We start from the raw sequence: 63,465 nt of genomic DNA, 5'->3' as shown, positions 1-63,465 counted from the left end.
CAAGGGTACGCCATGAAGTTCATGAGGTCTTCTAGATAGGGTATAACAATTACCCCCAAGCGAGAGAAAGTTATAAAGTGACATTCACGAGCTTGTTGGGGAAGTTCGCACGATAGGTGTAGATGGTGAAAGTTTGGATAGTTGATTTGAAGTCCGCTTTGAAGTATTATGTATTTTGTGAATGTTTTTATTTTATTTTTAATGTGGCCATCTTTTAAATTTGAAATTTGAATTTAGAATGATTGAAGTTTTTAAGTTTGTTGGATTTATGGTGGGGTAAAAAGATTCATGTATGTACATTCATATATATTTAATGATGAAGTTTTTGAAACATGCGATATATTACAATATATTTATTGGGTTCCCAATGAAATTGCCATTGTTATTATTGTTTGGGTACACGTGACAAATTATGATTGGAGCAAGTTTTTTGTTTATAGGAAATAGTGTGCGCGTGATAACTTAGTAAGTTTCGTAGCAATTGAAGGGTTTTGTCTTAACTTATAAATAGGGATAAAGGTTTGCAATTTTTATCATTGTTTCCTTACTGAGTTTTCTACTTTCTGACCATTTTTGCCATTGTTGGTGCAATTATTTTTTTTCTCGTCTGTGTTTCTAGTGTGATTTTCATTGGTAGGTCTCAATTGTATTCGTTTTTCTTATTTTGTTCTTAATTTTTATTTTAAATGTACTAAATCAATGGCCCCAAGATCGTTTAGTGTTCCCACTAAGAGTGAAAAATTCAAGTGTTCTACATCATTAAGGGATATGTGGAAACTGTTAGAATGTAGAGGAGTCACATGTTTTGATAATTTCGTATATAAATTTGATATTGTAAAGGGGAAACATTGATTGAGTGAGATGAACAACCACAAAAGGGTAAATAGTTGTTTTACTTTACCTTTATACATATTTGAATTAGGTTTTCATCTACCTCTGCACCCATTTCTGTTGAAATGTTGAATTCATGTTAAATGGCTCATAATCAATTGATGGGTTCCTCGTGGTGGGCCTTAATGGCATATTTCTTAAATTGTCAACTACATAGAGAAGAATCTTATGTGAATGTATTAAAGAGGATATACATAGTATCTCTTGCCAGTGAAAATAAGCAGAAAGGGTTCGTAATGTTCACTACCTGGATAGAGGAAAAGCTATTATTGATAATACCACTAGCAACATGAATTTGACGAGAGATAAATACATAAAGATCGAGCAAACTTGTGGTTTGGAAATTTTTTCCTTTGGCTTGGGTTAAACCTTCTAGTGAAAGAAATACTTAGGATTCCCATTCATTGAGCGAAGTAGGGGAGGCTCAATTGGAGAGGTTGCAAAGAAGTCTGCCAATAAGATATGAGCAAGTCCTTAGCTTGAGGAATGTTTGGCGATTTTCTTTGATGGAAAAATTTCCTAATTGTTTGGACGAAACAAATTTTAACACTCTCGGCAAAGCTCAACTTGATGGAGTAAAGCATGTAATGAAGCTTGGCCATACGGAGATAATAGTATCATGGCAGAAATTCTTGTAGGGTTGTGTGAAGAATACAACACCCCTAACCCGTATCTGACGTCACCGGAACAGGGTTACAGAGCATTACCAGACTTATAACTTAAAAAATCATACTTTCCATAATCAATTATCATTCAAATAAAAAACCATTCAAATACATTCATATAGTCCTTAATAAGAGCCCTCGAGGCCCCAAATAGACATTAAAAGTGGTTCGGGACTAAATCGAGTACTCAAGGAATTTTTTCAAAGTGCAGGGGACACTCTCCCGGTGGCCAGGCCATGTCTTACATGGCCAAGAGACATGCATGTGTCTTAGGCCATGTGGGCATTCGAAATAGGGACACACAGCCATGTCTCAACCCGTGTTTGACCCCATGTAACTTACTGACTTGGGTTACATGGCCAACCACATGCCCGTATGCCAGGTCGTGTACCCTTCGAAATGGCCTCACACACCCGTGTGCCAGGCCGTGTGCTAGGTTGTTTGAAAACTGGAGGGTATACTGACTTATACCACACGGCCAAGCCACACGCCCGTGTGCTAGGCCATGTGAAGCTACTGACTTGATTTCTATAAAAGTATCAGGGGACACACGGCCGTGTCACCTGGACGTATGTCACACACGACTGAGACACATGCCCGTGTCTCTGCCCGTGTGGACAAAAATAGGCTATTTTCCAAGCCATATTCCTCACCCACATTGGTACCAACCTATACACATCACTTTGCACATAACCATGGCATAAATAAGCACTGAAAACCAACCAATATCAAGTTTATATCATGTACTATCCACACATACAACATGATATCCGTAAGCACATTCATATGACCACTTTAAAACATACCAAATATAGTTCCAAAGTCTACCTAAATGGTTAATCACATATATGAGACATTATGCCTAAAACTTAGCATACATGCATATCTAAAACATAACCATTTAGTGCCAACACATAATCTCACAAGCAAAGCATTCATATAGCAACCATACACCACATATCATAAGGTCATTTACACATCTTTACATATCAACACATATACCATTTTCAAGCCAAATCATTTGGCTAAATACACAACAAAACATATAGGCCACATTAGCCAAAATACCTATACTTGCCATTTAACCGAAAATATAAAGTCCAAAATACCAAAATAAGAGTTTGACAGTGTGACACGATCTCTGACAACTTCCAAATCGAGCAAGCTTCCGAATCACTATAAAACACGAAAATTAAAACGGAGAAAGCAATTAAGCTTAGTAAGTTTGTATTACTAATAAATACAACTTATCAAATCATCTACAATTTAGGTAAACAAAAATAAAAGCATAGATGCAACTTAATTTGGCCCAAAGCCTATCACAAAATCACAATCATGTTAGCCATGTATTTATATATCAAATATAAATCACTTCTCGTATTTCACATAAATACCTGTACTAGTTCGAACCAAACTCATATAACCTCAAATCATCACTGTGCCCGTTAAACCATTTGGAATACTATCGGATACTTGGGGTACCTCGCACACTAAGTGTCAATACGTGGTCGAAACCACCTCTATCTCATATCTCATATAGATGGTCACTCTCGAGCCATCACTGAGTCTCCTCACACAAGCTGTCAGTCAAGAAGTAGCTACACGGTGCTGTTCACACAAGGTGTAGAGTAACCGTAACACATGCCAAAAACTCAGCCACCAATACGACGTACGAAACCAGCACCCAAAACACGGTAACCCCTAATGACATGTCATTTGTATCCTATCTATTCCTAAGGTTCAACCGGGATCTAATCCATAAGTCGTCGAATCTTCATTGAGTATTTCCATAGAGTCATATCATTACAATTATAATAATAAAGCATTTAAAACAAGTATAATTTAATGCTTATTAACATACGAACTTACCTCGAATTAGTACGAAGAAAATCGATCGATCAATCCACTACTTTATCTTTGCCTCGATCTAATTCCAAACGTGGCTTTTCTTGATCTAAATAATCAAATTTAACTAATTTAATTCTCAATCCGTTCAATTTAATCAAAAATTCATGTTATGGCAAAATTATCATTTTGCCCCTATACTTTTAACTTCTTTACAATTTAGTCCATTGGCTCGTAAAATGAATTTTATGCAATTTTTCCCCTAGCCAAGCCTAGCCGAAATTTATATACATCCATATCAGCCCATACATTTCACAATTTCAAACATTTAACACAAAATTTTCACCTTTCTCAATTAACCCCTAATTGGCAATTTCATTAAAAATCCCTTAACAAAAGTTGTTTAATTAACAACAAGGACTCATATTCTTCTATTAAAATTCAAAAACAACTAAAATGCTCTCATGGCAAAACCCTATACTTTTAATCATATTACAAATTAGTCCCCTATTTAGCTAAATTTAGCTACAACGATCCAGAAAACATAAAAATCAACAAAAATGGGACAAAGAATCACTTACATGCAAGAAAAAAGCTTAAGCAAAATTTCTCCCCTTCTCCTATGGTGAATTTGGTTATGGTGAGAAAATGGAAGAAGATGATGACTTTTTCTTTTATTAAATTAACCTTTAGTTACTTAATTACCTATTTACCCTTACCTAACTTTAAAATTACTCAATTACCAAGCCATGCACATCCACTAACTTATTCAATGGTCTAATTACCATGTAAGGACCTCCACTTTATAGTTATATAGCTATTTAACACCTTTAGTTAATAGAACATAACTTTCGCACTTTATACGATTTAGTCCTTTTTCACAAATTGAGCATACAAACGGTAAAATTTCTTAACAAATTTTTATACAATCATACTATCATGCTGTAGACCTCAAAATAACATTAAAATAAATTTACAACTTCAAATTTGTGGTCTCAAAACTACTATTCTGATTTTACTTTAAACGAGTCGTTATAAAGAGCCTAAAGATTGGATGTCTTGTTATACTCTTTGTCCCGAGTGAAGATGGGACTACTGAAATAACAAAGGAAAAAGTAGCAATGCTAGTCCAAAGAGTTAAAATTATTGACATTACTTAAAAACCTTTTGGAGAAGTGAAGGCCTACTTTAGAGGCTCGTGAAAAGAGGAAGAAAAATACTCGTTCTCTTCCTAGAATTAAAGAAGGTCCATTTGGCAGATATGCAATGAACAACGAATCTTGTGCAGGCTTTGATACACACTCTAATGCTAGAGGTATTATTTTGAACATTTTAATTTGTTGCATTTACTTTTGTATGTTTTTGTATTTTCTAAACGAGCGAACCATTATAGCCAAGTGAAGCACTCACATTAGAGATGAATTACAAGAGTAAGGAATCTAAGGCCAAGATTCATCATTTGAATGTTTCGTCAGGCTATGATATTTTTGATGAAATTGTTCTTGAAATTCTTACTTGGTCTTCTAGTAGTAATTTTGGTGTGTGTTGCTTTGTATTGTTTATTTACTTGTCAAATCTTTAATAATGATTGTTCGTTTGTTGTGTAGAGGACTTATGCGAAGATGAAAGTTTGCATGTAGGTGGTAACGAGGGTATTTCTACCAACCCTAATGTTGTTATTGCGAGTGATGTTTCTACCTCCACAACCATGTCACTCGTGCTTGCCTAAATTTCGCCTACAACTCACACTTATGTTTCCATTCTTACATCGAACATTCTTGCTTCAATTATTTCTACATCAGTTTCCCCAACCTTTTCAACTGTTAGTGTAACACCCCACACCCGACGCGATCATCGGAACCGGGTATAGAGTGTCAAAAGTTAAAACCATTGAATTGATGAACCCATTTGAAAACCAAACATTTTAGCTCGGTGGATACTCTACGTTCTAGAGCGATATCCCATTATTGAAAAACATATATTAAATTAAAAACGATTTAAAATAATATTACGGCACTTATAGTTAGGGAATAAGAAAACTGTTGGAAAAACGGGTTTGAAAAACGCAGCGAAAAAAAAATTTAGGGAAAAACCAGAATTTTAAAATTTTTCCAAAACAAGATCTTGGTTGTGATATCTAAAGTAATAAACACTCAATCAAAACTGTACCTTTTCGATTTGTCTAGGATGAGCGCTTCGACCGAGTAGTCTTCTCTACTATCCTCAAGCTCACGTCTGCCGAATGTGGGCTCGTTTCGAATCAGAATTTTTTTCACAAAAATTACTAATGTGGTAATTTTGCAATTTCTCTAAACTTTTGGGTCAAGTTATAAATCAGAAAAATATCTTTAGAAATTTTCTGGAATAATCTCTTCAGAGAATTTTTTCTTTACATTTTTCTCTTTAATTCAAGTGTGTGTAAATAATGACCCAAGGCTCTTTTCATATAGAGAGAGTTTAGAGAGTTCAACTATGATTAAACTTAATCATTTTAATATTAAATTAATATAATATTAAATCTTATTAAAATAATAGAAGGTTTATCTACAATATAAACATTAAATTTAATTTAATATTAAATTAATAAAATACTATTAAGATAAGTATTACATTTAATTTAATATTAAACTATTAAAATATTAAACTATTAAAATATTATTATTTTTGGAATAATGAATCTAAAATCAAATTTTCTAATAGAATTCCAGTAGGAGTGTAACTCTTCCACTGCTCAACCACCGATGACCAACCGCTGCTGGCAGTTGGGACACCTCCGTCGCAGCCACCGGCACCACCATGTCCGATGATGTAGGTGTGACACCCTTACGACACCCCAAGCTGGTTCGGCTACTGTCGATTTCGTCCAAGTTAATGATGACCTGACTGGTCCAGTCTAGCCATCGGTTAGATCGTCGGCCTGGTTTCACATATCGGACTCGGTTTAACAGTTTTTGGGTCTTGGTCTCTGTTTTTGGCTCCCGGGCTCAATTTACGATCTCAGGTCCAATTTTTAAGTTCAATTACCCATTAGGCCAATTGTCTGACTTGAAAATTAATTTTCAAAAATATCATATTAATTTTAATTGATTTAATTTTACTTCATCAAAATTAATTTTTACAAATTAATTTTTTAAGAAAATTCTTTAATCAAATTCTTTAGTTGAACAATTCTTACGACCACCTAATGTAATTTCACATCGAATAATTTGACTCAATTAAACTATTCTCAAAGTCGTAGAATTTTCTTCTGATTCAAATGCAGTCTAATCGAGCTTTTTTTGAGCTAGTGGAGGGACCAATCAGACATATACAATTAGGCTCTAGTAATTGCAATTATGTCTAAAAGCATTGTTCCGATAATTCGCAATTACTTAATCATGGAGTCAATCCACAAGAAGTACTATTACTAAAAACTCCTAATTGTATACTCTTTACGAAAGCAATTCGTCCATTTGCTTTGTCCGATGACTTCATCATGTGTATGTTACTCTTATATGATATCTTTAATTCCTTTGAGTTAAATCTGTTCACTTAATACAATCCTATTTTTTCTCATTGTCATCATTGTGTCTTCTTAATGATTAATATGATCACTGTCAATAAATAACTATGGTAAATTGCTCGTTTGAGAATTAGCAACCTATGGTCACATTCCATATTTATCAATCCACACAATGCTAATGAGAGGTTATTATTAACTCTTTAATTGAGCTATTAATTCCACTATTGCTAATAAACCCATGCCATACACAACTCATGTACCCAACATACCAGCTATGGGTTCGATCATCTTTAAAGCATAAGCCTCTACTTATATCAATGCACATAAGTTGCATACGCATGGTCAGTGACTAACTCAGGATTTAGGTAAATCACACCATGAACATCACAAGTGAATTAATTCACAAACAGATTCAGAATTAATTCATCTCGGGTCCAGTCCAATGTATCATTCTATCAATGAATACATCTATGTCTCTACTTGTGGAGTCAACTGCTCCAATAGCCAAGACTAGCCATCTCCCCAATTGGAATTGTAGACGACATAATAACCCTTCTCAGTATTTGAATCAAATGCTCACTTTGATTCTTTTACGGGATTGCGGACTCATTTAGATTATCTACTGAAGTAAGTTATCTTTCTCGCAATGTAAACGTTATCTACAATGCCACTTATATTCAGTTTGAACTTTAGACAACCAATGAGCTAATATTTGCTTGTTACAATTTCGCTATGCATGCAATATATATAAAAAGAAAATACAAAAGACATAGTAGTGAAATATGAAATTAACTTTACTTTTTTATTCATTGTTCAAATAAATAGAAAACAGTTACATGTTTACTACAAGATGGGCACATTTTCCAACAAAAACATCATTTGACAGAAGGCTTTTAAACAATCACAGATTTGACTAAATTCGTAAACAAATCATCACTTGAGCAGAAGTTAAAAAATTCATTTCTTATTGTCTAACAACATTAAAATAGTTTGGTATGCAGCCCAGCTAAACTACACATGAAAATCCAGAAATAGAAAACAACGTTATTAAATACAAGTTTGGTTCCAAGTTCAATATGGCGGAATTTAACAAACATCCTAATTCCCTAGAGATTTCATGTTACACCAAGACAAGATGTAACTGCCCAATTTTGACCCTAATAGGACAAAGTGGTTTTGGGACCACAAATCCGAGTCAAAAAAATATTTTAAAATTATTTTTGGCATTTAAAATATGTGAATTACTATGTGTGAAAATTTCGTAAGAAAATTTGATCGTTTGAGTGATAAATTTAATAAAAAGGGCTTAGGCTTCCTTTGGTTTGGCTTTGCATGCCAGTGAGGTGCAATTGGGGGGAAAATATGGTAACAACCTCACTGGTCAGCCCTTTGGTTCAGCATGCCAGTCCAGTGAGAAGCAATCTCCACCACGCTGGTCAGCCTCAAATCAACTAGAGATGAAAGCAACAATTGAAATTAACTGAGATGTTGGTATTTTTAACAAACAAAAATACCATTAGTTTTATTTATTATTTTACCATTTTATCCTTGAAAGTTAAACTAATTTCTTTCCCATTCTTATTTTTCTTCAGATTTGGCAGCCAAATTCTGCTGAAAACCTCATCCGCTCTTCAACTCCTGCTTTCCCACTTTCCTTCTTTCCCACTTCTCTCGAAAAAAACACACCACCAACAACAAGCAGACTCAAAGAAACTCTGTTTTTCGACTCATCCTATCAATCTTGTTCTCAACTTTGATCACTTGGTAAGTCAAAACCCTTCTTTTTCCAATCTATATATGTGTTTGAATTGTATCAAAGTAGTTTCTGTTTTTCCTTCTCATCTTGTTCTTAGCTAAGAAAATAATAACTATCTGGGTTCATTTGTTTGTACGTGAGGGTACTAGAAACTGTATGTAAACTCTTTGTGACCACATATAGACTAATCTCGAATAACTCCTTCGCTATTCCAAAATCACTTCCCTTGCAAAAAGCTTCTACTAACATCCTGAAGGTAGAAATATTAGAATTTATACCCATTTGCAGCATGTCATCCAAGATAGAAGTAGTGTCCTGAATTTTCCCATTTTTGCAAAGACTGAATAATGTTATTATATATGCAAACATTAGGAATAATCCCTCTTTCTCTCATCTCATCGACAAGTCCATAAATTTCAAATATTTGATTTTTACTTCCTAAGTCAAGTATTAGTGAATTATAAGTTTGTACGCTCTTATTACATCATTTTTTCTCCATGTCCTTGAGAACTTGAAATGCAGATGAAATCTTTCCTTCTTTACAGAAAATATGGATGAAAGTATAAAAAATAACGAATCGGGTTCCAAGTTTTTACCCATCATCTCTCTAAATTTCTTTTTAGCTTCATCTATCTTTCCTGCTTTGCATAGAGCACTAATTATGATAGAATATGTAACTATCAGGAATACATCTCATGCTACGACTAACATCATCAACTAGGCCAATAAATGAGTTTCCAAGGTTACCTAGAGCAGCACTTCCACGTGTCCACATCTCATGTGCAATTTCCATAGCTTTATCTAATTTCCCACTTTTACACAAACCATCAATTACAATATTGTAGGTCACAGTATCCACACCATAGCCTTTTTCATTCATCTTTTGCAATAACTCTTCTGCCTCCAATATTTTACCCTATTTCCATAGGCTATGCAGCAAAATATTACAAGTATAAGTATTAGGGACATAACCATTTCTCATCATCTCATTTAGAATATCATTTGCTTGAGATAACTTTCCTTTACTGACGATGGCAAGTGCGATAAAGTGCTATAAGTTCTTGTATCGGGAAATACCACTCCTTATAATAAAACCCATCACCATTCTCGCATCAGAAAGCATCTCATTCTTGCATAGACCATCCATCACAATGTTATACGAGTAAATATTAGGTTCTACACCTTTATCTACCATATCTTTAAGTACCAACTGAGCCTCTACTAACTTTGAATTTCTTAGCAACCCCAACAACCAAATATTATAACTATCTAAATTCATCAAATCACCATTTTTCTCCATGGACTCATCCAAGGCCTTTGCTTCCACCAACATCACTTACTTACAAAACCCTTCAAACATTAGATTATAGGTTATAACATTAGGCCGAGGTAGCCCCAATGCTTCATCTATTTGCATATCCCTAAAAATCCTTGATGCTTCAAGAACTTTACCGGCACTACAAAGAGCTGATATTCTAGCATTGAATGTCACAACATCAGGAAACAAACCATCCTCTCTCATTCTTTCCACCAAGTTTTCAACATCACCAGTTTTACCTTCCTCACAAAAACTTGAAATCAATGTATTATACACAACTCTGTTAGGAAAAATCTCAGAACTTCTCATCTCATCCAAAAGCTCCAACCCTTTATTACCAAGGCCAAACCTACAATACCCACGAACCAAAATCCCAAAACTAAACTCATTCGGCAAGCAACCTTTCTCAGGCATTTTATCAAACAACTCTTGAGCATCCTCCAAACAACACCTAAAACCCTTAATGCTAAATGTTTTCAGCACTACAATCCTGAAAAATGAATGCGTTTCATCATCAACGGTATGTATCCAAATCCTTCCACTGACAAAAACTCAATTCAATTGCCTAGGTTGACACTCAAAAGTCAAAACTACTAAAAGCTTCCTCTCCCCTTTCCACTGAATTATTAGTTTATTACCTAAAATGTACATTAGTGGGGAACAATGAATAATTATGAATAATACAAGGTTATGAACATAATTTAGAAGAATTTAACCTACTGTTTGTAAAAGGAAAGAAATGCCCCTGCATAAAATGTTTGGTAAAGCTCAATTAATTCAGTCCAAAACTAATGGGAACTTTAAAGACATACTATTATAAATATAATTATAATATATAAATATTAAAACTAGCATTCATGTTATTTTCTAATTAGTAAATAATATTTGGATGCTTCTTTTTGGTGTTTGGATGATACATTATAAATATTTTATATTTAAAATTTATTTAATTGATATTCATATATATTAAATACCAATTTAAAAAATTATCCATGCTACCTCATTTTAAAATGCAAAAAAGTCATCTGGGTAAACCATAAACATAAATAATAGATGTATTAATGATTTTGTGAATGTTATCTAACTCTCTTCTTAATAATGAAATATAACTTAACTGTTATTCATTATATTTGATTTCTTCTATCTCACTTTTCTTTTATAAATAGAAAAAGCTCTTCTATTTTAATTTTTCATAACTTAATCTTGAAAATTATTTGAATAATATTTTTAAACCTTATTGTAAAATTACTTACTTAAAATCAATAGTTTAAAGCAAAATTAACATTTCAAATTCATGTATTTATTATGAATTAGATGAATTTTGATAAATTTGAAGATGAGATTATTGTAATATTAATCTTTAAAAAGTAGTTTTGATGAAGAAGAGGTAGGAAGGCCACATATACTAATTATTATCTAGGATCTTTGAATTTTTCTTTAGTGTTCATATTATGGCTTTCATCCATTTGTGATGTGTTATTCTTATTTTTTTATGAAACTATATTATTATATCTAATTATATATTTATGGTTTTATGTCGGTTGACATTTAAAATCAAAATAATAATAATAGATGGTAAAGACACGAAATTTTGTAGAGTGAGATAGTACCTTAGCAACAAAAGCTATTTGGGATGATGAGCTGATGTTGATATTTTGTGAGCTTTGCGTGAATGAAGTCAATGCTAGTAATAGACCGACAACTCATCTAAACTCAAAAGGATGGGAAAATGTGGTTGCTCTTTTTCAAGCATAAACACAAAAAATTTATGGAAAACCTCAATTGAAAAATAAGTGAGATACATTAAAGAAAGAATGGAGGTTATGGAGGGAGTTGCTTAAGGAATCTACAGGTATTAGATGGTGTCTATCTAAAAAGACGGTCGATGCTACCGAAGAATGGTGGGCTGCAAAAATACAGGTTAGTGTTAACTTTATCATTATTTTAATGCATAAAGTTTATTGAAATTAATAATTTGCAATTATAAAAATCTTAGTATAACATTTAAATTTAACATGTTATGTAGGAAAATCCTGATTTTAAAGGATTTAAGAAGAAAGGAATTGAACCACGATTGAATGAGTTAATGTGGCAAATGTTTGGTGGCATTGTAGCCACTGGATAGAACGCATGGGCACCTTCGTCTTGTGTTCTTCCAAGTGGGGTTCCTATGGGAGATGATGCACCTAATGAGGGATTTGGTGATTCAGATGAACATAGTAACGAGAATGAAGGTATTCCTCCTGATGAGGTACCATCAAACCCTTCTCATGAAATTCTTAATCGAAGAAAGCAAACACTTGGGGTTGTACACGGTAAAGGAAAAAATCAAGTTCAAGTAGAAAATCATCAAGAAATACATTAACTACTGATATTGAGAATGAAATTATTTTTCCTCACTCTCAATATACTATTTCAAATGCAATGGATGCTTTGCGTGCTTTGGGAGATGAAATTCCAAAAAAAGATGAACTGTACTATTTTGCCAGCAAAATGTTCCAAATACCGGTGAAACGATAAGTGTTTTTGAACTTAGATCTAGATGATAGGGTTTGGTGGCTTCGATGTGAGTATGCTGAACAAAATCCAATTACATCATTTTCATACTTGGTAGCAACATCCTCATTCCCCTTCCAACCATACCATCAACCACCTCCACCATAAGCTCCTTAGAATTATTATTGTAATATAACTATACTACTTTTTTATATGTAAAACTAATATATGATACTTTTTATGTTTGGTATTTTTATGTTATGTTATTAATCAAGTTTCTGTGTTGTATAGAATGTCACGAAATATTAATTTATTTTCATTTGATTACTTTTTCAGGTTATGGATGAATTTAACAATATGTATAATAGTTTTGATATGAATTATGATACCCCTGAATTAAGTGAAGAAGCTCAACGAAGAATAGCCACAATTGTTACCCAAGTTGAGCACAACAATTATCATGAAGAGGAAGAATATGTGTTAAGCAGTGTATTGGTACACCATGAAACTTATTTCACTATGCAACCACGTATGGATTCAAATTATACATGTCAAATATGGGTGGACGAAGTATTAAATGGGCACGATGATCATTGCATGAATAGTTTTAGGATGCCAAAAAATATATTTCACAGCTTGTTGCATGATTTGCAAACAAATTATGGCTTAAAGAATGGGAAAGTATTAGCGATGGAGAAGTTAGCATTATCATTGTACATTCTTGGAATTAGAGAATCAAATTCAAATGCAACAGAGCGATTTCAGCGATCTGGGAAACTGTTAGTCGAATTTTTACTAATATGTTGCATATATTTGCTCGAATGGGAATAGACACGATTAAACCCACTGAAGGTCAATTCGAGGAAGTACCGAACCATATTCAACATGATACAAGATATTGGCATCACTTTAAGGTAAAATTTACACAATCTTTATATTTTTAAAATATAAATTATTTCTAACTTTTATCTCATTACTTGTATTTATTTTGAAGGATTGTATTAGGGCCATAGATGAAACACACATAAAAGCATACATTTCGCCTTCTTGTCAAATACCTTATATCGGACAGAAAGGTGAACCAACTCAAAATATTATGGTAGTTTGTGACTTCAACATGTGTTTTATTTTTGCATTTCCTGGTTGGGAAGGAACAACACATGATAGTAGAATTTTTTTGTAAGCACTTAGAAAACAAGAGTTAAAGTTTCCACACCCTCCACCAGGTTGAACTTTAATTTTTTAATTAATTTTTACATAAAAATTAAAAATTTTAATTTATTTTTAAACTTTATATTATGTTTTACTTTTTTGTAAGAAAATATTATCTTGTGGATTCAGGATATCCACAAATGGCAGGTTTTCTAAGTCCATATAGGGGGAACGATATCATTTACCTGATTTTCGTTGAGGTAATCATCAAGTATCTGGAAAAAAAGAAATCTTTGATCATGTTCATTCTTCATTACGCTCTGTGATTGAACAAACATTTGGAGTGTGGAAAAAAATGATCAATATTAAGAGATATTCCAAGTTATTCATTCAACAAGCAAGTTTTAATAGTTATTGCAACAATGGTTTTGCATAATTACATTCGAAGACATGCTTGGTCAAATGATGAGGATTTTCGAGAATTTGAGAATATACCTGACATGCCAGTCTCTTCAAGCCAGTTTGACAGAGGTGAATCGAGTTCTTCTAACAGAGAAAGTGACGTTGAAATCACGATGTTAAGGGAAACCATTGCAACTAGTTTAATGAATCCATATTTGTAAAAGCATTTTGTATCATAACCTAATTTTTAGTAATAATGAAACTTTTTATGTCTTATGTTACTATATTTTTTTTATTAAAAATCATCCGTTTAGATACTTCAAAATTTGATCCAAGTATAATGTTACTATTTGTGAAAATAATATTTATCATTGTTATAAAAATATTTAACTATAAAAAATTAAAAATAATTATCATTTTATCTAATAAATAATTTAAATTAATTATATAATTCATTAAAATATTGGAAGATACATTTTAATATTTTATTAAATGAATTTATAAATTCACATATTTTAATAATTTTAAAAAAGTAAAATAATTTAAAAAACTTCTATTAATATCAATTCTAATCTGATGTCCTTAATAGTCATTTTTTATTCTCACTTTACCGCTACAGCTGCGTTTGAATCCAAATACACATGCCACCATTGTTTCTAATCTCACTGCTACAGTATCCAATCTCACCGCTACAGTAACTAATCTCACCGCCACCGTTGTTTTTAACCTCACCGGAAGTAAACACACCGCCCATCCAAACTAACCCTTAATGGCGTAAAATAAAAAATTAGGGGTCAAATTTAAAAGCACCCAATTGTTGTTGTCTTTTAAAATGGGAGGAGTTAAGAAGCAATTAGCCCATAAATTATATAGTGGGTGACATATTACATTAGTGACCTTAGTATATGTGTTTTATAAATTTATATTAATAAGGTTAATTTGGTCATTTTGTAAATTAAACTTTATAATTAAAATTAAGTTAAAATTTCCTATTCATTCATCTTTCCCAAGCCGAATATTAGCTAGGAAGAACTCAACTATGGCTTTTAGGGTTTCAGCAATTGTTTAGCTTGATTAAGGTATGTTTTGGTCTCAATTTTTGATGAGTTTTACGTTTTTGTGATTGTTGCTTCATGTTCTATCTAGCCCATGCTTTAATTTTAGAATTTAATGGTGATTTTGAGATATGTCATTGATGAATGCTTGAGCTTTTTGTTAGTTGATGATGAAATATGAAAGATAGGTGAAAGATTAACATGTTTTGTCTTTGAATTTTTGGTGAAATTGAGTAATTAGGGCTAAATTGTGAAATTAAATTTTTGGGGGACTAAAATGTAAAATAAATGAAATGTGTGGACGACTTGTATGAGTACTAGGAATATTCGGCCCTTATATAGTGTGGGCAAATTTTGTGTATTTTGTGTTTTATGCAATAGGGACTAACTTGCAAAAAGTGTAAATGTCAGGGGAAAAACGATAATTTTCCCATTTATGTGTTTTTGGACTAAATTGAATGTAATTATATTTAAACTAGCTCATTTTGAATATATTTAGATCAAGAACCGAAGAAATCGGAGTTGGATCGGGGAAAAGCTAAAGTTGTCGATTAATCGTCTGGTTTTGACTTTTCACCGTCCGAGGTAAGTCTATTAGCTATTTAATTTTATTAAAACAGTTCATATGTATGAATTTCAATTATAATTATGTTGAGTTAAAATTAAAAGTATATAAATTGAATGGAAAGTATGAAAATTATGTAAATATATGTGTTAGGTTCGAATGAGTATGAAAATACATATATATATATATATATACATCAATGACCTTGTAAATAATTTAGGTAAGGAACTATACAGGTATGTGGTATCTTGAACCTAGGTATGTAAATATGTGAATAAAGTTTGAAGTCGATTAATGTTGTTTGTTATATATGTTTACATGATGTTGAATGAATATATAAAGATATATATATGAGTATCAAATATTTGTATAAGTTAGATGGAATAAGTATGTATATATATATATGAATAAATACTTATATTGAGTATAAATATGTAATTATATTTATATATATGTGTGTATTAATTTGAATATGTATGTGTATAATGTATAAAGGTACAAGTCCTTGTTTGAAATTAAGTATAGAATTATATATATTTGTTATATTGAAATTATATATATGTATATATATAAGATCTTGATTTGAATTAAGTATGGATTTATTTATGTATTTTATAAATTGAATATGTATATATATATGTACAAGTATAATTTCTTGTGTCGAAGTTAGGTTGGAATTATATATTTACATATGAGGTCAAATGTATATGTATATATATGTGTAAGATTTGCATTGAATCAAACGTATGAAATGGTTAGCTTAGTTTATTATAATATATTCAAATGTTAAATGTATATTATTTAAGTATAATATAAGTTGAATATTATGATAGTAATATTAGAAATCTATATTATAAATATATATAAATATATGTATTTGGTTGAATCATTGAAATAGTAAGTTGGAATTGATGATCGAGCTTATTATATATCCATGTGTATCAAAGAATATAAGTTATGAATTTTAAGCTGAATCTTTATGCTGTTCAGGCTTATTGCTAGTGAAACCATTCAGACTTTACATCTAGCAGGCTAAATGCCGGTGAAACAATTTAGACTATAAGTCTAGCAGGCTTAAAGCCGGTGTACTGAATCACGTTTTAACCTAGCAGGATAAGTGCCGGTGAATCTGCTAGATTATGTGCGTACATGCACTTGATATGTCTATGATTTTTTTTAATTATTGGAAATTGATGAAACATAATTATTCAGTTCTTATGTGTTTGGTGAGTATATACAAACATTCGGGTTTTGCATTGGTTAAATATAGTTGTATGCATTCGGTATATGCATTTAACAAAGGCATTAGACTGTCTATGGGCGGGCGGCAGGCGGCCCGACGACGGCCCGCCTTAGAAATATGGGAGGGTTCGGGTAAAAATATAGGCCCGAAATATGGGCTTGGGCAAAAAAATGAGGCTCGTTTAAAAAATGGGCCGGGCTCGGGCTCAACTTTTTTGGCCCGAGCACTTGATATAATAAATATATATTTTTATTTTATTTTTAATTTTAAAATACTTTAAAATATATTTTTATTTTTAAAATATTTTTTGTGTTTATTAAAAATCGGTAGGGCTCGGGCTTATTATTTTTTCGGTGGGCACTGGGAAAATTTTAGGCTCATATTTCGGGCCGGGCCGGGCTCGGGCCTAAGAGGCGGGCCGAAATTTTTTTCAGGCCCGGCCCGACCCATGGACAGGTCTAAAAGGCATATATATATAAATACGGTATATGCGATTGTTGAATTTATAAAATGTATATGGTAATATCGGTTGTTAAATATACATACAGTGAGCCTAGGTGTTTAATAATTATTTATGTATGAGATTGATGATTAAATATAAATGTATTCATTTATAAGTATCTGAAAAATATAATAGGTATACATATTCGATTATATGTATCACTATGTGTTTGGGTATAATTTCTAATGAGTATATATGTATATAAACAGATTTGAATTGTGTTTGAAATATATATACATGATCGATTTTATGTACATGTTAAGTACATATGTGCATTCGGATGTATGCATGGGACAAATGTGTATATACATTCGGTTTTATTTGTTGATTTATGTATGCATTTTTCTATAAGTATTTGTTAATATATATTGTGTTTATGAATTCACTAAGTGTACCAGAAATTTTATAAATCTTTATATATATATATATATATTTGTTATGCTATAGCCTTACTAAGCTATAAAAGCTTACTTTGTTTGTTTATTTCTTTCTGTTTTATAGTTTTAAAGATCAAGCTTCAAGCTCGGGGATAGTCGACAAGTTCATCACCCTATCTATTGTCTCGGTATTTTTAAGTGTTTAAATTTTAACTATGGCATATACAGACTAGATAAATATTTTGATGGTTGTACTTTGTTATTTTTGTATATGAATTTAATAGCCATACGAAAATGGTTTATTTCCTTATGGATTTGTTGGACCGTAATGTCTTTATTTTGTTTTGAATGATCTAAGTAAAGCTTATAGTATGTTATATATATTATTAAATTAAGTTTGTTAAATTTTAAATATTTATTTGTACACCATGTATATGCTTTGATTTTTAAATGGTTGGGTTTTATTTAGTAATGCCTCATAACCCTAATTCAATGACAGATTCGGGTTAGGGGTGTTACACAAGAAATGGCTCACAAATAAGCCACAAATTTGGTTGAATACTTGCAACGATATGTCCAATCTAAGAGCCTGAAAATAAGAAGGAAAAAAAAGTAAGTTCATAATAACTTAGTGAGTTCCAAGGAAAACACAACCTCACAATAGGGTTCAACAGACACAATTAGACCAAGACTTAGACTGACAAAATGGTACGCCACTTTCGGTGGATACAATTCTCCCTGTTTCTAAAGTACCTGTTGGCGGATACTTCTGCAAACAAACACAGCCCCATGGAGGACACTATTTGCTAATGGTGACTCATATATAATGGACCCAAAGCACAATTGCTCTATTGAATGCCACCTTTACGGACTACCCCTTTGACCGTTTCACGTACGTTCTACGCTTCATGTAATGTTTACACTTTGTCTAACACAACCTAGACAACATCAATCGACTCAACCTAAGTTTGTATAACCTTTTTCATTATGTTAATGGCATGTACTTAGGGATATTAGAAATGGTTAAAATGGTTGTTTAAAGGTTGTGATTTTTTGAATTTGGTTTTAGTCATGCATGGAAATGATATTAATAGCTTGATAACTATGTTTTAAACATGTTTTAATTTATGGAATGGTTGGTTTGGGGTTCGAGCCAAATAATGTTTTGCATGCTAGGTAGAAATCATTAGAAACAAGGACTTAGTGGTCTTTTTGCAATGTTGTAACTTCACACCCTGAATGTCGCGACATCAAGCCATCTCGTCACAACGTCCCTTACTCGAGGTTGCGGTGTCGACCTTGTTTTATTTTGACAACTTTGCAATTTTGTCCTTAGGTTGAGAAATTTGGCTACTATCTTCAATGTTGCGACACCAAGCCATGGAAGTCGCGGCATCCACTTAAGATGTTTTGAAAATATTATAGTTTAGTCCTCGTTTGATCTCAGGATGATATTAAGCTTTTGAAAATTCGCATTTGACCCGAAAATGATTATTTATCGTGTTTTAAGCATGGAATGCTCGTAGTGGGATATTTAATATTGGGATTTGATTATGGATGGTTGTAGTTGCTTCAACAACAAATGTGATATCTTGTAGATCAGACTGGGTGATCGGGTTGAGTGTAGGGTGTTACAAACTCAGTTAGGAAAATCCAAAAATGTCCTCTATATTTAAAACAAGTTATATTATTCTAGAGTACTTAGTTTTTTTATTTAAATAATATTAAATAATTTGCATATGATGGAATTTGAACCTATAATATTTGAATTGATAAAACTTTATCTTCAAATATTTTATATATTTTAGTTTTATTATACATACTTTATTATCTATATCAATCAATTATACATATTGATAATGTTATTGATTGAATTAACGTAAAAGTTAACTCGATATTAACTCAAGATTGATGAAAATATCATGATAAACAATTTTAGTGCATTTAATATTTTTAATATGATATATTTACATATTTAAATTTCATTTTACTTAATTTGATCTAATTTTCATTTTAATATCATATATATATTACATATGTATTATTAGTTAATTTCAAATAATATCTTTCATTATTTATTAGATGTTAATTTTAAGGGTAGGTCACCCAACTATGGTTTTTTTTCATTTTGGTCACCAACTATGAAAAGTTATAAAATAATCACCCAATAATTAGTAAATTTCTTTTTAGTCACCTAACTATGAAAAGTTACAAAATGATCATTCAATTATGTTATTTTATCTTTTAATTACCAACTTGACTAAGGCAAAAATAAAAATACCAAAAATCAAAGATGATTGGGTGATAAAAAATTACTAATAATTAAATAATTATTTTGTAACTTATTATAATTGAGTGAAAAAAAAGAAACAACATATAATTGGGTGACTACTAAGATTAGCCTTATTTTATTTAAAACATACGCATGTACTGAAAAAGAACTGAAATACTCTGTTACTCTAAGACCAAAGACTCTCACGCGCTGTGAAATTCAGTCGGACAGAAAAGCTTCTCTCTCATTCGAAACAAGGAAATAGAAATTTATACAAAAGAAAACTGCAATTGATTTTTATTGGAATAAATTTTCCTATTTCTTTAAATGAAGCAAATGATGAATATGCCTCAAAATCTATCGATGAACGCGCCTTTTGGGCTGCCCAGCACCTCGAATCCAACTTCCGCCGGAGTGCCGGCGACTAAGGATCGGAAGATGGCATCGGCGGAGCATTTGGTTCTCGACCTGAGCAATCCTGATCTCCGAGAAAACGCTCTTCTCGAACTATCGAAGGTAACAAAAAAAAATTATCCTTTTATAGTATTTTACTTGACTGAATAAAGGTTCTTTTTGGTCGTCTCTTTTAATTTTTTTATTTTTGTTTAAAAAGTGGGTTATCAATTGAAAAAAAAAAAAAACAGTGGGGGTATGGCTTAAAATGAAGTAGAAACTTGAGGGAAATTTGATCTTATATCGTTTATTTATTTATTTTAGTTGAGGTGCGATTTATTATAATTTTGTTGCTTTTAAGAGAACAAAATGTAAAAAAGAAAATCGGAATAGGAAAAGCACCATGTCTAATCTGAAAAGAAGAAATAAATTCCTGTAAATATGTTAACTTTTTTTTTTTTGTAGTAATTTTGGGTTTATACATGGTTATTTTTCCTGAAAGTAACATTCATCAAAATGGGTATGACATGCCTTTATGGGACTTACCGTCGTTTTGGCTAAGTAGCCATTGATACATTGCCGTAGTGAAAATGATACATACGAGAAAATGAGAGTTTTTTCGGGCTTTAAGATAAGGACTATTGAATTATGCTATCAATAATTTGGAGAAGAAGAGATCCTGGAGAATAGTTACTACTTGAAGTTTGGATTGAATTAGAAAAGGGTAGAATTAAGAATCTGTTGAAAATGTTCAGTCTAGAGCCTTAAAAATTTTAGACTATTCTTGCTATCTACTCTTTATATTGTATGATTTCAAGATTTAGGAATCCTCTAGTTTTAAACTGTAATCGTTGACCATATTTTTACTTATACGATTAGTTATTTGCATGAAGGTTTCACGCCATTTCTCATGTTTAGCTCCTTAAATATGTCATTGAAGCAGATCATATGTATTCTGTATTTGTTCTATTTTATAATTATCTCATATCTTTTCTCAAAGGAATGATAGGGCCTGGAATTGGAATTGCTTTGTCTCTTTATTTTTCTCCTTTCCTTGTGATGCATTATAAGTTTTCTCATGCACTGCCTTTGGTTTTGTTGTGAATCATTTGCTTTTCGTTTAGCTGCATTCGCATGCATTATCTTCATAATGATTCTGAATATTGAAGTTGAAATACATGCCCTAACTTGAGAGTAGTGAATTTGTCAACAGTTAACTATTCATCAAGCGAGTGATAGGGATATTTGGGCGGTTGATTGAATTGAATTCATCATCTAGGGCTGTCATCTTTAAAAAATAAAATATTTGGATTCAGTGTTATTTTATAAAGGTTTAGAAGGTAGTTAAATAGCCCCAGAAGTTTTGTGCACATCGCTGATTAGGTAATACCTACATCTCATATGTTCACTCTCTGTATGCGTTTATGCAATTTAGATGTTCAAGATTTGTCTGTTACTACTATAAACCAGTGTATACCCTTGGTACTATAAACAAGGAATTATTTCAAGATTTGGCTCCTTTATTGTGGAATTCATTTGGTAATGTAGCTGCACTCATAGAGATATGCCTAATAAACTTGTTTTTGTTTTTTATTTTTAGAAGAGGGAACTATTTCAAGATTTGGCTCCGTTGTTGTGGAATTCTTTTGGTACTATTGCTGCACTGCTACAGGTATGCTATTAACAATTGGCAGTTCGAAGTTTCTTCACTCTTTCCTCTCCCATCCATTATTTTTTCTGCAATTTTTGTGATTTCTTTTTCACTGTCTTCAATTGACTTGATAGATAACTTATCAGTTTAGATGCTGATCTTTCTTTAATTTATTGGTGTTGATATCCATGATTTAGTTATGGTGCATATCTTTCACCAAGTTGATATCTTTTTATGTTTCTTATGGTGCAAGTTGGTACTGTAAGTTTGGACATGAATGTCAACTAAAATGAGGATAGGCATATTATTTGAAGCTAATGTGAAATATAAGTGATATATTTTTTCTTCGAAATTAGAACGTGAAAGATGATAGTAGGCTTATGTTGTTAGTTAGGTAAAATTCCTCAGTAACATGCTTCATTTACCAGACCAATTGTGAATCTGCATGATTACTTCTGTCATGTCAGTATACTGCTGGAGTGTTTCTGTATTTGACTTGGTTTTTTTAAAGAGATTTTACAATGTTCAACAGCGTCTTTATTAACATAAAGTTATCAATTCTGTTCTTTATTCATTTCTTAGTTGTTCATAGTATGTCAAATTATTGCCTTGTTCAATTTCATTCAAATCTATCTTATTTGACATATAGCTCAATTTGTAATATTCCTTCTCTTAGTACCTAGTTAACTAGAAAGGGAATAGGAAGAGGTAAAAGAATTATTTGTACTAATAAGGGATATAGAAAGGCTAAGGTATATTACTTTTTGGCTAATGAGAAATGACTTATTGAGGAAAAAAACTGCTAGTCAATGTCAACAATCTTTACATCAAAATAAGGTCATATCTAAGGTATTTGAAATTTTGGTTTATTTTACATTCTTGTCATGCACATTGGAAATGTTATTTTAGATTGAACATTTTAAATCATGGATTTATTTTTTCAAAACAAGTGGGTTCTTTTTGTTTTCAGTCTAATTATCATTTGACTTGCTAGATGCCTCTTACATATTCTTTTATTAATTGAGTTGCCAATTGGAAATTGTAAAATTCTTCTGGTTTCAGATTTACTGTCTTAATTCCTTGATGCTAAACCATGTTTACTTTCAGGAGATAGTTTCTATTTACCCTGTTCTCTCCCCTCCAAATCTAACTCCCGTTCAATCAAATCGAGTTTGTAATGCCCTTGCTCTACTTCAGGTGATATGTTTTTTTGCCTTTTCTAGTTATTCTGTTATTTGAATATTTTCTTCACTAATGTAACTTATTACTCTGATATTACTTTTTATCTTTTAGTTTGGTTTGCAATTTTTCTCATATTGTTGTTGAAGAGAAATAAAAGATAAAGTTATGTGCAATTTGTTTATTATTGTATTTGTCTATTCAAAGGCTCTGCTAATGCATCATGATTTTAATCTTTTCTTACAGTGTGTAGCTTCTCACCCAGACACAAGGATGTTATTCCTAAATGGTATGTTCTCATGTGATGAGTTTGTCTGGTCTTGAGATTTGTACTTTGTTGCTTAATGCATGAAGGGGATAGTTTCTAGCTTCACTGTGCATTGCTTCTCTTTTTAATTGGTTCTTGACATCTATCAGAACATTGTGTCTTGAATTATTGATTATCCTCTAAATGTGAAGATTTTGAATTAATTAATCTTCTATATTAAATCAGAATAGGTACATGATGTATATATACACACCTCTACACAAATAAATAAGGAAACTACCTCCCATAAAATAGTAATACTAAAACAGAATAAAAATTAATTAGTTTCTTGATTTCCTAATATCTACAAAATAGGAAACTAACTCCTAACTTTGAGGACTAAATATTCGACACTCCCCCTCAAGTTGGGTTGTAGATGTATATGCCCAGCTTGCTACACAATCTCTAAAGGGTAGGTCCTTGAAGAGCCTTCATTAGGATATCTGCACACTGCTCTCGAGTTGGAGTGTATATTACTTGTACTTCAGAATTCTCTATCTTCTCTGCAATGAAGTGTCTATCAATCGTAACATGCTTGGTTTGATCATGATGAACTAGATCCTTTGCAATATTGATGATCGTTTGGTTATCACGTTTGAGCTTCATAGTCTTTCCAAATTTCATACCCAATTCTGCCATTATTTGCCTGATCCATATCCCTTCACAAATTCTAACTGCAAGTGCTCTTAGCTCTGATTCAACACTGTTCTTGGAAACAACAAACTGTTTTTTACTTTGCCAAGTCACAAGATTTCCCGATACAAAGGAACAATAACCTGTAGTTGATTTGCTATCTATCTGACTCCTTGCCCAGTCAGCATTAGAGTACAACATTATATCTCCGTAGTCAATCTTTCTAAATAGTAACTCATTTCCAGGAGTCCTCTTTAGATACCTGAGAATTTGGTATACTGCCTCCATATGTTCCTTTATTGGATTGTTCATGAATTGACTTACTGTGCTCATTGTAAAACCATTGTCTGGTCAACTATGGGAAAGATAGATAAGTTTCCCTACCAGACATTGGTATCTCCCTTTATCTATTAGAACTCATTTTTCACGATCGAGTTTTTTCTTGGAGTTCATTGGAGTGTTTGCTGGTCTACAACCAAGCATACCGGTTTCCTTTAGTAAGTCTAAGGTGTTTTTGAGTTGTGAAACAAATATACATTTTCTTGATCGAGCCACTTCCATTCCTAGAAAGTATCGAAGAGGACCAAGATTTTTGACTTCAAATTCTTCAGCTAATGCCTGTTTGATCCTCACGTTCTCTTCCATATAATTTCCAGTTAGAATGATATCATCCATGTAGAGAATAAGTACAGCCAACTTATTTACCAAGGAATGCTTCACAAACAATGTGTGATCAACTTGGCATTAGATAAAGCCGTGTCCTTTTACTGACTTTGAGAATTGACCAAACCATACTCGTGGAGATTGCTTCAGCCCATATAATGATTTCAATAGTTTACATCTTTCCGTTGCCATAGTTCTTCTGAATCCCAGATTGAATCTCTGTGTAGACCCCTTCGAGATTCTCATTTAGAAATGCATTCTTGATATCCAATTGATGAAGTGACCAGTCTAAGTTTGTAGCCAAGGATAGAAGTATTCGGATAGTATTAAGTTTCGCATCTGGAGCAAATGTCTCTTGATAATCAATTCCATAGGATTGGGTGAAACCCTTGGCTACCAACTGCACCTTAAGCCTCTCAATGCTTCCATCTGCCTTGTGCTTCATAGTGAATACTCATTTGCAACTTATTGCTTTCTTCCTTGGTGGAAGATTTGTAATAAACCATATGTCATTTCTTTTCAAAGCACTAATCTTTTCTTGAACTGCTTGTTTCCAACCTAGATGTCCAAGGGCTTCTTGAATATTAGCTGGAGTTCAAACTAAATCCAATTTTGTGAGAAATGCTCGATAAGTCCTGGACAAATTTCCATGGGAAAGAAAATATTTAATTAGATGTTGAGTACACGTCCGAGTACTGTAACACCCTATACTCGGCTTGGGAGCCAAGCTCGAATACGAGATGTCACACCATCATCTCAAGTCATATACATCAAGTAGAAAGCTCATTGTAAACAAAACGTCCATTTTATTGTTCGTATAGATTTTAAGTCATCCAATCAGTTAACTATCATTATTACATGCAAATTATTTGTTAATTGGTCTTACATACAGTTAGAAACATGCATAAGGGCCATTTAGCAAAAATTCAAAAAAATGTCTGTAGGTATCGATACTGACATTAAGGTATCGATATTTGATACCACTTGGAAAAAAAGATACCAAATGAGCTTACTGTTTTCAACCAAAAATCCCAATTATCGAAAATTATCAGCACTTGCTATAAATTATCGATACTTTAGTCCCGAGTATCGATACTCGAGATAAGTTATCGATACCAAATCCTTATTTTGTTTTCCTATACATTTTAATTCACGGAGGTATCGATTTTCAAAGCCAACTATCGATACCTCTACTTTTGAAGCTAAAAATGCAATATAGAAGAGCAAATAATTCATCTCAAATAGTTCCTAGGTAACATGCATCAAGTACTTTATTTATTTCATCATTCAACAGTTAAATTTAACAGTCCAAAATGTCAATCATCAAAACAAGAATTGTCATGCCAACATCAATGTCTATTATTCTAGCATAATAGTAACATGAAAATCTTATAAGCCAAATCAAAATGTTTAAAAGTCAATAACCAAAATAGTTCTACCACATTGCCTATTTCTCCAATACGAGTATAAATAATAGAGCACCTACGATAAACAACAGTCTTCCTTGGATCACTCTCGGTAACCACACCGCTCACATCGCGGTGTCACTAATTTGCATATATTGAAATGAGTGGGTGAGCTTCAACAAGCTCAGTGAATGCAAAGAATTTTCACAACGCAAATATAACATCATGCAACACAGCAAATCATTTACTTACAAATACCTTAATCTTAAGTCTAACATCATATAGTATTGAGTCATGCATCATCTAATAGTTCATTCTCACAATGCATACATACTCATTCAAGCATAGAACATATTTCATATGATTACATAAAATATGATAAATTGACACGAGTTATGAAACATATAGTGAGCTCTATCATTACACATCGGATACGCAGATCTTTTTTACACCACATAGACTCATAGAGTCAAATATGTTCCAAAATGTAAAGCATAAAGTTAACACTCTCCTTATTTCCCCTCACATGTCCCGTTGAATGGAGCTTAGTTCACATTCTCTTATTTCTCCAAATATGTCCCAGGGCCTTAACGCTTAAAATCACTATACATATAAGTGACTACTCACAATCTTATGGCATGCCAATTATATCTAATGATTCCAAAATCACAAGGCCAAAATATCCGAAAACAACAAATTACTTACCGATTATTCATGCACTATCACTGCCAATAGCATATTTTGCAAAACATTATCACAGTCATTTAGCATATAAATTGCATGTATATAAATGTACTTCATACAATAGTCACTATATCCACATATCACCTTTCATGCATAATACATAACCACAAAATCACAAAATAATTATGGATTCAAGGAAACTTACACTCGGAACATAGAGTAAGGGTTTAGGCTACAACTAAATTCCCAAATAACACATGACTCGTGTTTATGAGTAGCAATTCCATACACTCACCAGTTATGCTTTTGTCAAAAAGTTTAAAACTCAACTAACGCTTCCTTAGCTCGTAGCAAGCTCTAACGAATTCGAAGCTTTACACGCATAAATCATACAATAACCACAGTCACATAATAATTAAGAATTTACTCAATAGAACTCACACACAAGCTTTAAGCTGAGTTCCCGTGTAACTTAAACTATTAGCATAACGAACTTTAGATACTAATATCTCAATCTATACTCAACTTTTTTGCTTAAAATCAGTTTCGTTCATCTAATTATTTATATACGCTTAATTCGCAACCTTCAAACTAGACAAATCTACTCAATTATTAGTATCGACATTTTTTTATATCTTTTAGGCAATTTTCACAAAATTCATTTAAACATGAAAAATCTATAACGAAACTTAAAGATAAGTTTAAAAATCTTCTAATCATGCTAAAACAAGTTGAAAAACGCTTTGAAACTAAGTTTTGACTCAAAATCCTGAAATCCACCATTAATGGCTAGATTTTTGGTTTTTATTTAAAACATGCGATTTAAGGGCTAATAATTTAGGTTTAGAGTCTAAATAACATTAAAAAACAATGAATACATGAATAATTATTTTTTTTAAAAGAATTAATGAGTTTTGACGTAAATTCGAAAAATCCACATTTGGAGAAATGAAATCTATAGAGTTTTGGGTCTTTTTAGTGGGGATTTATAATGGTAAATGGCTTAGGAATGATAGGAAATTAAGGTATTGTGATTTGAGAATCAACAATTGATTGAAATAGCAAGGAAAAGCAAGGGGCAGCAAGCACAATGAAGGGGAAAAGAAACTGACTTCAAAACATGTTGATGGGAAAGAAATATGTTTAATTTTATAAACTGGTTAAATTGTCACATAAATGCTCACTGTTTTGACTCTATTATGAATCGGCCCTTTCTCTAAAATTAGAGATTTTTAGAACACTTTTTTAAAATTGATTTAACAGTTAAGATGTCATAGTTGAAAACATTATCGAGTGCCAATCTTACAAAATTTCGAGCTTATATAGGCCAAAATACTTAAATACTCCTAAAATCTAGGCTCTATTTTCGGGTGTTACAAGTACCTTTCCTTAGGGCAATGGGTAATTATAAATCTTCTATTTGATTCTCCTCTTGCTCTTGCTCATTCTTCCCTCCTATGTGAGTTTCTACAGTTGTTGGATCCGCTTCAGAATCTTGGACAAGTGTGAGATGTGTCATGGTTTCAACCTCTTGAGTTTGCCTCCCCTTTCTTGGATAAACCTGTAGTTCCTTAGTTGCTGATTGAGGCACATGTTTGTTAGGACACAATGGTGAAGTTGACAGATCAGGTATAGAAGGAATCGACTCACAACTTGGATTCAATGAGGGATGTTCAAACGTAGGCTGACTTGGAATAGGTTCAAAGCTTCGTGGTTGATAACTTGGAGCAAATAGGATTTTTGTTCAAGCAAGGAATCCCAACTCCAAGGTTGAAATTTTGCTGTGATCTCCCCTAAATTTTAGCCTTGGAAAAAAAATTGTTTTCAAAAAATGTAGCATCTATGGTTTCAAAAACTCCCTGAGTAGTGGGACAAAATCATTTATACCTTTTTTTTTGTTTGTGGAGTAACCAATGAAGATACACTTTGTGGATCGTAGATCAAGTTTGCTTTTATTGTGTGAATAGACATGGACAAAGGCTGAGCATCCAAATACCTTTGGAGGCAGGTTGGATGATAGGAACTGGGCATGTGGAAAGAGATTAATAAGGACTTGACGAGGAGTTTGAAATTGAAAGGACTCGAGATGGTAACCTATTGATAAGATATGCCAAAGTAAGGATAGCTTCCCCCCATAGGTATTTTGGTACGTTAGTGGAAAACGTAATGGAGCAGGCCACTTCCAACAAATATATATTTTCTCTTTCTGTAACCCCATTTTTCTTTCAACCACAAACTTTTCTTGAAGACTTGAAATATTCTTTCAACCACAAATTTTTCTTTCATAAGAAATACCCAAACCACAAATTTTTCTTTCATAAGAAATACCCAAGTCTTGTATGGTCATCAACAAAAATCACAAATCACTATGCTCATTAATGTTTTTGATTCATGAAGGTTTCCAAATGTCACTATGAACAAGGGAAAAAGGTTTTGATGGTTGGTAAGAAATCCCTGGATAGATAGATCTAGTATGTTTTACAAGTTGAGAGATTTCACAGTTGAAAAATTTTGGATTTTTATTGACAAACAAATGGGTAAATAACTTTCCAAGGTACAAGAAATTAGGATGTCCTAACCGATAGTGCCACATCATGATCTCACTATCCTTATTGACACTAGAACTAGCATTAAACTGATTTGAAACAGAAGCAGATAGCTTGTAGCAGCTACTACGGCTTGTCTAGATTCAGGTGGCTTAAGGAGGTATAATCTATTACACATCTCAGCACTGCCACTCTTTCTCTTCGAACCCAATATCCAAAAACCATGCACATTTGGAAAGAATGTTGTTAAACAATGGTTATCACGAGTCAAGTTGCTGATGAAAATCAGATTACAATCAAGATTCGGAACATAAAACATAGATTTGAGATTGATTCCAAGTGATTTTTGAATTGATTCGATCCCAGTCACTTTAGATAAAGTGCCATCAACAATCTTCACTGTGAGATGAGAGTGACATGATTGATAGTCAAAGAAAAGTGTCCCATCTCCTGTCATATGATCCGATGCTTCTGAGTCAATAATCCATTGTTTTGATTGTAATTTACCTGACTTAGCATATAAACTTGTGGCCGGTGCAGCGGTAGAGTTCTGTGTTAGAGTGTTGTTCAACAACAATTTTAGCATATCTAGCTGTTCCTTGGTGAAGGAGTTCGATTCATTTGTGCACTATTGTTCCCCCGTGACATTGGCTGAGTTTGCATGGCTATCTTGGGCTGATCAATTTGGCTTCCAATCCGCCGGTTTTGTATTGAGCTTCCAACATGTCTCCCTTGTATGGCTGGGTTTAAAGCAATGGTCACACCAAGGCCGCCTCTTTCTCGGCTGGCGATTATCTATTGGTGTTGGAGATCTTGAGCTACGAGCAACAAATATTCGACAAGTGTCATAATGCAATTGCGTCTAAGCACCTAATACAAGTCATTCATATTTGATTTACCAATGCTAAAATTGGGAATTAAATATTTTAAGTGATACTTGAAATATTATTTTCACTATAGGATTTCTTTTAAGGAAAATTATCCTGTGTATTGGTAGTGGAACTTTAAACTCCACAAGCAAGGTTAAATGGACATTTATGAAAATTAATATTAAATGGAGGATTATTACTTGAATGTTCATGAATTACAATCTAATGCATTTTCTTAGCCTTTGAGTTCGTTAAAAGAGAAGAATATTGATTGAGGGTGTAAGTTGGTTTCTTAATTGTTCTTACTTTTGAGGTTATAAGGCAGAAAGCTTGAGTTTATGTTGGACATTCATGTCATTGTCTCTTCTAAGTAACTTTGAACTAGAAGTCCTTTCCTCTGCCCATTCTATGCCCTTTAGGCTGTGTGCGGCCAAATTTTAAATGCTTATACATTCTTGATATTACTTGCTTCTTCTATAGTAAAGAATGACAGTCTTTTTGTCTCCAACATAAAATTGTGTGTGTTCTAACTGGTGCCTCTAATTATTTTTCATTTGCAGCTCATATACCCCTGTATCTGTATCCTTTCCTTAATACAACAAGTAAATCGAGGCCTTTTGAGTACTTGAGGCTTACTAGCTTAGGTGTCATCGGTGCCTTGGTGAAGGTAATTCTTTCTTTGATTTAAGTTGATTGAGTTGCCAGCAATGCGATCTTCTTGGATCATAATGCTATTGTACATTTTGCATGATCCAGGAAGATGTGAATGAATTCTAAAATCAAAGCGAATTATGGGGAGAATGGAAGTAGCCTTATATATGATCTACTATTAAAACTTATAGAAACGAAGATGCCATCTACCCACTGCTATAAATAGGACCAAGGAACTTTGCATGATCTGCGACAGATGATTATTAACTTGGATTGCAGCATTTTGGGACTTACTGTCAATTTGACTTGCACTAATTTTTCTATACGAAAAGCATCCATAGCTATCGTAGAAACCTTTTTGTTATTTGGTTGCCAAATATGTCTTACGTAAACTTTCTTCTATCTTTAGGAATTATGCATTTCTTGTTTATTAGGATCTAATTCTCTGAACTACTGGAAATCTGGAATTAGAGAATTGCACCATTGTTATGCGCTGCTTTGAGTTCAGACATCACAGGAATGTTCCCCTTTATTTTGTAGGTAGTTAGTAATGTCACCCAACTAGTAAACATAAAATGATGATGTATCAGAGAAGAAGATAAAAACGGAAAATAAATTACTTATCTTGCTTTTGCTTTTCCTGTTATAGTCCCCCTCTAATTTGAGAGCATGCAATAGATGCTCTAGAAAAAGGAAAAAAAAGGGGTGGGGGGGGGGGAGCGGGAGGAAAATAGATTACAACTTTTCTTTTGTTTCCCCTATTATAGTCCCTCAGAACTTGGGAGCATGCAATAGATGCTCTGTTTTTGGTTTTGTATAATATTAGGTACCTTTTGCTTATTACATGTACTGATATCTGCTTGCTTGCAACACTTAATTTAGAAAAGTTACAGCAGTCAAGTAGTCAATTTTGATCCAAGCTAGCATTTATATCTTTTTTATTTTTCATAAATGTTGTCTGCATAATGCTTCTAAATCTATAACTTAGTTTACTTTCTTTTATAGGTTGATGATACAGAAGTTATTAGCTTTCTTCTTTCAACAGAGATAATCCCACTATGCCTCCGAACAATGGAGATGGGTAGTGAACTATCGAAAACAGTTGAGTTTGTTAATTCTTAACTTCTCTTTATCAATTATGCTGAATTAGCAACTTTTTCTGTTTCCCTATGCATTCCATCTTAAATTATGTTTGTTATTCAAGTGGTGCAATTTGGTGGAATTGTTTGATAGCTGACATGCATGCCTGGAGGTATACATGGATGGGCAGCCTGCCCAGGCTTGCAATTGCAGTCCATATTTCGTGTGTGCGCACCATTTTCCTTATTTTTTTCTGGTAGACAAATACCATAAAATGGAAAAAACATTATCATGTAAATGCATATTTGATGTGTTTATATATGATATATTAAAACTTTTTTATAGTGACATATCTGTTTCTAATATAAGTTTTATTTTAAAATGGTTGGGTTTGTGTATCAAAATTTAGGCTCCACTAGCACTCCTAAGCCCTATTTTTAATTTTTTCTTGGACTTGGTCTGGACAAGGGCCCATATATGCACACCATAGTACGCAGATGCAAAGTTTCAACTTTGCCCATATTATATAGCTCAGAGTAATTTGAATCTATATTTTTGGCTTTTTCTATTTCTAGCTTATGCCCCCTTCTTTCTCCAAGTCCTCTGTTAAGTTGGCTAAGAACAAATTTTGCTGTACCTGCCAACTATCTTCACATTAAGAATTCGGGACAGTGAGAGTTTGTATCTTTTGCTTCTTAAATGGTTGTTGAGTTTTATCTTGCACGACTAGTTCATAAAGGGCTTTGAATGTTCTCTCTTCAAAGAACTAGTAATATACTGGCTAATAAATGTGGTAATGAGATACTCCCCAACCCCTTCTCAGACAATTTACCCTTTTTGCTGGCATCTCTGTTCACTTGAGCTGCTTACAAGGCAGCAGCTCTTGGTGAACCATGAAATCTGAAATTGATATACAGTTGACAACTGTTGTACCTCATTGCTGGAGTTGATATAATTCATTGGATTATATATAGGGAAAATATTGGCACATTGCTGGTGCAAATTTTAAACTCACAAACAAGGTTTGGGCAATGGCAAGTGTCCTATAGGTATAGTTAAATATTAAATATATATATATATATGCATATAAAAGAAATGGGACACATGGCAATCTTTTAACTCTGCTTGTTGAGTTAAAAAGTTACATTGCCAGTGTACCAAAATACTAACACTTATATGTAAGGTTCTTGCTTCCATGAAATGTGACAAATGATTATTTGGTAGCAGGTTGCCACTTTTATAGTTCAGAAGATTCTACTAGATGATGTTGGGTTGGACTATATTTGCACTACTGCAGAGCGATTTTTTGCAGTTGGTCGAGTTCTGAGAAATATGGTTGCTGCAATTGCTGAGCAACCCTCTTCACGACTTTTAAAACATATTATTCGATGTTATCTTAGATTGTCAGACAACCCAAGGTTTGTTAGTCAAGTTGATCATGCTGTCATTTGTCAAATTTTGGCTTTAAGCTCACCCTCTTTCTTGAGGTCTATGCTTAAATTTACAATTTCTTTTGCCTGCCTTTGTAATACAGAGCTTGTGATGCATTAAGAAGTTGCCTTCCTGATATGTTACGCGATGCCACTTTTAGTACTTGCCTTCGTGTAAGTACTGCATGTTTAATTCATATTTTTTTTTTTTAAAAATTGCTATTGTCAAACCCATGTTTTTTAAATTTCATTCTATTTTTCATGATAGTTGAAAGTTGTGTATTGATCAATTTGTTACATTTTTAATCTACTCAAAATTAGACATATATGAGGGTGGCTTGTTAAAATATTAACCACATAAAATGTTATTCACGTGCATAAAACTAATTTAGTTGTACACATATAGAAGTGAGTTTAGGGAACTGTGGAATTTAAATGCTTGTAGACATTAAATTGACTTTAATTGTCTTTGATACTAGAATATTTGTTTAAACATAGTTTAGTTAAATGGAAATTTGTTTTTTGGTGCGTCAAATGGTATTAATAATAATACTGAAGAAAAATACTACTACCTACGGAAGTTATTGATCTCTAGTATTTTATGCACTTAAGTTGATCCATCCTTGACATATCTGCTGAGTTTGGAGAGCAGATTTTTGTTGGTGCTATAGGTTTGATTGAGTTGTGGTCATTGATAACTGCTGGTTGTTGGCTTTCATGAGGTTATTTAAATCCATTCACTTTTGACAGTGCAGTGCTTCTTTATTAATATTATTATTTATCATGTTTGATGATGGTTATAGGAGGATCAAACCACTAGGAGGTGGCTGCAACAGTTGCTTCACAATGTTGGGGTGAGTCGGGTGCCATCACTTCAGGCTGGTGCAGGGTTTGATCACATGCTGGTTAGCTGAGAATCGTACCATCATCGCTCATTGTTTGGTTTCAGCAGGCAGGGAGGCATCCTTTTATGATTTATCTAACTAGTTTTTTTGTTTTTGTTTTGGTGTATGTTAATTTAATTAGATGTTGTAATTAACTATATGTCCATGAAATGGAAATCAAATCCAGCACTAGGAGAGTAAAGCATGGTCGCCAGTCGTTTGACTGTTTTGAATATAAGTTAAAAATGTAGAATGAAAGTAACGATGAGGCTGCTGCTGCTTCTGGCCAAGAAAAAAAAAATTGATCTGATTGGCATTACCACTTGCCTTATCATGTTTGTTTTTTCCGAGAAGAGATGACATGGGCTTTTATCAAATAAATATCGGTCTATATTAATTTAATCTCTTTAGTATTTAAAATGCTCAATTATGGTCGAATTCTATGAAACATTTATGGTTAAAAATTAACATGAAAATGTGTCTTTCCTTTGAATAATATTTTATTTGTAGAATTATAAAAATCTTTTAAAATATTGATTTTGTTAATAAATGATTTTTCTTAAATAATGAGTGTTAATTTTGTTAAAATTGATTCATTTAATAATGGAGATAAGTTGCACTAATGTTATTAAATTATTAGTAAGTTTATGTTTTGGTTGAATTATTTGAAAGTTTTTATTTAAGTTCTTGGGTCAATGTATTGATTCATCACTTAGAGCTTGTTAATTATTATTAACTTTTAAAATTAACATCTCAATGACTTGAATAGAAATTTTGAATAGTCTAATAACTTAAATGAAAATTTTGAATAATTCAGTGGTTATTTTATAATTTTTTAAATTAAGTGATTAAAACATAAATTTATTAATAATTTAGTGACCTTGAGTGTAACTTACTCTTAATAATAAAATGTTTTGATTAGTTCGTACATTCACCTATTCATTTCCCATGCTTTTTGATTCAAATACTAAAGGCTAAACTAAAAAAAAAATGGTCTCTTGAACTTTTAACGTATACTTAGCTTGGAACGATGGCTTATGCAGAATAATACAATGAAGCTTAGGTTTTTTTATTTATTATTAAACAAAGGCAGACACAAATTACATATTATCATGTAACAGGACCCTGCATTTGCCACCAACTAAAGAACCCTGCTTTGCTATTTTGCATAATTAGACATTGAATGATATGCTCATAACATGCTGTCCGATCTCGCAGGCAACCGTCTAAAGAAGTTAAGAGGTACTGACGGAAGTTTGTGGCGGAACCTAGGATGCCTTAAGGCATACAGTCCTATGAGAAGAGCCACAACTTGGAATGGTGTAACATAAAGAACTATGGCGGCGATCAAACAGAATGTCACGAATAAGGTGGTTGCTCTCGGGTCCCTCCAGCTTAGTAGAGACTGTAACCTTTCCCCTTGTGTTGCCAGATCACCAATCACAGTCTGAACTCTCCCTCCTATACTTCTGAGACGATCATATCTCATCCTGACGATATCAGATGGGCGGGAAGTGGGGAAGGTATCAAACTCTTCATCTAGTTCATCTGGATGGGCTGCATCGGCATGAGACAGACGCGTATCCATGTGAGGAGGGTGCAGTGGCCGCCAACGGTAGTTCCAGATTCCGATTAGGAAAAGGTAGAGAAAAACCGTGGGAAGTATTAGCTCAGGATAAAGAACCAATATAATGAAAAGGATATGAATCAAAATGGTTGTAATAGGGTTTCTCCAATTGCAGAGTTGATCAAACCATTTTCCAACTGCAATCAACCCACTTAGAACTCCCATAATTCGGAAAAAGTTTGCTTTACTTCTCCTCATGCTCCACATATGTGAATCAACATCCAGCATGTACTCCACAACTTCCTTCCTCAATGGTGGCTCAGCCCGGCTCAGTCTCACCGAGACAATCTGCATAGCTTGGTGCCTCAAGCTATCGAGCTGAATCACAGACAATGGGTGGATGTAGTGCATCTTAGGCAACAGTGGATGCGAATACATATGCAGCATGTTAATCAAAGTTGAGCAGGTGAACCTCACAGCCAATTGAACTTCACCAGTTTTTTTAACCCCTGAAGAATGTAGCACCAGTAGAGGATATGAATGCGTATAGACCCTGTCGGCTTCGAGTGTCGATAACCGAACCCTTACCTTCCCAATTCTTGCATCCTTTGCCCCTCCAGCTCCCCCGTGTATATGACCATTATCAAAAACCCCTATAGTGATGACAGTACAAGGATCGAAAACCTCCCAAGTGTACTGCTCATTCCACCTTGGCATGAAATTGTCAACGATTGTCCTTGTCCGGATCCATTTCTGCCCATACTTGGCCACACAATAAGCATCTGTGGTTCCTCGTCCATCTTTTGTTTTCATTGGCATCAGGCCGTGGGCACTTAGAATACCCAGTTCAAGAATTCCAATGTTCGGTCTCCATAGCTGTTTTGCAGTCGGCCTAAGATCACTGCTGCAGTGTGTAGATTCATCCAAAACATGATACCCTCCTTCTAAACAGATCCTTAAGTGAATCCGGCTGGCGAATTTCATTTCTTTTTTCTCTCCATCAACAATCACATGTTTCTCGAGATTGTGCCACCGACTATTTACAGGTTTATGGTCTAACCTTCTTTGAACCACCTGTAATGGAATCACACACTTCCCCAAGGTTTCATCCTTGTTCGATCCCACCCTATCTTCCACTGATAGAAACAATGGCTCCTCGAAAGGTTCAGCAACTACAAACATCAAGTCCTCATTCCACATTGGATTGATGGTCTTACTCGGAGATATTCTAGTTCTCAAAGCCTGATTTCCGAGAACAGCTTTCACAAATACTTCAGGGAACCTGCCTTTATCACTAGGTACCAAGTCTTGAGCTTCAATGACATTCACCCTCACATACCAAAGCTTGGGGGAAAGATACACTTTTGATCGAATGTTTGTAACACCATCTGGGCCAACTGATGCAGCATCTGAATGCCACGCATCCGGAAATGCCTCATCTGCTTGAGTTCCCATCCAAACAGCCAGCATGAGCTCTCCCTTTGCTTTATTACCCTTTCGATCTTCCAATCTATACCACTGTGGCGCCAATGGGCTGTCGGGAGGAACCCTCTTCGGAATTTCATTGACATCGAACACAACCCTGCCGATTAAATCATCTACAACAACATCCTTGTCCTTCACAAACACTTCCAAAATAGAAGCTTGAATTCTTTCTTTTGAGAATCCAAATACTTGGTTCCATTCAGGATTGCTCTTCTTCTCGAAATGCTTAGTTACTCCCTTGTAGTTCCCAAGTTTAACCTCCACATAAGGATCACAGCTACCAGTGACATCTTTTCCAGGTAAATCCTTAGCCTTCACAACTCGAACGTACAGGTATTGCATTTGCTCCACAAGGTCATAGGTGCACGAAAGCTTATCACCGGTGACTGCCCCGGCCCCGATGTTGGGTGAGGTCTGCTTTAGGGCAAAGTCTACTGATTGTGGCGGCGGCTTCTGCATCTTGCTTCTAAACAACACTCAACAGTTGTGCAAGCAGCAGCTATGGTTATCAGAAAAATTAGAATTTCGATAATAATAAACAAATTTACAACTTATAAGCTCCATTTGGTAGCCGAGCTAAAGGGAAGAAAACTTCGTATAATAATAGCGAAACAGTTCATACGTACTTGTCAATAATCATTAGTAAAGAAGCATTCAATGCAGTTAACAATCAAAGAAGCGAACTTGAAGGCTCTTTAAACAATTTTCCCGGTTACCAAACAGCATTAAAACTGAAACATTTATCAGAATATACAGCAAAACAACCAAAACTGCGTTTTATACAAGAAGAAACAGTAACAGATCTAAAGCAAGAAAACCCGTTATCCCAAACACAAGAAAAAAAAGGAGTTAACTACAAGCAAAAGAAATAAAATATGAACCATATATCACTGTCATGCATTATTGAAATTTTACATGACTTAAAAGAGTGAAAAAACATAGTGTCAAAGTTAGAACAACAACTCAAACCAAACCTACAAAGACAAACATTTGAAATCAAAGCAGTCATTTAAAAGGAAAAAGAAAAAGAGATGTACCTTTGTAAGAATGCAAGAAAAAGAACCAACTTTCTTTCTTCAAGGTGCAGAAATGGAAAATCTTTTATGTTTATATAACTTGAAGAAAAAAAATACGAAACTAGTAAGAATAAGAACGGGGAGGTGTGGGAAGTGAGACTCAAAGATCTATAAAGAAATAAAAGAACACATAAAAAGTACAAGTATCAACCTTTTCTATTTTCACCATTTATTTTTAATTCACCAAAAAGAAGAGCAAAGATGAAAACTAAAAAGATATATTAACAGGAGAGATTTTAGTTTGTATAAAAAACGTAGGGGTTGAAGCTCGAGAAAAAACAAAGAAAGTTACACGTGGGAAGACTGTTGTCGGTTCGGGCACATGCGAGATGAAGGGTTGTTTTGTTTGTTTGTGTTGATGTTGGTGGACCTCGGACTCAGTGTTGTTGGCTCGCTCTTTTCACTGTATTATTATATTATTATTATTGTGGTAAATCTACTACGTGAATGAAAAATCAACTTTTAAATTGATAAAAATATAAATAAAATTTTAGTTGAATGGTAAGTATAAATATGAAAATTAAAAAGGTATAAGTTTAAATTTTATCATATAATTTATTTTAGAAAATGATAATATTTTGTTTTATTGACATAATTGAAATGCAATTAACCCGTTACACTAATTCAATTAAGATTTTTATTGTAAATGCTCCAAGGATTGTCTCATGAGGTAGTGTTTCTATTTTGGAAGAGGATATTATTCACATTGGCATGGGTGGAAGCAGAATTTGAAGATTTAAATTGGACTTTTGATGATTGAATGAAATTGATAGCAATTAGAAAATAAAATATAAATAGAATGGATGAGAGAATAAAATTAAAGAAAAGGATTGGAGTGCAAATTTTACATATAAAGGTATTTTGCTCATTTTGCTAGAATTATTTTTTTGGGGAAATATTATATGATTGATATTGAATATGAGTCTTTGCATGAGAATATTTCGTGGAGATTAAACTTGGACTATACATTTTACATAGTTTCACTTGAACCTTTGACTTTTGGCTTGGATATTTTTTCTTTAGAAAAAGAAGAAGATGAAATGCACCCCCCGGTCAGCCCCTACTAGCGGACTCTCTCCAGCTTTTTCCATGGGGGGGCTTCTTTTCTTCATTTCCTTGTCTTTTTCTTCAAATCAATCATATTAAGATTTCACTAAAACCACTTAGGAAATCACCTCCTAAACTCATTTCCCACATAAATCTCTCCTTTTTTAATTTAGGATTTATGTGTGTTTAATGAAAAAAAATTGAAACTAGAGAGAGAAAATTTCAAATGAAGTAAGAAACAATGTTTCCATCATTCCTTTCTTTGATATCTATGATTGATGCTATTAGAAAGCTATGAGAGCTTGAATACTAATACTTTTGTTATATTTTGGATTTATGAGAAAAGGAGGAATGATGGAAATTGAACCCCCAAGCTTGTATGAGGGAGGAGCTAAGGTGTAGAAAACTTAGTTTTGAGAATAAGTATATCCAAGAGATAAGTACCATTGGATTTGTTATCTTTCCCATTAATGATGTGATTATGAAATATGATAATTAGTGAAATAAATGATTAAATAAATTATGTGTTAAAATATGTGAAAATATGATTTAATGTCTTGTGATAAATGGGAAAGAGAAATGGTAACACTAATAACCTTAGTTTAATTTGTATAAAAATAAGATTGGTATTATGTTTTGAGAAAATAAATGTCATGGCATAAGTTTGATGGTTGGAATGAACACACGTGTTAGTATGTTTAATAAAGCAAAATGGTGAAAATATAAGATTAAGATATGGCTAAGAGAAGTTTTTGTCTAATGTGATAAGTAAGAATTGTGAAAATGAGAACTCAAATGCTATGAAAATCATGAAATAATGAATTAATTAACAAGCACATATATGTAAAATGATCTGTCGGTAGTTTGGAAATACATGACATAAATTACCCGGAAAGTGTCACGGTGACATGGTCGCCTAATGATAAAATGAATAAGTAAGTTAAGGAATAATAATAACTTGTGTTATATGTGAAACGAGATAATTTTCTAAGCACTCACATAATAATATGGGGCATTGTATGGCAATACGAGTCATTTAGGTGACAATATGAATATGTATATGTGATAATTGGGTGCCATTATGCATCAAGGAGGTATATGTGTTATATGAGACCAATTATGTGAATTGTGAATCTTTTAATTGATTATAAAATGAATGTCCTTATGAGATTGGTAGATTAGTTAGGATACAATTGGCATGCCACAGGGATTAGATGGGTTCTTGTATAGGTATATGTGCGTGTGGAGATATGTTATGATGCCTTACAACATAGCACATTTATGCTCTTGGTTGTGTTTGGAGGGAATGCACTCATTGTCACATGTTCTTTTAGCCAACTAGTATTGTTGGGAGATTGTTCTGGCGAAACCACCTAAGTTGCGAGACTTAGACGAGTTAACGTTGGCAAACTTCCTGGCGAAGCATTTTGCTAAGCTTCATCGAGTTTGCAGAATCTTATTTTGCGGTTGGCGAGTTCCTTGTTTTGGTGAGATCCCTAATTAGTAGACTCTCCCACTAATCAGTCCGTCACCCGTGTTTTGTGTTGCTCCACAGGTAGTTGTAGTGGTTAGTGGGACACGTTTAAGTCATCTAGCATCCTCGTGGAGGTATCGTGTCAATAAAAAGGACACCTAAAGAGCCTCGTAGGATGTCATTAATTAGTGGAAGCTGACTACATTAGTGGAAAGGAAAGTATTGAACTCAACATATGAAGACATGTCTTAAATCTGAGAAATGATGATGAGTTAAATTAGGGAAGTTAAAGTCTTCTATGGGATTGAACTTATTCTACTTATAAAATTAACTGTTCAAATCTTAATTTGTTAGCATCTAGATACGCGAAGAAATACTGGGTGATATACTGAATACAAACTACAAACTTGTAGAATTAATTTGAGAGCATAACTTCTTTTACCTTTACATGACTATTTGGATGAATTAAATTCTGCAGATTATAACATGTTTTTAGCATTACTCGGGACAAGTAATGATTTAAGTTTGGGGGTTGTACATGCCATATTTTGCCCGGGTTTAAAAAAACCCGCATTACAAATAGGCCTATATGGCCCAAATAATAAAACAAACAGGGCCCAAAGTTACGGTGGCCCAAACTATAGACAGAAATTGCAAACTGAAACTAACACAGAAAATCAATCGAAAAGGCAAAAGGTTGATTATTTTCTGCTTCGTTTTATTGTTTTCTTTTTATTTTTTTTATTGAGATAAAATAGAGTAAAAGGTAAGGAAACTTACCAGGGTTCGTTTCTGAAACGCCGTGAGCGGCTGAGGTAACCGTCTCCGAGGACAGACGGTCGAAAGCCGAAAAGCTTCTCGAAAGTTAGGGCTTTTCTCGGTCATATTTTGAAAGGTTTTGGCACAGATTCTGGCTTAGAAGGCTAGTAGGGTCCAGATCTGAGTTTTCCTTTTTTTCGGCCACCGCAGGCGGCGGTGCCGGCGCCAGAGATCGGCGGCCGGCACGATGGCCGATGATCGGACGATGACCGGCCGATGACCGGACAAGCAGGGGGAAGAGCTTTTCAGAGATTTTTTTTGTTTTTTTAAAAAAAGTGTTTGGAATGATTTTTTGAAGGATTATTTGGCTTAAATAGCCTCTTCAAAACGACGTCGTTTTGAATCTGGGTTGACCCGAATCTGACCCGACTCAGCCTAGGATCCGCGTGTTTTTTAACGGAAGGGTAAATTGCGCTTTTAGCCCCTCCGCCTTTTAATGTCTTTTGCAATTAAGTTTTTATTTTATTAATTTACCCAGTAATTTATTATTGCTTTCAATTTTGTCCTAATGTGAACGATGTCGTTTAGAGAAGAAGGGAAAATTACCCTTTCAGCCCCTCTACATTGTCTGCGTGTTCAATGTGGTCCCTTTCGCTTTATTTATTTACGGATTTGCCCAAATTTTTTATTTGTAATTCAATTTAGTTCTCTTTTATATCTTTCTTAAAATTGGTTATTTTTTAGGATGTAATTATTATTTTTATGTAATTATTATTTTAATTATTTATGTATATTTATTGTTTCCTTATGAACATATTTATTTTCTTTCAACTAATATTTTTTTATTTATTCATACTTTTTATGTAAATATTAATTAATCCTTTTAATATATTTTACATGTATACATATATATATTTTTGAATATTGTATTATATTTTCATATATTTACATACATATTTTTATTTTGAAAATACTAAAATACATACTTATTTTTTACATATATATTTTCTTAAAAATTGTTATAAGTTTTTTGTTGTTTTATATATTTCATTTTTTATATATGTATACTTGTATATCATTTATTTTAAACAAGAAGATATACTTGATTTCATCAAAACATAAAAATCGTTTTCTTTCAAAGGTTTTCAAGATCATGTAATGTTCGATATTTGGGATTTTCAAGAAAATTGAGCCCTAATGTATTGGGTTCCAATTTTCTTCGTTGAGCCTAATAATCGAGAATGCTCTTTAATCAAAAATAAAATAAGAACTCATTATTGGGAATTCAACACGTTGTGTCCTAACGTATTGGATGTGACGCACTGATTTCTCGAAATGAATATTTTTTCTAAAAAAATAATAAAGGAAGTATTCCGAGTTTGGAATTTTAAAGGAATTGTGCCCTAATGTATTGGGCCGCGATTTCTTAAATCTTGAATAAATGGATATTCTTTTAAATTTTTATTATGAGTATTCTGGCTTAATTCATTTTGGGGAAAATCAGAATGTCGTGCCCTAACGCATTGGGTGTGGTATTTTCTTTCTCTGAAATGATGAGGGTCTTAATACAAAACGTTTTTAAGTTTTTTTTGCTAAGGTTTACATTTTTTCAAATTTTCGACATTAAGACATTAATTAATTAACTAGGTACCAATTTTTGGGCGTAATGAGGGTGCTAATCCTTCCTCATACGTAACCGATTCCCGGACCCGTTTTTCTAAAATTCGTAGACCAAAGCCGTTTTTTTAGGTGATCCAATCACACCTCAATAAAAGATTGGTGGCAACTCTCAATTTTCATTTTTTTAAAGTCGACAACCCTAAATTTTTTATTTTTCAAAAAAGTGGTTTCGACAGCTTGGCGACTCCACTGGGGACTTTTGAGAGTCGAGTCGCAAAGTTGGTTAATTTTTGTCTTATAGTCGAAAAATGAAACTTGTTTTAAAAAGCTTGTTGCATTCATTATTTCTTGTTTAATGTATTTAAGTACTGTTTGCACTACACATTACATGGGTTGAATGATTTTACCCTTTAAGTGGGTGCGAGAAACTAGTCCTTCGTGAGGATTTCACCTCCGTGCAGGGTAGTGGACCGCTTCCGGGATACATCTGTACCTATTTCTTCGTGAGATTTTCATCTTCGTGCAGCCATAGGGAAATGTGTTCCCCTGAACTGAACTCGGTCCATATAAGCCTATAATGGGTGAGGATTGAGGAATCTGCTGGTTCGGGTACCTTTACTTTAGAACCTAACCGCATATAATGAGCCTTAGGAGCTTACCTTAGGTAGAACCGCACTAAACCCTGATAGATATCCGAATAGATGTTTTACTATTTCTTGATTATTTTCTATGTTTATATATGTTACTAACCTTTTGTGTTTTGTTTTGATTGCATGACATGACATTTCATTTCATCATAAAAAATAGGTGTTGATTCACGGTCAGTTGTTAAATAGAGAGCTTGTCATAAGAAAATGGGTTTCTTGATAAAGTGGATGACAATATGGTTGTCCGAATATTGTCCAAGAACACGAGAAGGATGATAACTTAATGGAGGACTACACGACTATGGCTCCGTTGCCCAATGATTCAAGATGGAGAAGATTATTCGAGAACTGATGAACCTTCTTAAAGAGAAGCTAATGAGCATCACGAGGATGAGTGAGCAACAAGTTACGGCCCGGATCGAGCAAAAAAGAGATAGAAGAGACGTTTTTGAAGAGTTCGTGAGATTTATATTAATGCTCGAATGAAGAAGAGGATTGAATGTCTTCGCCTATGAGGGCAATGCCGTATGAATATTTATTTTATGTAAAAAGATTTGTTTTCTAGTAAAGTTCTCTAAATGGAATTGAATCAGAATCAACGTCTCTTTATGCATTCATTTCATGCATTTGCATTACATGATATCATAGCATTAAAGTCTACTAAAAGACTCTAATTGATATAAATCATTTCTCAGTTAATCTGGAAACCAACCAACCCACCACACACCGCTACGGTACTCGATCAAAAACTAAGGATATGGTTCAAAAGATGGAAAGACTAGAACAATCTCAAAAGGAAATGCAGGAGCAACTTCAAAAGCAAATGAATGAGAAGCAAAAAATGATAGACAAAATGATAGAATCTCAAGAGAGTATGATGGCTCAGTTAACTCAATGGTTCAACAAAGGAACTGATAAATGAAAAGGCTCTGTGCTCAATATTGAAGAAGGAGACAATGAGGGACCTGTTTATCCTCCGGACTTTACCCCCCAACAAGTTGAGATATACCCGCGTAGGTCCTCTGTTACCATTAATCCTCTGGGTGACGCTGCAACGCTATTGAATATCCAAGCGGGATCAAGCTCTAACCCCAGAGCCAACTTTGATAATCCTACTATCCCTGATTTCGATGAGACGGATGGAAAGGAGAAAATGAGTGATGAATTGCCAAAACAGCTAGAGGAAAATTACAAATAGCTGGAAGAGAAATTTAGAGCGATGGAATGTGCAGAAGGCTACTATGGGATGAATGCTAAAGAATTGAGCCTGGTTCTGGATTTAGTACTCCCTTACAAATTCAAAATGCCAGAGTTTGAGAAGTACAATGGAACTAGTAGCCCCGAAGCTCATGTTACCATGTTTTGTAGGCATCTTGACTGGGTATGTTAATAATGACCAACTGCTGATACATTGTTTCCAGGATAGCCTCGTAGGGGCAGCATCTAAGTGGTACAATCAATTGAGCCGTACCCAGATTAATTCATGGAGAGATCTAGCACAGACGTTCTTAAAACAGTACAGCCATGTGACTGACATGGTACCTGATAGAATTACTCTTCAGAACATGGAGAAGAAGCCTGGTGAAAGTTTCAGGCAATACGCACAGAGATGGAGGGATGTTGCCGTCCAAGTTCAGCCATCTCTTCTAGAAAGAGAGATGACGATGTTTTTCGTTAGTACATTGAAGGCCCCATTCATCACACATATGTTAGAGAGTGCAAAAAAAAAAAGCTTTTCTGACATAATCATGAATGGTGAAATGATTGAAAGTGCCATAAGGAGCGGAAAGATTGATGCTGGAGGAAATAACAGAAGGCAAGCCTCAAAAGAAAAGGAAAATGAGGTGAACAACGTGAATACATACGGCAAGTTGATTGCTAATCAACAGAGTTCATCAAGACAAGAATTAGGTGTGAAGCCAGGTACTGAAAAGCTCCAGTTCACGCCAATTCCAATGGCATACAAAGAACTGTATCAAAGCTTATTTAATGTGCATGTTGTTTCTACTTTACATGTGAAGCCTCCACAGCCCCCGTATCCCAAATGGTATGATGCAAGTGCACAATGTGATTATCATGCAGGAATTACGGGGCATTCTATAGAAAATTGCATTACCTTTAAAAAAGTGGTTGAAAAGCTTATCGGTATGGGCGTTGTCAAATTTGGCGATTCATCCAGTGCAGAAAATCCGCTACCCAATCACATTTGATAATGGGGGTGAATGGGATGTATGAAGAAATGTTGAGAGGCGTTCACATCAATGCCATTTTTGAAGACACAATTTGCAAAGGTCCTTGAAGATTTTCTCCCTTATCAACTTAGAAGTGTTCTAAGTAATTGAACTGCGGAAGAAATATCTGTAGTTTTTTAGAGCTTATTTAGAGTAATGTTCAGAATAATTTTGTTATTTTTAGCCTAAAAATGATAAAAATTCCTTTGCGAAATAGGCTCATTTCTGAACGTCATTATTCTAATAAAATACATCTTTGCATTCATTTTTGAGCCAATATATTTTATAATCATTCTTTTGGATTTTCTTCCACATTCATAATTATATTGTACAAATAATCATTCTTAAATTCGTACATTCTTTGTATATTCTTTTGTACTTACTATAGGTCCCTGGATAACGACATGAATGACGCTGCTACAGACTCAGAATCTCCTTTTGAGCAAGACATGTGTTTAGAGGGATCTCATGACTTTGAAGATGACATAGATTGTAACCTATTTCCGGACCTATTAAGGATGGTAGAACAAGTCGAGAAACGGATCTTACTCTACAAAGAATCATTGGGATACTTGACTTCTCCATATGTGGGGCATAAAGGTCATTTGATCAATCTAGCCAAAAGAGTCTGACGATCATTGATTCATCTTTGTGGTCATCAATTACTTTACTAAATGGGTGGAAGCTGCTTCATATGTCAATGTCACAAAGTCGACAGTTAGCAAATTCGTGAAGAATCAGTATGGAATGCCAAAAGGATCATATCTGACAATGTACTAAACAACAACACAATATCAAAAGTTTGCAGTCTGTTCATGATTAATGCCATATCGCCAAAAAGGGGATGACAAAAAAAAAACAAAAAAAACAAAAAAAACAAAATCTACCAGGGCAATATCTTTCTCTTGGGTCCATTGCGGTTTTGCCTATTGAAGACAAGATTCTTTCTCTCTGAGTTTTTGGATTCAATACCGATTGAGGAAGAATATTCAAAGTTATCTGTCATGGTCAAATGCGCCAAAAGCGAATGATGCCAGTTTATAATAAGAAGGTTCGTCCCAGAGAATTTCATGAAGGGGATTTGGTTTTGAAAAAGATCCTCCCTTTACAAAAGGATTTTAGAGGGAAGTGGATGCCAAACTGGGAAGGACCTTATGTTGTGAAAAAGGCTTTTTCCGGAGGCGCTTTGATTTTGAGTGAAATGGATGGCAAAAATCTTTTGAATCCTGTAAAGTCAGACCCGGTTAAGAAATATTTTACTTGAAGAAAGGGAGGAATCAAAGTGAAAACCCGCAAAGGGCACTCTGATTTCCAAATAAAAAAAAAGGGAGAGGCCAAGGTGAAAACCCGAAAAGGGCGGCTCAAACATTGTCAGATTGGGGCATATGGTGATCTTGCTTCGCTAAAGTCAATAATAAAAGGATGTACGACGTCTTGGGGGCATTGACAAAGTACTGTAGATCCCCTAAACACATGTTAAATTCAGAATGGTTTTTGTCTTGCACGGAGAAGTTCAAGCGGCGATATCCAGAGCACCTAGTCTTCATAATATTTGTACTAAGTTTGTTGGTTCTTGTAAAAACTTCAATCTTTGCTGTTCTTGAATACTTTTCTTTTCAGGACACTTACTATCAATAAATTCTTGAATTAATTCATCTCTTACTCAGTATTTTTGTGCAAGCATGTCGTATTAGAATAATGATTGATGGACTAATAAACTTTCACAAAAGAAGTTTTGTATATTACTTTGGGGAATTTCTAAATAATTTAGTAACCTGAAACAGAGCTATTGTTTAAGAACACCCCAAGTTCAAAGATTCAAGAGCCTAAGAAGGAAAAATCCAAATTAAGACTGCTTTTTCAGATTGGGTTGTCTAAATATCGAATGAGACAGCAAGAAGTCTTGATGGGGTTGGAAGAAGTCCCCTATAGAAAGGAAGCTCCTCATTTGGGCATGAATATTTGGTAGGACACCCCGAGAGTGGTGTGAACAAATTTCATAATTCGTATCCTTGAATTACGACAGGAGAGGATTAAGAAGAGTCAAAATTTTCCTACTCTTAAGTCGCACTGGAAGGAATATGGTACAAATTCTGCGTCTTACAGGGGTGAGCTTTGAAGTGCACAATGGGGGGCAATTTGATTAAGTATTTCTTCGGAGATATCAGCCAAGCAAAAGGCGTCCGTAACAAAACCTTAATAAACTTTAAGAAATGATAATTCTTGAAAAATGACATTTTGCATTCATTCATGCATGCCTAGATAGGAGCATCGAATTTATTTTGATCATAAAATCCTAATCACTAGGCATAATTAAGTTCATAGATTTTTACAGGTCATGAGAACAGATTAGTGGCCGGGATCCTATCTCTCTGAAGTAGGTTGCAGTGAGGCAAAGTGAAGATGGCAAATCTTATCTTCCTGAAGTTGCAGTGAAGCAGATTAAAACCGACAATCCTATCTCTCTGAAGTTGCAGTGGAGCGAATTAAAATCTCAAGTCTTATCTTTCTGAAGTTGCAGAGAGCAGATCGCATCTAGTCTTATCTCTCTGAAGTTGCAGTGGGGCAGACTAAGTAAGCAAGTCTTATCCTCCTGAAGTTGCAGTGAGGCAGATTGAAGATGGCAAATCTTATCTCCCTGAAGTTGCAGTGGAGCAGATTAAAATCGACAATCCTATCTTCCTGAAGTTGCAGTGGAGAGGATTAAAATCTTAGATCTTATCTCTTTGAAGTTGCAGAGAGCATATCGTATCTAGCCTTATCTCTCTGAAGTTGCAGTCGAGCAGACTAAGTAAGCAGGTCTTATTTCCCTAAGCAGTAGTGGAGTAGATCGAATATGGCAGATTTTACCTCCCTGTGGTTACAGTGGAGTACATTGAAGCCAGTAATTCTACTTCCCTGGGCAACAGTGGAATAGATTGAAGATTGTAAGTCTTATCTCCCTGAAGTTGCAGTGGAGTAGACTAACCTGATCCTCCTGGAATTGCAGTGAGGTAGACTGAAGATGGCAAATCTTATCTCCCTGAAGATGTAGTGGAGTAAATTGAAGCACTAGTTCCTGTACCTCTGAAGATGCAGTAGGAAGGAATACCAAAACCCAGCACGACCGGGCAAAATTTGGCATTTTTAAAGTCTTTGCTTCGTTCTCGTTACACGATAACGAGCAAAGAGGGGCAGCTGTACATGCCATATTTTGCCCGGGTTTAAAAAAACCCCGCATTACAAATAGGCCTATATGGCCCAAATAATAAAACAAACAGGGCCCAAAGTTACGGTGGCCCAAACTACAGATAGAAATTGCAAACTGAAACTAACACAGAAAATCAATCGAAAAGGCAAAAGGTTGATTATTTTCTGCTTCGTTTTATTGTTTTCTTTTTATTTTTTTATTGAGATAAAATAGAGTAAAAGGTAAGGAAACTTACCAGGGTTCATTTCTGAAACACCGTGAGCGGCCGAGGTAACCGTCTTCGAGGACAGATGGTCGGAAGCCGAAAAGCTTCTTGAAAGTTAGGGCCTTTCTCGGTCATATTTTGAAAGGTTTGGGCACAGATTCGGGCTTAGAAGGCTAGGAGGGTCCAGATCTGAGTTTTCCTTTTTTTCGGCCACCGCAGGCGACAGTGCCGGCGCCGGAGATCAGCGGCCAGGCGGTGGCCGATGACCGGACGATGATCGGCCGATGACCGGACAAGCAGGGGGGAAGAGCTTTTCAGAGATTTTTTTGTTCTTTTTTTTAAATGGGTTTGAAATGATTTTTTTGAAGGATTATTTGGCTTAAATAGCCTCTTCAAAACGACGTCGTTTTGAATCTGGGTTGACCCGAATCCGACTCGACCCAGCCTAGGATCCGCGTGTTTTTTAGCGGAGGGGTAAATTGCGCTTTTAGACCCTCCGCCTTTTAATGTCTTTTGCAATTAAGTTTTTATTTTATTAATTTACCTAGTAATTTATTATTGCTTTCAATTTCGTCCTAATGTGAACGATGTCGTTTAGAGGAGAAGGGAAAATTGCCCTTACAGCCCTTCTACATTGTCTGCGCGTTCAATGTGGTCCCTTTGGCTTTATTTATTTGCGGATTTGCCCCAAATTTTTTATTTGTAATTCAATTTAGTTCTCTTTTATATCTTTCTTAAAATTGGTTGATTTTTTAGGATGTAATTATTATTTTTATGTAATTATTATTTTTTTATTTATTCATACTTTTTTATGTAAATATTAATTAATCCTTTTAATATATTTTACATGTATACATATATATATTTTTGAATATTCTATTCTATTTTCATATATTTACATACATATTTTTATTTTGAAAATACTAAAATACATACTTATTTTTTACATATATATTTTCTTAAAAATTGTTATAAGTTTTTTGTTGTTGTATATATTTCATTTTTTATATATGTATACTTATATATAATTTATTTTTAAACAAGAAGATATACTTGATTTCATCAAAACATAAAAATCGTTTTCGGTTAAAGGGTTTCAAGATCATATAATGTTCGATATTTGAGATTTTCAAGAAAATTGAGCCCTAATGTATTGGGTTCCAATTTTCTTCGTTGAGCCTAATAATTGAGAATGCTCTTTAATCAAAAATAAAATAAGAACTCATTATTGGGAATTCAACACGTTGTCTCCTAACGTATTGGATGTGACGCATTGATTTCTCGAAATGAATATTTTTTTCTAAAAAAATAATAAAGGAAGTATTCCGAGTTTGGGATTTTAGAGAAATTGTGCCCTAACGTATTGGGCTACGATTTCTTAAATCTTGAATAAATGGATATCCTTTTAAATTTTTATTACGAGTATTCTGGCTTAATTCATTTTGGGGAAAATCAGAATGTCGTGCCCTAACGCATTAGGTGTGGTATTTTCTTTCTCTGAAATGATGAGGGTCTTAATACAAAACGTTTTTAAGTTTTTTTTGGCTAAGGTTTACATTTTTTCAAATTTTTGACATTAAGACATTAATTAATTACTAGGTACAATTTTTGAGCGTAATGAGGGTGCTAATCCTTCCTCATACGTAACTGATTCCCGGACCCGTTTTTCTAAAATTCGTAGACCAAAGCCGTTTTTTTAGGTGATCCAATCACACCTCAATAAAAGATTGGTGGCGACTCCCAATTTTCATTTTTTTAAAGTCAACAACCCTAAATTTTTTATTTTTCAAAAAAATGGTTTCGACAGGGGTGTGTAAACTCTAAAATATATAGATATTTTAGCACTCTTTTATGTACATTTTATGCTAATTTCAAGTAAATAAATAACACTTTCTATGGTTTTCACTTAATTTCATGATATTTTATTATTTCCATGAGAATGTGTTAAGTTGTGAATTTTATGCTAAATACATGTTATTTTGTTTTTTTTTTTTTGGAATAATTGGGCTAAGCGAAAGGATGACAAAATTTTGGTTGTATTTGGGTCTTAGACAAGAATAGAATAAAAGATTCACAATGCAGTCTCATGGGCTTCAAAATGACGTTAATTCAGATTTAATTATATGGAGGCCCAATATTGTCTAAATTAGAGGCTCAAAACCAGCCACTTACCCACTTTACCATGAAATAAGACTGGCAACATCCACTGCTAAGATTAGCAGCCCATAACTGACCATTCATCTTCCAAATATAGTAGAATTAACTCCAATCTTAAGCAAATAAAAATCAGCACCTTATTCCCCTTGAACCAAGCTTCAACCGTCCACCTACGGTTGAAAATAGCAGTAAAAAACCATTACCTCTCTGGCACTCAATGGTCGACCATACATAAAGGAAGATAAGCTAACTTCCTTGCTAATTTTAGCAAGGAAACACTCATTCCTCCTCATATCAAAGGATGACATCAAGAGGGGAGAGAATCAAGCAAATCTTTTGCTACAATCAAGCAACATCTCTCCCACCATCCACATACCAAGGGATGACACCAAAGGGGGGTAAAAATCAAGGATTCCTTTGCTAAAAATAGCAAGGGACTTTGGAGGCTAGAAGGCTATAAAAGGATGCTTCATCTCATTCATCAACACACATCAGTCTTCAGAGAAAATTCCTTTGAGTGTTCTTGCCTTTCTCATGGCTTGCTAAACACTTGCCACAAAATAAAACATACACTTGTGGAAAATGAGAGCAACTAGGAAGTATGACTTGAGAGTATTTAGATGCTTTAGCATAAAGAAGAGAAATAAAGTCACCATGGGAAGCCGCAAGGAGTAGTCTCAGATAACCCATTGCAGTTCAACTGTTTTCTCTCCTTATTGTGAACTGGTCGTGGTAACCCCCATCGGCTACTCTTTCTTCCCTTTCTATTTATTGTTAATTATTGTTTTTTGTGTCAAAAGACAAGTTTGCATCTCATCTTTATGTTTTCAATTTAATATGAGATGACTTAATTTTGTTTATTCAAAGTAAATATGAATCATGATTTGAGTTATTTGGTTTTTGTATTTTGAATGTGTTGTGCAAATGATTATTTCATTAATTTAGATTTAATTCATGATTATAGTTGCAAATGTATGACCAACATTTGTAGGTTAATGAATTAATTTTTTAATCTAAGAAGAGGTAATGGTTAATTGACGAAAGACCTATGGTGCATATCATGTCGATATCGAAAGATGATTGTTGTATGCATAAACTGTGTAAATGCTCAATGTTGGACAAAACACGTTAGCGAATAAATATATAAATATAAATAAAAAAAATATTTATATATAAAATAAAATATAAATTGAATAATTTATATTTAAATGATCAGATATGAAAAAACCAATAAATAACATAACGAAAACCAGAAATCAAAAAGAAGAATTGAGTTTCACTAGATGTTGAGGCTTGTTTTACACAGTTTCCTTAAGACAGATTCGGCCACTTCTACGGTACTTGGAGAAACATTGGTCAACTGTATCCCAGGATACAACAACACGATGATCGAAGCAGTAGCACCTCTGTAGTGATCAACGAACAAACGTTGCCTTTTTCTATCACGGAAAAGTTAGAAAATATGGAGAGGAGAAGAGAAGAATTTTGGAGAGGAAAATAAACTCGGTGTGAGAGAGTGTGATTGTCCAAAAATTCTGAAGAAATCTTAGCCTTTTATATGCATTCAATATGGAGGAATTTTGGAAATGTCCATGAATAAGGATACAGAATTTGCATTAGGAGCAATTAAATCAATTTGATTAAAATCAAATCAAATTGATTGAAATCAAATAAAATCAGGATATATGTCCTTTTAAATCAGATTTTGTATATTTGCTAAGAGAAAAAATATTTTCGTGTTGGGTTAAAATATCTGCAGGCCCATTTTGGACCCATCTGGTCCAGACATTTCGCGTCGCCCATATTGTGCGAGTGTACCCTCCAACCCCAGCGGGTTTGGACTTGCAACCCCCTGCGCATGAGGTAAGGTTTCAAGCTTAGTCATTCAATCACCCTTCAAGTGGGTTCTCATATATATATACACATCTCACACTTGGTATTTAACCAATGTGTGATCCAAGCTTTTCTTTTCCTCAACAAATATTCATAAGCAACTTGCTTTGAATATCAATTTCTCATTCATCACTCAACCATTTTGAGCATATGATATACCGTTGTAAATGTCTCATGGAGTAGACTATAAAACCATAATTTTATGATTCAACTCTCCCCCTTTACCAATCGAGAATATGCCTCAAAGTTTCTAAAAATTACAAATTTTCCAACACTCTTCTAGGTTAGTTTTGACATAGACATATGCTTATTAACTTAGGAACATAATAGGAATTTCAAGAGAAGCCTATGCCTTAATTAAAATTGGTTTAATAAATTTTCATATTGTCACGATCTTTTCGTGATATTCTTTCCATAAATGTCAAAAACTCTTGTTAAGTGAAATATTTATTTTAGTCTACTCATGCCGCATTTTATTAAATTTTGTGTTTATCTTCTGTTGTGATTATTTTTCTACAAGATGTGTTGTTTTGTTTTGTGGGTATTTGACCTCGATTATGTTCATTACAAATTTAATTCTCAATAATTAAATCTTTCCTTTATTTTATTTAATCAAATTGTTTTATAATTAACTTTACGAATAATTTACACAATAGTCCCTTTGGAGACGATAACTCTATTCTTACTACTTATTACTTGTATGACCGTATACACTTGCACGTAATCACGCGACTCAGGTATTTCAGGATGGATGAGGGAAGTTACAGTTTTCCAAGTCCTTTGACTTGGACTATTGCACAATGCCACGTGGTAGCCCATGATTGGGTCACGTGTTCAATTATGGCAGTAATTATATACAAAAATTAAAGTTCAAGTTCACATTGGACATTTTGAAAAATTAAATTTGAAGTACCACATTGAACATTTTAACAGGTGTAGGATAATTTTTGCCATCATTCCTAAAATAAAGAAAATAAAAAGGAACAAGATATAGAAGTGTATGCTTACAATGTTTCTCAAAAGTTTATATTCATAAACATAAAAAGTACAAATGGTATAAAATTTTACTAATGGACAATACAATCCTAAAATATATCATTTTAAATCACTTCCATTTTATAAATTTATAAAAGATATATATCCATGGTTCATTGGTTTTAGGTTTATAACGTCATCTAATAAAAAGAATAAATTTATTTATGATTGCGGATGAAAAAGACTGAACAAAAGCATTACTTTTCTCAAAGATAACGAAGACCCTTCACGCATATGTATGTTAATAAAGGGCGTTAACTGTTGTTTTCAGATTTGAATTCTGGCCCTCATTGCCAATGCCATGACCAATAATAGAAAATTGATTTTCATGGGTTTGGACTTTGGATTTTGCATGCCCTCTATTATCATTTGCTTGACGCCTTTACACTGTTCAATGATGCATAACAACTTTTTTTCAAAAAATTTATTATAACAATTAAGCACACATTGTTGAAATAAATTATAATAGAAGTTTTATGGGGTGCAGAAAGTCACGAATGATTTCTCTTCTATTTATATGTCATTTCCCCTTAATCTTAGAAAAAATATGTGTTTGAAGTGGGCCTCTTATAACAGGTTTGTCTACCCAAGGTAGAAATGAACCATGCAGAGTCGGTGAGCTTGTAAGTCCATAAGTTCAATTTAAAGTTATTATTTAATTGCGATTTCTATTTAAATATTTTATGAATTATTATAACCGCAATGTTTGTAGCTTCTTTAAAAATCGTCTCCATTAGTATAAGTTTTTACAGTTTTCATATTTAGATATATTTTAAAAACCTAGTCTTTGCTCTTCCACTAGCTTTTCCACCCTTGTCGCTATTCATTTTTTGAAAAATAATTTGAAGCCAAGACTGAAATTTTTCTAAAAGTAAATACTTAGTTGTCCTGTTTGTAAGAGTTTCAAACCAAATACTATTAAAAGATTACCCTACAAATTAGAAATTAGATTCCAAACCATCAAATAAGAGAAATGGAAGAAAACACTAAAATTTTGTCATTACAAACTTTACTTTCAAAATATGATAATAACAATAATCATTACAAACCTTTTGCCTAGCAATGATTTTTTCTGTCATGTTGGTTGATAGTTTAAAATTTATACATATTTAATACATATTTATATGTTTGGTGGATTGGTTTTTGACCATTGTTTTTCTTTATTCCAATACAATATACTCCGCTCTACAGTATTATTATTTAGACTTAGCCATTGTTTGATAATTTATTGAGAAGATACAATTTATTGAAAATTAATACTTTTAGTAGCTTTATTTTTAAAAATATGTTTGATAATAAATATTCTGCAGAAGGTTTTTTAATGGAAAAAAAGGAATCACTGTAAATAAGGTAGTAGAATGTATCGAGAGAAGACATAGAGGAAGACATTAGCAAATTTTGCACACTGAAAGTAGCGATAAGTGGTGGTTTGTACGGCCAAGAATAATGTTGGGCAAGGGAATAGTATGAGAGAGTTTTAGGAAGAGTTTTGAAAGTTTGATTGCTAAAATGTCCAAAATCCTTTCACCATTTGTGAAGGGTTTTTATTTATAGTATTCATGAATGAGAGTTACAAATTTAAGCATTAAATAGGAGTAATGAAGAATATTATAAGTTACATATGGTATAAGTGTTTTGTGTGAGTTATTGGTGAATGTGAATAGTGAATTTTGTTCACTATGTTTCTAAAAGAAGGGAGAAGCACTTAATATTACAATAAAAGGTTAATAGGAAACATTTTAATTACCTCCATATATGATTTATCAAGTGAAGCTCTTCGAAACATCCCCATGATGAAGATAATATAAGAATCCTACCATATTTCGAGGTTATTTCCACTTTTTATACTTTGGTGAAGTAATACACTTTGAAACATCTCCTGGAACGCAAGCTATTCTTAAAGAAGAGTTGTTCTTAAATAAGGGGTTTCTTTAAAAAGTGAGAAGATAATACAATTGCATTTCCTAAAAACTTAGGGAGAGCATGCTATTGCTTTTCCATCAAAATTTGGGAACAATGATATTTTGCTTTTACCCAGAAGACTCAAAGAATGCATTGGGAAATTTATTGTAATTTTTAATTATTTTATTTTCCCTAAGATGGAACCAAGGAAATTTTAGCTGGTTAGAATAGATTTATTTATTTTTATTATGAATAATTGAATGTTGATAAATTGAAAAACATGATGATTAAGCATGTCATATAGTTTAGGGAGAATGTCACTTGTACTTATCTGCTTATTAAATCATTCATGCTTGAAATCAGATTTGAAATCTTCCATCATTTTTAAAATATTGAGTAGGAAAATGTCCCTAAGCAAGACCTGCAGCCCCTTTAATGGTCTTTGTGTGATAGCATGATAATACTTTAAGTCAGGTTTACCGTGACCACACCCTATGGTAAGTATTATCATGTGGGTTCACTGGGAGATTTCCTTTAATAGGATAACTAGTCATATATGTTACTCATTAAGATTATTTCACGATGACTCATAAAAGAGTACATGTTTATTATGGGTGTTAAGTTGATGGTTATACACTCAACATATTATAATTAAGTAACTTCCCACGAAGCTCTACTTAAATTAGAATAATGACCAAGCTTAAAAAATATTAATATGTGTGGTGTCTAATCCATGTTCATATTAACTATTTAAGATTACCCTATGGTAACTTAATCTAATGGGTGTAGGAAGTAACATTGCAATAGACTTACAATTTTTCCAAGGTTTAATGTAAGACATGCATTTTGATTAATGCATATCATATGTTGCAAAACAATATGATAATAATAATCATTACACACCATTGTTTAGACTTAGCGATTGTTTGATAATTTATTGAGAAGATACAATTTATTGAAAATTAATACTTTTAGTAGTTTATTTTTAAAAAAAATGTTTGATAATAAATATTTTGCAGAAGGTTTTTTAATGGAAAAAGAGGAATCACTGTAAATAAGGTAGTAGAATGTATCGAGAGAAGACATAGAGGAGGACATTAGCAAATTTTGCACACTGAAAGTAGCAATAAGTGGTGGTTTGTACGGCCAAGGATAATGTTGGGCAAGGGAATAGTATGAGAGAGTTTTAGGAAGAGTTTTGAAAGTTTGATTGCTAAAATGTCCAAAATCCTTTCACCATTTGTGAAGGGTTTTTATTTATAGTATTCATGAATGAGAGTTACAACACTACACCAAAAGAGGGCTTTAGCGTCATTTTTTGTGGCGTTTGTAGATAAAACGCCGCTAAAAATCAGGCATTCCCGGCGTTAATTCTAAAACACCGGTAAAGATCCAGCAATAGCGGCGCTTCCAGCAAAACGCCGCAAAAGAGCATCATTAGTGGCGTTTTTAAACAAAAACGCCGTAATAAATCTGAAAAAACGCATTGTTTAATATTCAGGAATAGTGGCAGTAGCGACGCATTACAAAAACGCCACTATAGAGCACAATTAGCGGCGTTTGTTTGTAAGCGCCACAAACAATGTTAAACAAAACGCATCGTACAATATTGACGTATAGTAGAACTAGTGGCGCTTCTGTAAAAACGCCGCTGAAGCACAGCATTAGCGGCGCTATAGTACAAGTGCCACAAAATATGTGAATCAAAACACAGCGTTTGGCAATGAGGCATAGAGCCAATAGTGGCGCTTGTGGAAAACACCGCTATATCCCGCTATTAGCGGCGCGTAATAGGAAAGCGCTGGAACTTTTGAAATCGAAACGCAACGTTTCGTCTTGAGCTATAGCGCCTTTAGCGGCGCTTAGCTGAAAACGCCGCTATATATAAGCTTTTCGTGGCGCTATCCTTGAATCGCCGCAAATGTTTTGAACAAAACGCATTGTTCGGGTTTGACGTATAAAGGCATTAGTGGCGCTTACCTGAAAACGCCGCTATATCCCATAAATAGTGGCGTTTAACTAAAAAACGCCGAAAAATTTTAAACCGAAACGCAACATTTCGTCTTGAGCTATAGCGCCTTTAGTGGCGCTTACCCATAAACGCTGCTATATATCAGCTTTTAGTGGCGTTTCTGCTCAAGCGCCGCAAAAAGTTTGACCAAAACGCATCGTTTCGGCTTCACGTATAGATTAATTAGCGGCGCTTATTTGGAAACGCTGCTATAGAGTAACTTTTAGTGGCACTTTAGATTAAAAACGCCGCAAGAAACTTAATTTATTTTTCCATTATTTTAGGATTTATTTTTCCATTATTTTTGCTACAGAGTTGTAGGGTTTATGGTATCTATACTATTTTTTATTTTGGGTTTGGGATTGAAGGTTTGATGTTCAAGGTTTAAAGATATATATATATATACTACTATTTGAAAACTAATTAAAGAATAACATTTTAATTTTACTGGTATCCATGCCACGTTGTAGCACACCTATATTAAATAATTAAATAATATAAAATATATGTTCTGTACTAAACTAACACATTGGCCACCCGAATTTCCAAAGATATGGTTTAGGATTATGGTTTATCACTTACGGTTTAGGCTTTAGGGGTTTGGCCAACTTTAAGGTTTAGAGTTTATGATTTGGTGGTTGTTGTTTGTGGTTTACGGGTTTGATGTTATGCACATTGAGAAAAATGTCTACGAGAACATTGTGGGTACAATTTTGAATGTCGACGGAAAATCAAAAGACAATCTTCAGAGTCGACTTGATTTAGTCCAAATGGGAATTCGGCCTGATCTTCATCCTAATCCACTTCCGAATGGGAAATATCGGTTGCCGCCTTCTATTTTCTCAATGTCCAAGACGGAGAAAGAACTGTTTTGAATGGTGCTGAAGGATATAAAGGTTCCAGATGCTTATGCATCAAATATATCTCGATGTGTTAGTGTTAAAGATCGAAGATTATATTCGCTAAAATCACATGACTATCACATCTTAATGCAAGATTTACTGCCAGTTGCTCTATGATGTTGTATGTCCAAGAAGGTGACGTCTTGTATAATTGAACTATCCAATATAATGAAAGCCATTTGTGGCAAAGTTTTGGATGTTCAAGAACTTCAGAAGGTACAAGATCGAGCCGTTTTAAATTTATGCAACATGGAGAAAATCTTCCACCTTCCTTCTTCACCATTATGGTTCACTTGATAATCCATCTCCCGCACGAAGTAATTCTTGGCGGACCCGTTTTCTATCGATGGATGTATCCCATAGAAAGGTGTTAATTAAAATTTTTAAAATTTTCCTTCATTCACCTCTATGCCTTTAGTTACAACTTTTGATAATGTTGTATATTGTGTTTAGGTTCCTATCCAAATTAAAGTCTTACTGCCGCAACAAGCGATATCCAGAAGGATCGATTACTGAAGGCTACTTGGCAGAGGAATGTATGACCTTCTGCTCAAGATATTTGGAAGATGTTGAAACAAGGTTGAACAGACCAAATAGGAATGCTGGACTCGCGGACCATAACTTAGCCGATACTTATTTGTTCCAAAGTTTTGGAGAACCAATAGGCAAAGTTGAAATTGCAGAATTAGATCATTTATCGTGGGTACAAGCACATTGATATGTTCAGTTTCACCACGAATCATTGGAACCTTTACGGAAGTAAGTTCTACGAATTTGATAAATATTTATCAAACTAATAATTGTTTATCTTCTAACAAAGTGAACATTTTTTTAACACAGTGAGTACAAACAAATATTGAGATCTCGTTCGCTCCGAAGAACACAACATCGAGATATCAATAAGTTGTTTACTGAATCTTTTATGAATGGTTAAGCCAAAGCGGTATGCGCTTGGAGCTTCCGCTTACAAATAATAATGTTTTTCATAACATTTTAATTACTCGATTTACTTTCCATTCAATAGGTTTGGAGTGGGAAGAACGAGCAGCGAAGTTAAATGGCTCTCCCAAGGTCCAAATCGAGTGGTTAAAAGATATAGGGCGTTCGTCATCAACGGATTCAGATTTCATACAAAATATCACGAGAGGTTGAGGAAAACGCAAAATTGTGGAATAGTTGTTAATTCTGCAATTACAACTTATGCTAGTGCTAGGGACAATAATCCTGTCGAGGGAAATGTAGAATATTTTGGACATCTTACTGACATAATTGAGTTGAATTACTACGGCAAATGGAAAGTTGTCTTATTTCGAGGTGATTGGGCCGATGTTAATACAACTCGTGGAATCAAGCAAGATCAATTTGGTTTTACAATGGTGAACTTTGACCGATTGATTCACACAGGACAACAACTGATAGATGAGCCATATGTATTCTCATCTCAAGTCAGACAAGTTTTTTACTCAAAAGATCTAACTGATGAGGGTTGGTACGTTGTACTCCATAACATCCCTAGAGACTTGTTTGACATGGCGGTGGAAGTAGAGATAACATCGACGATAGATCAGAAACTTTGCCATTTCCAGAACAAAACTTAAACGATAATATCCCTAGTACTAGTGCACAATTTCAATGGGTTCGTCAGGATACGGATGAAGATATTTACGAATAATGATGTAGTAAGAATTTATGATTGTTTTATTATATGTAATATCATAATTTAAATCTTGGCCTTATTATATATTTCAACTATTTTATATGTGCTGTTATTGTTGTAATTAGTTATTAAGTTTGCTTACATTTTATGTGTATTGCAAATAAAATGCCTAGAAGAAAAATTTTAAGGGAAAGCATTGTTCAAAATGATCCAAACTCGACAGAAACAAATAGTACTGAACAACAGACAGCATTGGATCTTCGAATGTTCCGATTACACATGTGGATCCTACGGAAGTTCAAAGTAATTTTACATTTAATTTACATGCGTGTTGACTTATAATTGATTTATTTTTCAAATTCTTATATTATAATATACCATTTGTAGCTGAAAATGGTGAGACGCGCAGAGGTCGAGGACGTACGCTACTTAAAGAGTTATACGAGTTTTGGTCGAGCGTGTCAAGGTATGCAGAAACAGTTTTGGTCAGCCTGTTAGATCAGAAGCTCGACTTTTAGCAGGATACATGGGGATTTAAGTACGAAATGCGAATATGTTGCCTATCAACTACGAGTCATGGCGTCAAATGCCCGATAGCAACAAAAACCAAGCCCTCGATAATATTAAGTTAACAAAATGTTAATGTCATCTGTAATGCTTGGGAAATAGTTTCATTTATATTTACTTTATTAACTTGTGTTTTTTGTAGGCGAGGTTTGCTTTAGAGGTCTCAGATGCTTATGTAAAGAAGGCATTGGGAAAAAGATGGGAAACAATAAAAGTACTTTGAAGAAAAATTATTATAAGACAAAAACAACCCTCGATGAGAAATTGCAAAATGTCCCGCCAGGTATGTTGAGGTACCAATAGGAAGATGCGGTTAGATTTTGGCATTCGAAGAAAGACGAGGTATGACGTACTTCCAAACTATTGTAATTATTTTGGTTTATAGTATTTACTATTTACGTACTAAAAATTTTATAACGTAGGATCGTGAACGAGTTGGAAAAAGCAGCCGGCAGCAACAAAAATCCACTCACACAGCCGGGTCGAGAAGTTTTGCATGTGTAGCTGAGGCGGAGGTATTTTTAATTTTTTAATATTCTCAAATATGTATAACTTTCTATTAAATAATATTTTTACTATTATATTGTAGGAACGGTCGTCCGGTCAAAAAGTTGGACGCCTTCAACTTTTTGAAATTACACATAAGAAGAAAGATGAATCTGCTATGACTCCTGAAGCTGGTGAAATTATGGTTTGTTTACTTAATACGATTTGACTTGTTTTAGTTATTTATAGTGTTTATTTTCTAATGGTTTAATTCATTGCTTGTAATGCGACTATTGTTATATTGCATTTGTTTTTTTTAATATATATTGTGTTCCTAACTATGTGATTTATTTATTAGGAAAAACTAAAGGATAAAAAGAAGGAGTACGAAACGATTGCTTCTAGTGATAGTTCTGTTCATCTTGAAGACATTGATAACCGGATTATTACTAAAGTTTTGGGTCCTGAAAGGTATGGTCGGGTTCGATTTCAAGGATCTTTTATCAGCCCAACCCAATATTTTGGATCCCGCTCGCACCAATACATGGCTTCGGGGAGTCAATCTCAAGCTGAAGTTCAGAGTTTAAAAGACCAGATGGCTCAGATGCAAGCGACCACATTTGAGGTTCAAAGGAAATATGAAGAACTTCAGCAACAACTTAAAGCAGAGGCGGCAGCGAGGGAAGCAGAGACTGCAACGAGAGAAGCAGAGGTCGTAGCGAGAGAAGCAGCGAGAGAAGTAGAGGTTCAAAAGAAATATGAAGAACTACAGCTACGACTTCAAGCAGATGTGGCATCGAGAGAAGCGAGCGAGCAAAAGTATGACGAACTTCAACAAAGACTTCAGATTATGATGAAGATGTTTCAAAGATCATAACTTCCGCCAATCATAGTGTATATTGCATAAATATTTTTATCATTTTAACTTTTAACGTTTTGTAAAGAAAAGTATGAATTCACTTTTATTTATTGATATTAATATTATTTTAGTAATTTAATTTGAAATATCATATAAATTTATTGTTTTTGGTTAGTTTAGATATGGTTGCTTTTGATTTGTTGCTGCAGGAGGGCTGAAAAAAACATAAAATTTTATTTTAAAAAAATCCCAAAATTAGTGGCATTTTTTAAAAAAGT

General features: G+C 33.7%; 2 protein-coding genes and 1 pseudogene across 5 annotated transcripts; 1 reads left to right on the top strand and 2 right to left on the bottom strand.

Annotated features, from left to right (window-relative positions):
* Positions 1-8,804: 8,804 nt before the first annotated feature.
* LOC105771858 (pentatricopeptide repeat-containing protein At2g17140-like) lies at positions 8,805-14,217 on the bottom strand (annotated as a pseudogene).
* Positions 14,218-20,197: 5,980 nt separating this feature from the next.
* LOC105773866 (uncharacterized) lies at positions 20,198-34,736 on the top strand. Of its 2 annotated transcripts, none has more exons than XM_052632205.1 (9): positions 20,198-20,557; positions 22,038-22,106; positions 23,193-23,282; positions 23,511-23,553; positions 30,933-31,039; positions 32,029-32,124; positions 33,331-33,521; positions 33,638-33,707; positions 34,337-34,736. In XM_052632205.1, the coding sequence occupies exons 1-9, from the start codon at positions 20,369-20,371 to the stop codon at positions 34,445-34,447; spliced, it is 966 nt and encodes a 321-aa protein (XP_052488165.1). In that variant the 5' UTR covers positions 20,198-20,368; the 3' UTR covers positions 34,448-34,736. The 2 variants fall into 2 exon arrangements, with proteins under 2 accessions (XP_052488165.1, XP_012451491.1); XM_012596037.1 differs by having other exon boundaries at positions 22,035-22,106.
* A 726-nt stretch (positions 34,737-35,462) lies between these two features.
* Positions 35,463-38,747, bottom strand: LOC105773430 (FT-interacting protein 3). Of its 3 annotated transcripts, none has more exons than XM_012595336.2 (2): positions 38,507-38,747; positions 35,463-37,968 (listed from the first exon to the last, which is right to left on the bottom strand). In XM_012595336.2, exon 2 carries the CDS (start codon positions 37,926-37,928, stop codon positions 35,610-35,612), a length of 2,319 nt encoding a protein of 772 aa, XP_012450790.1. In that variant the 5' UTR covers positions 37,929-37,968; positions 38,507-38,747; the 3' UTR covers positions 35,463-35,609. The 3 variants fall into 3 exon arrangements, with proteins under 3 accessions (XP_012450790.1, XP_052488164.1, XP_052488163.1); XM_052632204.1 differs by having other exon boundaries at positions 35,463-37,935; XM_052632203.1 differs by lacking the exon at positions 38,507-38,747 and adding an exon at positions 38,096-38,393.
* Positions 38,748-63,465: the final 24,718 nt, after the last annotated feature.

This window comes from Gossypium raimondii, chromosome 6 (assembly GCF_025698545.1).
Source record: "Gossypium raimondii isolate GPD5lz chromosome 6, ASM2569854v1, whole genome shotgun sequence".
Taxonomy (NCBI): Eukaryota; Viridiplantae; Streptophyta; class Magnoliopsida; order Malvales; family Malvaceae; genus Gossypium; species Gossypium raimondii.
This window is presented reverse-complemented; position numbering and strand designations above follow the sequence as displayed.

What these genes read in the sequence shown, in the direction of transcription:
- LOC105773430 (XM_012595336.2), bottom strand. Translation starts at nt 37,928, where the DNA reads ATGCAGAAGCCGCCGCCACAATCAGTAGACTTTGCCCTAAAGCAGACC.
- LOC105773866 (XM_012596037.1), top strand. Translation starts at nt 20,369, where the DNA reads ATGAAGCAAATGATGAATATGCCTCAAAATCTATCGATGAACGCGCCT. An exon ending in TCATCGGTGCCTTGGTGAAG is followed by an intron (nt 31,040 to 32,028) that starts GTAATTCTTTCT and finishes TTTCTTTTATAG; the next exon opens with GTTGATGATACAGAAGTTAT. An exon ending in AGATTGTCAGACAACCCAAG is followed by an intron (nt 33,522 to 33,637) that starts GTTTGTTAGTCA and finishes TTTGTAATACAG; the next exon opens with AGCTTGTGATGCATTAAGAA.